Raw genomic sequence first — 72,089 nt, forward strand, 5'->3', positions numbered from 1 at the left:
TAAGTACCTTTTGAGGTAGTCTTCTTCAAGACATTCTTTTTCTAAATACCTTTTCAGGTAGTTTTCTTCAAGACGTTACTTTTCTAAGTTCCTTTTCAGGTAGTCTTTTTCAAGACGTTCCCTTCTTTCTAAGTTCCTTTTCAGGTAGTCTTCTTTAAGACATTACTTTTCTAAGCACCTTTTCAGGTAGCCTTCTTCGAGACATTCTTGTCCTAAGCACCTTTTCAGGTAGTCCCTTTCAAAAAAAAAAAAACAATTCGTCATCCCTCTCAAGAACCTCTTCAGGTAGTCTTCTTTAAGACATCTTTCAACCTTTTCAGGTAGTCATCTTTAAAGACATTCTTCATCCCTTGCTAAGAACTTTTTCAAGTGATCTTCTTTAAGACAAATTTCTATCTACGCTAAGAGCCTTTACAGTTGGTCTTCTCTAAGACAAATTGCTACCATCATTTCAGATAGTCTTCTTTAAGACAAACATTCACATCCATTCAAAAGACCTTTTCAGGTAATCTTACAGAGGACATTACTTCGTTCCACTCATTACGTCAACAAAACATACGTATAGGCATAAGCATTATCCACATTACAAAGCCAACATAAGCATAGTCATGGTGTAGGTGCAAGCATGGATTAAACAGGTTCAATAGGTTTAAGGAGATAAAATCTCGGGGTTGCATCCGCATTAGCATACATACATACACATTAGCATTAGCATATGCAAAAAGCCCAATTTCTATTGGCAATCCAAACCATTACAAAGTCCAGTTCCCGTCTGGTAGTCAGTCCTCGTCTGACCGTTACATCAAAATTCAAATCATACAACATATGCATGCGTAAGCATTCACACATACGCATTATACAAACAACAGGGGCATGTGCATAACGCATAAGCATGATGCATATGCATTTACAAAATTCTACATAGGTAAATTTCGCGATAACACTCGCGAATAACCCTATTGGTGGTACAGGTAAATTCTGCGATAACACTCGCAGATAACCCTGGTGACATAGGTAAATTTCGCGACAATACTCGCGAATAACCCTATTGGTGGTACAGGTAAATTCTGCGATAACACTCGCAGATAACCCTGGTGATACAGGTAAATTCTGCGATAACGCTCGCAGATAACCCTGTTGGTGCAGGTGAACTTGCTAGAACTATAGCAAGCAATCCTATTGGGGTCCACAAACTGCGGAAACTTACTAGAACTATAGTAAGTTGGGGTTCACAAACTACGGAAACTTACTAGAACTATAGTAAGTGGGGGTTCACAAACTGCGGAAGCTTGCTGACCATAGCAAGCCAATTACACAACCAACAGAAGGTCCTCGCTATTCCTTTTCAGGAGCCTTTCCAGGCAGTCTTCTTTAAGACGTATTCCATCCTTTCTAGGAGCTTTTCCAGGCAAATGGAGTTTCACAAAGAATTTCACAACAAAGGAGTTTACAAAGGGGTTTACAAAAGTTTCTCAATTGGGTTTATCACGTTAGTCCCTCGGCAGTGATCTTCTCCAAAACATCATCAACAAGCAATCAAAGGTGCTATCTTTCTTTTCAGAATTACTAACATACTTCGACTAACATAACTAAATAGTCATGCATCATCCAACTAACATATCTCATTCATACATAATGCATATACATACATCGCTCTCATTTATTTTGAGAAGCTCACTGCATCATGCATCGCATGCATCATACCATCGCATAAAATTCAGGTTGCCTCTTTAGGCTACGCTACAAAAAAATCAATCATCTGGTCCCTTCCAAAAGGCGTGTGCTTCACACTTAGAAGAATGGTATTCACCTTGGGTGGCATCTTTAAGCCCATCTCCCACGGAATTCTTTCCCGACAAAGGCAAATTTCGGGGCATTTCAGTGTCCAATCATCTTCTACCTTCAAATCACGATAGGCAGACGTGCTTATCTGACTCTTCAGGTTTAAGAAGATTGAACAGGGGCAGCTGTCATACCCCAAAATTTGCCCGGTCAACTCATGTCTTTTAATTCATCAAGGATCAAAATTAAGAATCATGGGGTTTGACATTCCTATTGTCAAACCTGCATTCTTATAAGATATCCTGAGTCAAAATGGGGGTTAAAATCAGAAAATGCTTGAGCTCAGTCATCTAGCTCATCTATTCCGTCTTCTTGAGGTTTTTTAGTCCTTTCTCACAAATTATTCACATGGTTTATTATTTATAATTAGTTTAATCATTTTATTATTATAACTAACTATTATTAATTAGTAGTGGTTTTAATAATATTATTATTAAAATTGTTATAATTATTTTTAACTATTATTGTCATAATATACCATGGATTAATGGGGTAGTAATTTATTTGGGCTAAAAGAAAAAAGATCAATTGGACAATGGGCCCATTATAAAAAAAACCTAAGTTGTGCACTATGAAGAGGACACAAGGAGAGCCAATAAGGGGTGGTCGGCGGAAAAAAAAAAGAAGGAGAGATGGCAGAGAAACTTCATGAAAACCGCAAAGCCTGACTTCACTGCCGACGGATCCGATCAATCCATTGTGCAGTGTCAAACGGACCATTCACCACTGCTCCGCCTGGAGTATCGTTCGAACTGCTCCGATTCTGATGACAACACGACAATAACAACTTCCATCAAGCGCCCAAAGCAATCGGGAACCGTGCTATTTCGATCACCACCACATTTGATAGGAAATCTCAGGTCGGAAGATTAAAAGAAACAAAAGGAAGAATACAAATCCGGATCCACTACACGCAAACAGTTCCGCAACGGGAAGCGCAACCACAGCCGCCGTCGAATACCCCTCACCACCAGATCTCACGAGTACACTTTCTCTCTTTCTTTGAATCATGTGTTTGTTCTGTTGATTATGGTTTATGCTATGTTGTGGTGTTATTTACTTGATTGTAAGAGATGTGCAAATAATTTCTCTCTCAACTGTGTTTGCTCTTGCTGTTAGAATAAATGAATAAAGAATTGTGGACAGTGGAAAGAAATAGTCATTACGATAAGGGGTGGTGTGGTTTTACGTCATCCATTTTCAAAATGAGTATGCAATATTTGTTATTTATTTGTTAACACTAATGCCACATGTCACTCGTTGAATGGCTATTTGATGGTTTGAAAAATCATAAGAAAAATCTCTTGCATAGAAAATATGAGGCAGCGCCTCACTGCAAGATATTTTTTTTTTGTTTTTTTTTTAATTTTAATTAATTTATTAATTAGTAATAAGTTAAATTAGTTTTCAGGGTTTTATTGTAATTGGGCTTTGGGCCTTTGTCCCCATGTTTTTTACTACTCTTCTATCATCTCTATTATTCACGCACCCATGTCTTTAATTAAGCGGTAAAATTAAAGAGGAAAAAAGATAAAAAAAACTATAAAGTTGCCAATGCATTAGGGTTCGCCCAATCCCATTTGGCCAAAGTATCAAAATATTAGGATTTAAATTATTATTCGTTTCGACTAAATTTATTGGTCGCGATGATTAATAATCGATTAATTTAATTAATCAAATCCTATAAATTAAAATAATATTTATTTTGCTAAATGGTTTTAACCAAAGCTATTGGTTACGATGATTAGCATTTTCCCCTTATCAATTCGTTATTATTTGTAATTGAATCTATCGATTATGAGGGGTAACGATGAAATTAAATAATTAAAATACAAGTCAAATTATATTCGATTAAACGGTTGCAATTATCTTATTAATTGTGATGATTAATCCTTCCTTTCTCTAAGTTTAATTTGTTATTATTTGTAATCGTATTAATCGATTATGAGGGGTAACAATACAAAATAAAAATGCATAATAAATAATAAAACACATTAATTCATTATTAGTGATAATCGAATCAATCGATTTGAATTGGTAATGGTACAAAACCCCTAATCTTTTGACTATGGTGATCAAACCTATTGATCATTGCGGTTAATTGTGTCAAATCAGGGTTGTACGCCCAGAACATCTAAAACAACTTCAAAACATTTTTTCAAACCTCAAACTCCAAATACAGATTTTTATCTACGACAGGCTATTCAAAGCCTTCAAACCTTCAAATCAAATTTCAAACCTTAAGGGCGTACAACCCGTCCCCCGAACTACGTTGACTCTGATTCTCCCTAAGGAGATACGTAGGCACTTGGTAACAAGGCGAGTCCCCTTCCTCAAAATCTCAATTTTCCCCCTATTCACTTCCTTAGCTATTAAACCTCAATTTTAGCCATAAACCTTTATCCTTAGATTCAAAGCCAATAGGAAAGGGTTGAGGGTGCCTAACACCTTCCCTCGACCTGAATATAGTATCTTACCCTGATCTCTATACTGCGTAGGGTTTCCTATTCGCCCTTCAGAATAGGTGGCGACTCTAATCTTTAAATTTTTAGGCAGGTTGCTACAGGTGAAAGAGTTGGATTTAATTGGACAATTTAGAGACTTGAGTTGGTATGTGAAGGTGATCCTAATAGTGTTAGTTTGGGTATGCTAAGGCTGACTAGTGGTATTCTTGACGAGATTAGAGAAGGTCATAAAGATGATGTTGAGTTGATCGATAGGTTGACTTTGAATTACCAAGGTAAAGGCGGTGAATTCAGAATCGGCGGGAATAATATAATGAGGTTGAGTGAGTGGATTTGTGTTTCTGATGTTTTGAGCTTCGGAAGAATATTCTAGAAGAAGGACACCATAGTGGATTATTGAACTATGACGATGTTAATGAGTTTGGGTGCAAACTCGGAAATGGATACTATTATGTAGTAACGACGATTTATGCTTAAATATGATTTTCAACTATCTATTGCCAAATTTAGGACTTGATCACCCTAAATCTCTTGTTGGTAGTAGATGGAATCATATAGAAGAGATAAGCTTGTTTTGTTACCTTAATGGTTTAAGATGTGATGAATACTAAGCCGTGAGAATAATCACTCACTATGTTGTGTGAACTTATAAAGAAGTGAATATGAAAGAGTGCAACATGATGGGCAAATGACTTAAGACGAGTAATCAGAGCCGCGCAGCGAAAGTGTGATGTGGAGTAGTGTGCAAGTACTACTCGTGGGCAGTGAGGAATTAAATGTCAGAAGCCTACATAGAGAATATGTATTGATTTATATGTTGGATTTAGAATCTAGTGGAGGTAACGATGTCGTATCGAAGAATTAGAACTCTTTTGAATAATTTCCAAGATGACGAACATGTTATTGTGGTTGTACATAGTTAACGAGTATGTATTTGGCAAAGTTAAGATGATGAGTTGATACTATATGATGCTATAATAATTTTTTTGTTGTTAAAGTGGTATTGTGGATTCCAGATATAATGAGGAATTATACTCTATGAAGGACGAAGTTGATTTAATTCTTAAGGAAGAGTGGGATTCAGTTTGAGCTATTTTGTAAGCAGTAGTATATTGATGCTAATGAGTGTGAGTATAATTAATTGGGTGTACTCGTTCCGATGGTTGGAATGTTTTAATAGATGTAGTAACTCAGGAATTTGTTTTTGAGTATGAATAAGTATTGTTAAGTGGTAGATTAGTACCATGGATGGTAAAGAATGATTCTTGAACGAATGAGTAAAGAGGGTCAGAGTTGGGAATAACTCAGAAGTCTAATTGGTAATGATGTTTGTAATGAGTAATCAAAATAGTGCAGCAAAGGCGGAATGTAACGTGTTGGATAATTGATGGTGTGACTTAAGAGGAGTCAGATAATTGGAATTCAATGGTATAGGATATGAGTATTGAGTTTATAGAAGGAAGCAGTTGGTGAAAAGTGTAAGTATTAATTTATCGCTCAGATGGAAGAGTATGTCTAAGGTTGGTATGTTTGGTAGATGGAATGCATTACTACAGTGTTGATCAGTGTGATCATACTATAGATTGTGTAATTGTATTGCTCGGCGGTTGAGCGTAATTGTATAGGTTGTACCTCAATGTTCTGTTGTTGTTAACCTTTTTGGAGCTATAGCGAGTGGTATACTTTTGGATAGTCAAATGCGACGTAAGAACTGGGATTTGAATGTATGAAACATGTTTCCTGTTGGTTATGTCCGATGGATTTTGAGGATTGACCGATGGTAATGTTAAGGTATGTTTTCGAGGGGAGGACTCTTATACGAGCAGGTTACTTAAGGTATGTTTTCGAGGACGAAAACTCTTTTAGTGGGGGAGAGTTGTAACACCCGTATATTTTAATTTTTAATTTAAATAGAAATTTAATTAATAATTAGAATTATATGTGGTTTGAGGGATTTAATTGGAAAAGGATGGTTTATGGTGTTGGGCCATGTGTGATGTTAAGGAATGAGGGGGTGTTACGTTAGTAAAGGTCTTATTCCAATTAAAGTTTATTTTATAAAATAATAAGAATTGGGAATAAGGGAAAGGAACGTGAAAAGCAGAGCAGAGGAGATGAGGGATTGGAAAGCTGATACGTGAAGAGGAGCAATGGAGGGAGAGACCAATCAAGAACTCTTGGCTAAGGTAAGGGGGGACTCTCCGGTTATCATCTATTATCGTATTCTTGGATAATAATATTGATTAGGGATGTTGTTGAGTCAATTGGATTATATGTCGGGTTTAGGGAGGTTATGAATTGATGAAAATTGCATGGATTATTGGTCGATTATGTGTTGTTTTGATGTGTGATGATGAATAATGATGCAATTGATGATTAACTGCATGTATATGATGTTTAGAGTTAGTTTTGGACTTAAATTGGGTGAGATCGCAGGGTCTGACGCAGACCTGAAAGTCTGTGAAATCGCCAGTTCGCGCCGCGTCCTAGTGTTGGCGCCGCGAAGGCGTACTTGTTTTCTCGCATCGCGCCGCGTGAATAGGTTGGCGCCGCGAACGTGTTTTGTGTGCTTCAGGTTGCGCCGCGAACTTCGGTTGCGCCGCGTGCTGTAGCGTTAGTTGTTTTCTTGGGAAAGTTAAATGATGTGTAACTTTCGAACCGTAGGTCCGTTTTTAGTGTCGTTTCGAGCACGATGAATCTTATGAGATAGCCTACGTGTTTAAATGGTGAAATGAGGTGTGAATCTAATTATTTTTAAATATGATTTTATTTCTTGGTGATTGATGTATTGTACATATATATGTGATGAAATATGTTAAATACATGCTATGTTGAAATATTAATCATGTGACGATTTGTTTAAATGGATGATATATTGTAGACATGTATGATGAAATGTGACAATATAAGATGTTGTTTTGAAAAGCATTATGATGTGATGATTTGTTGATAGTTGTATGATGATGACTGATTTGTTTTGGAATGATGTGGATACATGTGTGTTCTTATTATTGATGATGATGATTGATATTGACACATGTATGTTCTTTAATGATGATGATGATGATTGATTGTATTGAATGATGCTAATGTATATAAACATACTTGATGATAATGATGATGTTGATGATGATGATGGTATAAGTATGTTGTATATGTTGCATTCATTCATGTTCATTGATGATACTGTATCCACAAGGGTGTGTTGGATCAGTGAAGGGCATGATTCCCATTGTGTGGAATTTGTGCCGGCAGGGCCGTATCTTGATGATGTTGGATCGGTCATAGGTTATCCCCATTTGATGATGTTGGTACCACATGCATAGTGTCAGTTCATACATATGCATAATTTATAACATGATTGGATGTATTCCAGTGTTGTAAATGTTAATGATGTATTGATTTTGGTTTGATTTGTTGTGAATGTCTGTTTATGAAACAATTGGGTGAATGATGCAACTGTGATGTGTTATTACTTTATAATCTTATAACATTTGTTAATTATGATGAGACTCACCCTTACATGTTGTCATTTTCATATTGAGGATAGCGGCTGTTCGACTCGGTGAGGATTAGCTCATGAGTCAGTGTTTTAGTAGCGTCAGGTGTCATGCTCTGATAGTTGTAACACTGGGGACGCGATTGTTTAGAGTTTATGATTATGACTCTAGTTATGTTTTGATGTTTTGAAGGATAAGTTTTGAAGATGTTAAACTTAGTCCGTTTTTGATAAATTCCGCTGCGTTAACATGAAACGTTTTAATTTATGATGATTACCTCAGTGAATGCATGACATGACTGAATGATGTTTATTTATTATGAATTGTGGCACCCTTATTTCATGTACTCTGAATAATTGTTTTAAATTGCCGCAGGGTTAGTAAGGGGTGTTACAATAGTGGTATCAGAGCAGGTCGGTCCGTCCGGCCAATTGTCGAGTCCGTTGAGTTGCACGACGGTTGAATACTGTCAGCATATTATTCCTTGGTACGCGACATGTGAGTGAATCACTGTCGATACTTGGTTGTTTGTTGCGGAAGTTGGTTGAAACAAGTGGGGGAGAAGCTTCGCTTCTCGGTTATGTTTCATTTGTAAGATGATTGATTCAGTAGGCTGTTGTTGGCAACAGTGCGAGCGTTGTTGAAGTTGTTGTTTTCCGAATTGAAGGTGACTTGGAATTAAGACTTGACTGGTAATTGAGTTGGAACATCTTGAAGGAAGATGATTAGAGGTATTTGGTGATTATTGTAGGAGAGGAAAATTGGAAAGTTGCGATGTGTCAGCTCTACTGGTGTACTGCGAAGATGTCAGTTGAGTAGCCTTGGGTCTTAGAAGAGGATCAGCTGCAAGTTTGCAAAGAGGATTGCTGTCGTAATGTTCCAGAAACCGCACTTCGGCAATAGGATGTGTTGCTCAAGTCATAAGAATGTTTGGAAGTGAAGAAATATGATAAGGGGCTGTTTGGAATGCGATCGAGTTGAAGAGAATGAGTTTTCGAGTGAGATTTTCGTAAGCAAAACGCAGGAACATAATTAATTGTGACAGGGTGACGTTGGGGTTACTCTTGTTCTTATAACTAGACTTGTTTATTGGTACTGCACGGGATGTCAGTGTCAGTGTTGAACGGATTGAAGAAATAATTAGAAGGTTTGTTGAGGATTAATTTTAAGAATTGAATATAGCATTTGAAGAGTATTGGATATATCGTATAGAGTGTCGCTGCATGATGTCGGTGTTGGATTTTCAGACAACGATTAGAAAATTCATATCTTGAGTTCCGAGTATCGGATTAACGTGTCGTTTGAACCTACGAAGAGGAGAGATTATGCTCTACCTTATGAGAGAGTTATAAATACAGTAGATTGATCCTATAAAGAGATATTTTGAATTCGGTTAAGGAAGCATGGAACTTGTTGAATAGGGATGCCTACTACCGATTATTTGAAACGAAGTTGAGTAGGACATGTTGTTGATGAATAAGTCGATGAGATATTCGGTAATAAAGATGATTTGAGTGCCGATGGATTTTAGTGAAGAGTGAATTAGTAGTAAAGATGGAATCAACTTTAGAACTCTTGGAATTGCATTTGTGATGGCAAAGTAATGATAAGTATAAAAGAAGAATTGTAGGGAATTTCTAACATTTGTTGATGTGAGGAAGACCTTGTTGAGATTCTGAGTGGAATGATATTTGGACGAGAAGGATGCCATGGAATTTGGATTAAAACCACGAGTTATGAATGTTGTGTTATTGTGTTGCGTAGGAAGTCTTTAAATATGTCGGTGCTAATGGTGATGTCATACCCCAAAATTTGCCCGGTCAACTCATGTCTTTTAATTCATCAAGGATCAAAATTAAGAATCATGGGGTTTGACATTCCTATTGTCAAACCTGCGTTCTTATATGATATCCTGAGTCAAAATGGGGGCTAAAATCAGAAAATGCTTGAGCTCAGTCATCTAGCTCATCTATTCCGTCTTCTTGAGGTTTTTTAGTCCTTTCTCACAAATTATTCACATGGTTTATTATTTATAATTAGTTTAATCATTTTACTATTATAACTAACTATTATTAATTAGTAGTGGTTTTAATAATATTATTATTAAAATTGTTATAATTATTTTTAACTATTATTGTCATAATATACCATGGATTAATGGGGTAGTAATTTATTTGGGCTAAAAGAAAAAAGATCAATTGGACAATGGGCCCATTATAAAAAAAACCTAAGTTGTGCACTATGAAGAGGACACAAGGAGAGCCAATAAGGGGTGGTCGGCGGAAAAAAAAAAGGAGAGATGGCAGAGAAACTTCATGAAAACCGCAAAGCCTGACTTCACCGCCGACGGATCCGATCAATCCATTGTGCAGTGTCAAACGGACCATTCACCACTGCTCCGCCTGGAGTATCGTTCGAGCTGCTCCGATTCTGATGACAACACGACAATAACAACTTCCATCAAGCGCCCAAAGCAATTGGGAACCGTGCTATTTCGATCACCACCACATTTGATAGGAAATCTCAGGTCGGAAGATTAAAAGAAACAAAAGGAAGAATACAAATCCGGATCCACTACACGCAAACAGTTCCGCAACGGGAAGCGCAACCACAGCCGCCGTCGAATACCCCTCACCACCAGATCTCACGAGTACACTTTCTCTCTTTCTTTGAATCATGTGTTTGTTCTGTTGATTATGGTTTATGCTATGTTGTGGTGTTATTTACTTGATTGTAAGAGATGTGCAAATAATTTCTCTCTCAACTGTGTTTGCTCTTGCTGTTAGAATAAATGAATAAAGAATTGTGGACAGTGGAAAGAAATAGTCATTACGATAAGGGGTGGTGTGGTTTTACGTCATCCATTTTCAAAATGAGTATGCAATATTTGTTATTTATTTGTTAACACTAATGCCACATGTCACTCGTTGAATGGCTATTTGATGGTTTGAAAAATCATAAGAAAAATCTCTTGCATAGAAAATATGAGGCAGCGCCTCACTGCAAGATATTTTTTTTTTGTTTTTTTTTAATTTTAATTAATTTATTAATTAGTAATAAGTTAAATTAGTTTTCAGGGTTTTATTGTAATTGGGCTTTGGGCCTTTGTCCCCATGTTTTTTACTACTCTTCTATCATCTCTATTATTCACGCACCCATGTCTTTAATTAAGCGGTAAAATTAAAGAGGAAAAAAGATAAAAAAAAACTATAAAGTTGCCAATGCATTAGGGTTCGCCCAATCCCATTTGGCCAAAGTATCAAAATATTAGGATTTAAATTATTATTCGTTTCGACTAAATTTATTGGTCGCGATGATTAATAATCGATTAATTTAATTAATCAAATCCTATAAATTAAAATAATATTTATTTTGCTAAATGGTTTTAACCAAAGCTATTGGTTACGATGATTAGCATTTTCCCCTTATCAATTCGTTATTATTTGTAATTGAATCTATCGATTATGAGGGGTAACGATGAAATTAAATAATTAAAATACAAGTCAAATTATATTCGATTCAACGGTTGCAATTATCTTATTAATTGTGATGATTAATCCTTCCTTTCTCTAAGTTTAATTTGTTATTATTTGTAATCGTATTAATCGATTATGAGGGGTAACAATACAAAATAAAAATGCATAATAAATAATAAAACACATTAATTCATTATTAGTGATAATCGAATCAATCGATTTGAATTGGTAATGGTACAAAACCCCTAATCTTTTGACTATGGTGATCAAACCTATTGATCATTGCGGTTAATTGTGTCAAATCAGGGTTGTACGCCCAGAACATCTAAAACAACTTCAAAACATTTTTTCAAACCTCAAACTCCAAATACAGATTTTTATCTACGACAGGCTATTCAAAGCCTTCAAACCTTCAAATCAAATTTCAAACCTTAAGGGCGTACAACCCGTCCCCCGAACTACGTTGACTCTGATTCTCCCTAAGGAGATACGTAGGCACTTGGTAACAAGGCGAGTCCCCTTCCTCAAAATCTCAATTTCCCCCCTATTCACTTCCTTAGCTATTAAACCTCAATTTTAGCCATAAACCTTTATCCTTAGATTCAAAGCCAATAGGAAAGGGTTGAGGGTGCCTAACACCTTCCCTCGACCTGAATATAGTATCTTACCCTGATCTCTATACTGCGTAGGGTTTCCTATTCGCCCTTCAGAATAGGTGGCGACTCTAATCTTTAAATTTTTAGGCACGTTGCTACAGCTGGCGACTCTGCTGGGGACACTTAACAGTGAATTACTATGCTCCTAAGGCTTGAGAGGGTTTAGGTTTAGGTTTGTGGCAAACGGTTTAGGTTTTTGGCGAAATTGTCAGGGTTTGGCTAATTAGCCATTTTTAGGGTTTATTTATTTTTGTAAATATTTAAATTTTTATTTATTCATTTATTCTTTCCAACTATTTATGTTAGTTAAATAAATATATTTATTTAAATAATCGCTGCTTTAATGCATTCTCAAAACTGCAAGCGGGCGGATTCCAAGGTTAGTTCTTAAATATTTAAATTTTATTTATTTATTTATTTTCCTTCGCAATTTCATCACCGCAATTTAATTAAATATTTATTTAAATGAATATATTTTTTCCTACTATATCTGTTGGGTTATATAAAATTGTTGTTAAACCTTAAGTGTGGGAGTTAACTTTGAGACCAAAAGGGGACATGAATCGCCTTACGAGTCTCACTGATAACTCCACTCGGAGTGGGTTAGGTATTTAGAAAGGTCCGAAACGAAGCTTGACTTTGTGGAGGGTTGGACTGGATACTTAGCTGATCTCTCCGGGAACCTACCCCAAAAATTCGAACCTCATGGATAAAATGAGTTGTTCTAAAATCCGAAGAGACAAAAAGTCTCGGAGGCTACGAACGACCCCATGAGACCTTCTAGAACACTCCCATAAAAAGGTTGGCTCCCTAGAGCCCCCTACGTCGAACCTATGAACCTAGGACTTTCGTGCTCATGTGCTTATTATATGTTTGCAACTTATTTGCTTTGGATATCTATGCGTTTGGATTTTGCAGGTATCCCTACGTGGTCCCTAGCCTGTAGGGACTCTAATTTCTAAAAGACCGTGTCTTTCCCACGGAAGACATCACCATCTATGCATCCCCTAGCCTGTGGGGATTTTATTTTTATATCCTTGTATTCTTACAACTACGCGTCCTTCCCACGAATGACATTTCCATTAACGCACGTCAATTGGCCTCTCGATGGCCATGCGATCTAGTGACTGTCTCGAACGGTCACCTCGTGCCTACACCTACGCACTCCCTAGCCTATAGGGATTTTCTTTCACAACGACGCGTCCTTCCCCGAAGGACAACTTCACTAGCATGCGTTCGATTGGCCTCTCGACGGCTATGAAATCTAGTGACTGTCCTGAACGGTCACTCCATGCTTATTCCCGCGCACCCTCTAACTTGTAGGGTTTGGATCTCCATTTACACATCACATCCCTAGCCTGTAGGGATTTCTCTTCGTCCATATCGTCCTTAGATAGGTTGTGTTCCGCATAGAGAACCTTCCCACGAGGGACAAATTCATTGGTACATGATTGATTGGCCTCTCGATGGCCATGAGATTTAGTGACTATCTTGAACGGCCACTAGCCGCTATCTTCTACATACTCTCGAATCCAAAGGATTTCCCTTAGCGTGTCATAACATTTACCCTGTAAAGATTCCATAAGGGTCTAATGTCGCCTCCAAGGCTATTCCTAGGATCATATATTACACGTCTGCATTGCATACACGGAGTTACAATATAAGGAGTCTCTCGCTTACGCGTGCATTGGCATTTTCATGCATTCATACATTCTCATTTGCATTTCTATCTTCGCCCGCATCCATACCAACCATGCTAGCCGGTTTCCCGAAACTCCCAAAAAAATCAAAGGATCGTAGACTACGGAGCAAGGAGAATAAAAGATCTTAGTCTTGCTAAAGAAAAAAAAAGATGCCTTTCGCCATGCCAGCCGCATGTCCATGCCTTGTCATAACAGGATTACGAATACAATGAAGGTTGTCATCGAGCAAGGGTTAGTTCAACAAAGAGTTCCCTCATAGATACACTCAAGATGTATCTAGTTATAAAGGGGTTCATCTTAGAACATATCAAACTTTCGAGGACGCTCTACGATAACCTGGGGGCAAGGATTAGTCCAACTGGGGCAATATCCTGAACAAAGAGGCATAACTACGATGGAGGGAATTCGACATATGTCAGCCCCACACCAAGAAAAAAGGGTCATAGGTGATACTATCCTTAGGAAAAGCAAAAGAGGTTTAGTCAAAAGAAACTCATGAAGTTCCGATACGACGAAAACCCACCGCTAACGATTTATTCCCGCCAGGTTTGACATGTCCAAAGAAAATTTGAGGTTGCCCTCACTTCTACAAGTTTAAGAATCTAAGGAGTGGAACAAGGTCAGTGGATCTACAAAGGAGATTATCCCTAGGATCAATAGGTGTTTACCGTGCTCACAATTTCAACCCTTACGACCGCTAAGTGTTACTCAGGATAAAAGTTGTACCTTCGGATTAGCAATTCTAATGGGATGACCACGCAGGTTTTGGAGTCAATTCATTCACTCACCGCTACGAGTTTCCACTCATGCACTTCTGTGCCATTCTCAATTTCACGGTTAGGGTTATTAACAAACTTGAGGGAGAATGACGAATACAAATGACTAAGTCCAGCTAAACGTATGCTTTCAAGGTAAGACCAAGCCGAGGATGTACAGGCATTGTTTCCATTCCCAAACAGTGGAATATAAGGATGTTAATCCCTCGTTACCCCCTCGAGCCAGGAGTTGGAGTTTGCTTCTACTTTTCAAATAAACCTTGATTTTAACCAGGGGTAGGGTAGATTTCAATTAATTCAATGGTGTATCTTGGTTGTCAAGAGAATCAGTTAATCCAAGCAAGGATTCAAGCAAAGGTTCAAGCATATCTTCTTCCTCGCGTTCATCCGAGATTGAGGAAGTAATGGAGATAACATTCACAACACCTTCTTCCTCATTACATCATTCAAGATTGAGGAAGTGTCAAAGGCGAAGCTTACAAATCAAAATCGACATGGCAGTCACAACATTCAATATCCAAGGATCAAATCTCAAAAGGAGCTTTCAAAAGAAAAACGTCCGCTAAGTCAAAATGAAAATTCCATAAAAGGAAACAAAAAGACTTAGGCAAAATTGGGGCATCCCGATGGGTCAAATTCAAAAGAATTAGCTCATGCAAAAATAAGGGATAAAAACAAAGTCGAAATACAAAGGATAATCTTGTGACTGCTAAACCATCAAAGCTTCACATCAATGCTTGGATCTTTACAACATATGTCATCAAAGTTTGGATCTCTACTAAGGCTTCTGCCTAACATCGAAACTGAAACGATTCTCTTGCAAACAAAGCACATCCATTGGATTAGGCGAATTTTTAGGATCTGGAGAACATCAAGGAGAAAGGGGCGGGTGTCGCTACCGCGAAAATTAACAGAGTCGCCACTAACATATTTATCCTGAAAAGGAAGGGAATGCCAACAAACCACAAAACAAAACAACGGTCTCACGACCAGAGAAAAAGGGTAAGGGAGTCGGTTACGCGAGGGGAAGGTGTTAGCACCCCTCGCGCCCATCGTACTCGATGGTATCCACGCCTGTGTCTAAAACTATGGGTGTGTAACAAATCTATGCTAATCTGGACTAAAATGAATGCAGAATGTAGGGAAAAGAAAGGATTATGCTCGCACGGGCCCTACCCCGCTGCCTACGTATCCGTTTTGCGGAATCAGAGCTACCGTAGCTCGGCTAACTAATTTCTGTTTGTTTTGTGTTTTTTAGGTGAACGAGTTACATTCACACTCCGCTGCTCGACCTTTGGAGACTTATGCTGGGAATGGAGCGGAAATAACAAGCTCTTAAGAAAAGAAAATCAAAGAGTGTGGTTTGTGTTTTAAACAATGCATGAGGAAAACCTAAGCTAAGGGGGAAAGCTTGCTACTTAATGTCATCATACAAAGGGTACAAGTCTAAACTAAACTAACAACCTACGAGGAAAAGGGAAAGCACACAATGAGCACACAAACGAGCATCCGCTCGTGAAGCAAACAAACCAACGGTACTGACCGAATGGTAGAAAAGCGGTCCCGCCATAGCCAAGGGGAGCAGCTCAACCAAAGTCAACCAAGCATTAGACCTCGTGAAAATGATCGGGCCATAGACAAGAGGGCGGACCCCTCTCAGCAACCAAGCCGTCACGGATCGTAAAGGAAAACGGTGCGTGCGTACACCGAGCATCAACGTCGAGCGACGCGAGCTATAGGAAAGACGGGGGTCCGGCTACATGAACCCTTTTCCTGACATACTCGATAACAAGATCTTTTGCACGTTCGGAAGCGAGCAACGCGAGGCGTGCGCATACCAAACAGACTCGATGAGACTAGGCGGGGGTTGATTACAGACCCTTGACCGCATGCCTTCCATGAGGACTTAACGGAGTGCCATATAGGACTTATTACACCGTGACTCCCTGCCGCAAAGCACAAATGTAAACACACCAACAAAAACAGAGCCTCTTTCGAGGGCTTGGCCAGATGCATGTCTAAGTCCTACTTCTCATGTTAAAGGATGATGCGAGAAAGCGATAAAATGCGGGAATAATAAAATGAAACGGAATCAATACCAAACGGATGATGATCCGTAAAATGAGGAGAAGCGAAGCGAAGAAACTAAGGATCCCGCGAGCGAGCTAGCAAAGCAAAAGCAAATAGTCAGCACACCGATTCAGCACACCGATTAGCCACAAAGCACACAAATGTCGACTCGTACGTCGAACACAATCACAATACACCTGCAAGAGGAACAAGAAAACCAAACAAGCAGATATAGAGTAATAGAGATGTGTCTCCAGGATGAGAACACAAAGCAAGCGAATGAAATCGTGTCCCGCAAGTAAAGCGGAACACTCATAGAATGAGTATCGATCGGTGACCGTCCAGAAGCCTCGCACACTAGCACACACGTTAGAGATAACAAGACACCGCAATCGGAATTGCGTTATTGCTATTCTAAAATAAACCGGACAAAGCAAACGTGGGCAAAGGTACGATAATACGCGAATAAGCATGCAAAAATCACACCGGAAGCCGAAAAAAGCACCATCATGGAAAACACAAAATTCAGCACTACAAATCATTCCACAAAATAGTACATCTCGCGAGCTTTCCAACGATATAAAGAACATGCAAATCGAAGTTACGAGTCAAAAGATATGAACATTTGAAGTTGGAAAAAAAAAAACTAAAAAGAAAGCATGTAACCGGTTACATGAATCAGGTAACCGGTTACATCACTGGCAGTGACGAAAAAAGGGTTAAAAACAAGTCATGTAACCGGTTACATCAATCAGGTAACCGGTTACATCACTGGCAGAAACTGGAAAACAGGGTCATGTAACCGGTTACATGAATCAGGTAACCGGTTACATCACTGGCAGTGACAATTTTTTGAGAAAAAGGAAGGGCATGTAACCGGTTACATGAATCAGGTAACCGGTTACATCACTGTCAGTGACGAAAAATGACCAAAAACAAGTCATGTAACCGGTTATATCAATCAGGTAACCGGTTACATCAGCACCAGAAGTGAAAAATCAACAAAATCAACATCCAAAAGCACTTCAATCATGCATCCAATAAGAGATGTTACTAAGCACGAATTTGCCTCAATTTGTACAACATTATGAGTATCAAACAAGCACAATTAGGTATCAATCCACATAGATTTCAAGTCATCATCAATAATCATCAAGCAACAAGTTTATGCAAGCATTATAACAAACACATAGTGCACCAAACTTGTATCCACATGCAATTGCAAGCAAAGATATCAATGGATCCAACATTTAATCGTCATCAACATCAATTAAGCACAATCAACCACTAGATCTAGCATTCAAATCATGTTAACATCTACAATTAAGCACTCAATTCAAGGTTCAAGGCTTACCGGATGAAGATCTTTAACCGACGCGCGAACACGAACACGACACGAACGCGAACACGACACGAACGCGACACAAACACGAAAGCAAGATCCAAGGAGAGAGAGAGTGAGGCGCGCGAGATGTAGAGAGGAAGGAGGAAATTCGAACTCGGACTCTCGATCTTCAATCCATGTTGTTCTTGATTCTTGAAGAAGATTGATGAATATTGATGAAAGTTTTATGTAATTTGGGATTTTGATCTATGAGAATTGGGAGAGAAATGAGAGAATGTGTTTGTGAAGAATTGGTGAATTGAAATTATGAGCGTCCTCCTCCTCGATTTGTGAAGAGCAAAATGTTTATATATTGTCAATGCGAAATGTCCAAATTGCCCTCGGTACGTCTCATTTTGGCTCGTTTTTAAGGAAACTCGGTTCGGCTCTGAATTTCGGAACGAAACCAATACCGTTGTGAAGATGACCAAATTTGTGATCCGTTTCCGCGAGAATCGCCTCAATCCGATAAGCGATGAAGAAAATACGCGCGTTTGAATGGCGAGAAACGCCGATTCATCTGGTGCGACTGTGCAGAACTTTGTGAGTACCGCTCAAAGAACTCGATAAAACTCCATCTTCGGCTCAGAATATGAACAGGCATGTGTGACAAAGAATCGAAGCTAACAAAATTTCTGAGAGAATGCCGCCGGAATGGACTTCATACGATAAAAATCGAAGAAGTTATGAATTTTCGAACTCGGCGCGACATACTCGAAAACACACTTTTTACCGAAACAACACGACGATCTTTAAAATTCTGGGAATTTTTCATGCATATTTGGCCTTTGGTCCGAACATATGAAATCTTGGTAATGATGTCACGGAGCTCCAGTTAAATTTTCAAGCGAATCCGGAGAGCGGATTAGGAGATATGAATTTTCCGAGGCGCAAAACCCTACATTCAGCACTATTTTTCACTACGAAATCTCAAGTAATTTGCCAATTTGAAGACCTTCCTCGAAGAATTGGCTTCCGAGCCGAACACGAAAATTGTAGATATCGTCGAAACAGTCAAGACAACGCGGGAACTAAGCTCATATCACCTTCCAAATATGACTTGCGAATTTTTCTCGCATTTCCACTGTTTAAACCATTTTTCACGCCTTTCTTCTTAAACCCATGAAAACTCTTTATTATTTTTCTTCAATTTTGAAATGACGAAATAAACGTCATTATTAACTTATAGCTCAAATGAAGAGGGCAAATTTTGGGGTGCAACAGCTGCCCCTATTCAAACTTCTTGAACCTGACGAGTGAGAAACGAAAGTTTCGAACCGTTGAGGTGGAAGGAGATTGAATACCAGAATGAACTCGAAAATTTGCGCTCTTGATCAATAGAAGATTCCATCTTGTGATAAGAAGGAATGTACCACCCCGCAAGCAAGGAGAAAAAACTTCAGTTGATCTGGGCATCGATAATAAGTAAGCCTTCATCTGATCTGACAACTTCAGGGAGAGAGAGACAAACTTCTTCTGATTTAACCATCAGGATGATCGCCTGTAATGATTAGGCGAGCCGCTCTGGGAGGCATTTTGAAACTGGATAATTTTCCTGCAGAAAGAAACAGATATGATATGATCTATGCATGATGCATGTATGAATGTATATGGAATGACGTTCCCGAGAAGGAAGACGCTATACGCTTTTGAGAATGCAATGCGAATGATGCATGATTCGAACGTCGCTTAGGGAGACAATGGAGGAGCACTGAATTGCTGAAGAAGTCCTGGAGAGAGTACGGAACTCTGTGGGGAGGACAAGATGAGTGACCAGAAGTCACAAACTGCGAGCTGGCGAAGATGGATCAGAAATCTGCTGGAGACGATCAAATCTGGACGCGAGCTCTGCTTGGGGAATAAATCCTGCTTGGGGATATCTGCTTGGGGAATATCCTAGCAACTTCACTGGAGAAGCAAATTCTCGACACACTGGGGATGAGAAGATAAGGGCAAGTCATGAAGACAACTCTGATGGGGAGTGACCAACTTGTTGGTGGAGAACGCATTCCGCTGGGGAAGTTCTGGACGAGAACAGATTCTGCTAAGGATGCAAATGAATCTTTGCTGAGGAAAGAAACTCAGTGGGGAAGATGAATACTTCTGCACAGCGATCTGCTAGGGATGTGAGAAATCCGCTAGGGATAAGGAACTCGGCATAAGAACCTCTTGTTAAGGCAACTCCACTGGGGAATAAGATGGCTCTCATGGGGAAACTAGTCAATCTGTTGGAGAGAGAAACCTCTACTGGGGAAAACGAGGAACTCGGGCGAAGAACTTCATTAAGAGCTTGCTGGGGAATCAAATACCATCCAATCATAACTCAACTGGGGAGAAGGCATTCCGCCGGGGAATAAGGCTTCTGGAGCACGGAGAATGCATTGAGATGCACTTTGCTGCAGATATGAGAATCTTGGAACAAAGAAAGTCTCGTCTAAATGTACTCAGCTGGGGAATGAGAGTCTCCCATTAAGATGCACTCAGCTGGGGAATGAGAATATCTCGTTTGGAAGCGCTCAGCCGGGGAGTCAGGATATCTCATTAGGCTAGATCCGCTACCGTGCTGATGTGATGCGCTCAAAATGATGTACCCACAACGGGAAAATGCAAGAGCAAACAGATTGTCAGACAACTGAGCTTTGAAACTTTCCAAACAAGCAATGGATTCAATGAGCTGATAGGCGGGCAATGATTAGAATACCAAACAAGTATCGGCCGGAGTATCAAACAGGCATTGGTTCTCCAAGAGAATACCACCAGGAAGTGGGCTTAATGAGTCAAGCAAGTGTTGACTTCAAAGGGACCAAACAGGCATTGGCTTTCATAGTGTTCTGCATATTTGTATTAATTGTAAGGATGTCAACAAGTAATGGGCTTATAGACACATTAGGGTGTATACGACAACTATCCGCAATTCTTGGAAATCCACGACACGAGGGTCAGAAACTTACGACTCGAGGGTCGGAAATAAAATCAAACTCACGACACGAGGGTCGGAAAGGAGATAAACTCACGACTCGAGGGTCGGAAAGGAGGTAAACTCACGACAAGAGGGTCGGAAAGGAGGTAAACTCACGACTCGAGGGTCGGAAAGAAGGTAAACTCACGACACAAGGGTCGGAAAGGAATCAAACTCACGACTCGAGGGTCGGAAAGAAGGTAAACTCACGACACAAGGGTCGGAAAGGAATCAAACTCACGACTCGAGGGTCGGAAATGAATCAAACTCACGACTCGAGGGTCGGAAATGAATCAAACTCACGACGCGAGGGTCGGAAATGAGATGAACTCACGACACGAGGGTCGAAAAGGAGATAAACTCACAACACGAGGGTTGGAAAGGAGATAAACTCACGACACGAGGGTCGGAAAGGAGATAAACTCACGACACGAGGGTTGGAAAGGAGATAAACTCACGACACGAGGGTCGGAAAGGAGATAAACTCACGACTCGAGGGTCGGAAAGCAAAGGACTCACAACACGAGGGTTGGAAACTCACGACTCGAGGGTCGGAAAGCAAAGGAATCACAACACGAGGGTTGGAAACTCACGACTCGAGGGTCGAAAATGAGATGAACTCACGACACGAGGGTCGAAAAGGAGATAAACTCACAACACGAGGGTTGGAAAGGAGATAAACTCACGACACGAGGGTCGGAAAGCAAAGGACTCACAACACGAGGGTTGGAAACTCACGACTCGAGGGTCGGAAAGCAAAGGACTCACAACACGAGGGTTGGAAACTCACGACTCGAGGGTCGGAAAGCAAAGGAATCACAACACGAGGGTTGGAAACTCACGACTCGAGGGTCGGAAATGAGATGAACTCACGACACGAGGGTCGAAAAGGAGATAAACTCACAACACGAGGGTTGGAAAGGAGATAAACTCACGACACGAGGGTCGGAAAGCAAAGGACTCACAACACGAGGGTTGGAAACTCACGACTCGAGGGTCAGAAAGCAAAGGAATCACAACACGAGGGTTGGAAACTCACGACTCGAGGGTCGGAAAGCAAAGGAATCACAACACGAGGGTTGGAAACTCACGACTCGAGGGTCGGAAAGCAAAGGAATTCGATGTCCACATAAAAGGACTCTAGTTGAGGGATACCGATAAGCAACGGTTGCAACATCTGGAAGAGATCTGAAAATCACACTGAAATGCGAAGATGCCACTGAAGATTGGACTTTCAGCTTCAGACACCATTGAGGATGACGACCCTGATGGTTCTCAAATTCATAAGCTGTTTAGCTCACACCTGAACTTTAAACTGAACACCTCCTGATGAGGAAAAAATGCCAATGCATAGTGTCTTGCCCCAGCCTGTAAGGACTTTGAAGAGATTAGTCTTGTAAGGATATTCTGATATCTGTTTACACCAAACTAACTTTCCCCCGTATCAAGAATTTCGGCACCATGCCCCTGCCTGACTTGGGTTGCAGGTAGCTTTGACTATGCTTGGGTGAATATCCCTGATTGCTTAGCATTTGAGAGATTTTTCGAATCTTGACCTGATTGCCTCAGATTGAGTGAAAACTTTCTCGATAGAGTATTCAAAATGCTTCTGTGCCCCTGAGGCTGATCAAACTTTGAGGTATTCTTGCTTCAACTCAACGGAGTTCTGAAGCCAACTTGCCCTCCGGGAGGGATAAACTTTCCACCTGAAGTTCATGATGAAAACTTTCTTGATGTTAAGCACTTGTTCATATGCAAAGAATGTTTATTATGAGAAATATAATTCTAATGCAAAGTTCATGTTTGTCTTGAAGTTTAAAGAAACTTTTGAAAGGATGTCGTAACATCGATTTTTTTGAAAGAAAGATGGTGTGATACCAACCCAAGCGCTTTAGCAAATCTCCTAGGAGTCAGTTTACCGTATTCTCGTGTATAGTCTGCTTTCGAATTAACCCATGCTTCAGTTAGGACTTTTCAGGGTTGTAACGTGGCCAGGTTCATGGTTTGAGAAAAAAATATTTTTAGGCTCAAAATTATTTGGTGCCCACCCCCTTCGTGATGTTCTCCAATCTTAAGTTCAGTTAACTTGACACGAGCATTCATCTTTCAAGAGGAGTTTGGAAATGATTGAGGAATCAATGAGGTCTTTTGGACGCGATAATCACTTTTCCTTTCTTTTCTGGTGTCTGACCACACGACTTTGTTCTTTGTTGAGGATCTTTATTTTGTAATCCTTGTTTTTCTCTTTTTTTTGCTTTTGCTTTGCTTTTCTTTTTCGTTTCCCTAACTTTTGCCTGAACAAATTCTTTTGAATTTTGATTTGGATGTCCAGCGGGATGCCCTAACTTTTGCCTAAGTCACTTGTTTTCAAGTTATTGACTTAGCGGGCTTTTCTTCTTTTTTTTTCTTTTCTTTTTGATTCATTCTTTTATTTTGAACAAGTCGTGTGATCTTGCATTGTCTCTGATTTGTTGGAAGTGCATAGTGACTGTCTGAGTCATTGATTGATGAAGAATCACCATTGTGGTATCGTCATTATTTTGACCTCCTGATGTGAGGGATAAACCACAGCGGCTTTGATGTTGGTATCGACCTCCTGATGTGAGGGATAACCGTTGGGGATTTGACTTTCCTCAATCTTTTGAAGGACAACCATTGTTATGTCCTTATATGTGTGCTCCTGATGAATTTTGAATGCTCAATCAGGTTAACTGAATACTACCCGCCCCTGGGTTGAATGTGAGGGTTTTTTATTTTGAGAAAAGAAACTCCTACTTCGAAGGCTCAGAGGGGTTAACAAAGGTTTCACTCCCTTATATCTCCAGTGTTTGGGAATTTGAAACAATGCCTGTACATCATCAACAGGGTTCTACTCAAAAGCATACCATTTGAGGTTCTTGGTATTATGCTCATCATTCTCCCTACGGAGTTATCATGCTTTGTTAACAAGAGTTTAGTATCACAAAAAGCATATAAAACAAATAAGAGCAAAAGCGAATGGATATTTTTTTAAGACAAACATATCCAATGCATTATTATTATAGTTCAAAAACAAACAAGTTTTACATACAAACAGTATTGCATAAAACAAGAAAGCTTAAACATGAACATGCATGGTGATTTAAGAACTGCCAATGTTGAGGAGATCTTCTCCGTATGGACTTATTGCTTCAGAAGATCCACTGGAATCGGAGGAGAACTTCAATTATGGCTCTCAGGTGTGAATGCAATAGCCTTTGCATCAATTAGGTCTTGAACCTTGTCTCTAAATGGCTGACAATCTTCAGTCGAATGACCAGGTGCCCCGGCATGGTAGCCACAACTGACATTAGGGTCAAATCCCTCAGGATACGGGAAAGAAACAGGATCCAACTGCTTTGGTTCCACCAAGGAAAGTTTGAGCAATTCAGATAATAGCTCATCATGAGTCATAGGAATGGCATCATACACTCTTTTTGGCCTTCTACGCCTCTGTCTACCCTGCTGGTGACGATTTTGTTGGTGGTTCCGCCATGGTGGCGCGTACTGAGCTGCTTGATCATGCAAAACCGGCTCCCTCTGGACAAACTGAATAGGTGGATGACTGAGAGCTGTAGCACAGATTTGTGGGTCATCCTGAATAGAAATAATCGCTTCCATTTCATTACGAGAGATCTGATCGAGAGGATGATTAAGAGACTCCTCTTCATACTCAGGAATTACACTGGCTCTTCCATCCACACGCTTGGGGAATTCAAAAAGATCATCAACATCTTGGATATTACCATTCCTAAGACCGTTCTCAATTCGTTCGCCGGCGACAACCAATTCTGCAAACTCAGAAGCACCAATCAAGCCTTGGTAGTATGGACCTTCCAACATATCTTTGAACATACCCATGAGCTCTTGTTCTAATAGTGGAGGTTGAACTCTGGCAGCCAGTTCTCTCCATCTTCGGGCATACTCTCTAAAAGACTCATCATTTCTCTGAGTCAAAGCTTGGAGTTGAATTCTGGTCGGAGCCAGGTCACTGTTGTGCTTGTAACGCTTGACAAACGCTTCTGCTAATTCTTTCCAAGTTCGGACATGAGTTCGTTCAAGTTGAGTGTACCACTCGAGGGATGTACCACTGAGGCTGTCCTGAAAGAAATGCATCAATAGCTTGTCATTCTCAGCATAAGGAGCCATTTTGTTACAAAATGCTTTCACGTGAGTCAACGGACAAGTGGTTCCCTTGTACTTCTCGAAGTTAGGGACTCTGAACTTAACAGGAATCTTGACACCAGGGACTAGGCACAACCCATCAGCATCTAAATCAACGGAGTCACGACCTTCTATAGCTTTCAACCTTTTCTCCAAGAGGTGGAACCTTTTGTCAGTTTCATTATTCGGGAACCTGAAGGCTTCAGGTTTTAAGTTGTTCTCATGATGTGCATTCTCCTGAGCAGGAATAGTAGTTTCAACAACATTTCTGACATTCTGATTCACAAAACCTTCTCCTGGGGTGATATTACCGTCTGTAGCTGGCCTCTGAAGAACCTGTCTCAACTCTTCTTGTCTAAGAGCAAGGGTTTGAATAGCCTCCATAAACTGACCCATGTTAGTCCCCATTTCTGTCCTCATCTCATTCAAGTTTTCACGGATTTGTTCCATGGCTAACTCCTGATTGTTGATCGGTGTCGAGAAGTCAGAATCGTACTTCTGTAGAGAAAACCAAATGAAGAGAAGGTTGAGAATAAGAGCTCCATATTTAATTACCTGTCATGAATGCATGTATGCATGAATGGATGCAATGTTATGTTCCCATCATTTCTAAGGAATCCTCATGTTTTGATTGATTTAGCAAGTAAGAGATGGAAAAGCTCGGCACGAGGCTTAAAGATACGATTCCTTGGAAATGGAAAGAACATGTATGCTAGTTATTTTTTGTACATCATTTTTGGAAAGTAAATATGCAATGACGCAAAGTGGTGGGGCTTGTTGCCGCCCACCAGGCATTCTGGACTGCCGGTAACACATATAGTACAGAGCCAACGGTTCGGCCCCAAATGGTATACCACACGGAACACGGAATATCAATCCACGGAACCAAAGCCCATAGTCAATAACACACTGGAATAGAACATGGATTACCACTCGAACAAGAACCATAGTACCCCACGAACAGGAACCAAAAGTACACTCGAACAAGAACAGCGGTCACCCACGAACAAGAACAGCGGTAACCCACGAACAAGAACAGCGGTCACCAACAATGTACCTGTTAATATGATCATTGATTCCCGCCCCACTCACGGGTGAAATCTAGGCCAAGGTAAGGTCATGAAACGCAGTATACGGTCCGCCCGAAGGTAAGCATCATCACAGCGCGCAAGCGGGTGACGATAATACCTCCGTTTGAAACCACTACTCTGCTCGTGGTCACATAATCCATCCCGAGGCGTACACCTCGAGACAAACCATGCTCCCACTCTATCCTAGGGTTCCTATGGTTCACACATAGCCTGGGTATTGGGCCTTTTACCTCTTGAAACACCCACCCAACAGACAGAGATCCATCCAGTCCAGAATATGATGCAGAAAAGTAAAAGCGCACATAGAATGCAATGCAAACATGTAAATATGCAAAGCAATAAAAGCACCCAAAGATAAACACACAAGCGCTAGGATCGACTCGCTAGGTCCGGACCAGCAACAGGTCGAGACGTCCCCAGCAGAGTCGCCAGCTGTCGCTACCGCGAAAATTAACAGAGTCGCCACTAACATATTTATCCTGAAAAGGAAGGGAATGCCAGCAAACCACAAAACAAAACAACGGTCTCACGACCAGAGAAAAAGGGTAAGGGAGTCGGTTACGCGAGGGGAAGGTGTTAGCACCCCTCGCACCCATCGTACTCGATGGTATCCACGCCTGTGTCTAAAACTATGGGTGTGTAACAAATCTATGCTAATCTGGACTAAAATGAATGCAGAATGTAGGGAAAAGAAAGGATTATGCTCGCACGGGCCCTACCCCGCTGCCTACGTATCCGTTTTGCGGAATCAGAGCTACCGTAGCTCGGCTAACTAATTTCTGTTTGTTTTGTGTTTTTTAGGTGAACGAGTTACATTCACACTCCGCTGCTCGACCTTTGGAGACTTATGCTGGGAATGGAGCGGAAATAACAAGCTCTTAAGAAAAGAAAATCAAAGAGTGTGGTTTGTGTTTTAAACAATGCATGAGGAAAACCTAAGCTAAGGGGGAAAGCTTGCTACTTAATGTTATCATACAAAGGGTACAAGTCTAAACTAAACTAACAACCTACGAGGAAAAGGGAAAGCACACAATGAGCACACAAACGAGCATCCGCTCGTGAAGCAAACAAACCAACGGTACTGACCGAATGGTAGAAAAGCGGTCCCGCCATAGCCAAGGGGAGCAGCTCAACCCAAGTCAACCAAGCATTAGACCTCGTGAAAATGATCGGGCCATAGACAAGAGGGCGGACCCCTCTCAGCAACCAAGCCGTCACGGATCGTAAAGGAAAACGGTGCGTGCGTACACCGAGCATCAACGTCGAGCGACGCGAGCTATAGGAAAGACGGGGGTCCGGCTACATGAACCCTTTTCCTGACATACTCGATAACAAGATCTTTTGCACGTTCGGAAGCGAGCAACGCGAGGCGTGCGCATACCAAACAGACTCGATGAGACTAGGCGGGGGTTGATTACAGACCCTTGACCGCATGCCTTCCATGAGGACTTAACGGAGTGCCATATAGGACTTATTACACCGTGACTCCCTGCCGCAAAGCACAAATGTAAACACACCAACAAAAACAGAGCCTCTTTCGAGGGCTTGGCCAGATGCATGTCTAAGTCCTACTTCTCATGTTAAAGGATGATGCGAGAAAGCGATAAAATGCGGGAATAATAAAATGAAACGGAATCAATACCAAACGGATGATGATCCGTAAAATGAGGAGAAGCGAAGCGAAGAAACTAAGGATCCCGCGAGCGAGCTAGCAAAGCAAAAGCAAATAGTCAGCACACCGATTCAGCACACCGATTAGCCACAAAGCACACAAATGTCGACTCGTACGTCGAACACAATCACAATACACCTGCAAGAGGAACAAGAAAACCAAACAAGCAGATATAGAGTAATAGAGATGTGTCTCCAGGATGAGAACACAAAGCAAGCGAATGAAATCGTGTCCCGCAAGTAAAGCGGAACACTCATAGAATGAGTATCGATCGGTGACCGTCCAGAAGCCTCGCACACTAGCACACACGTTAGAGATAACAAGACACCGCAATCGGAATTGCGTTATTGCTATTCTAAAATAAACCGGACAAAGCAAACGTGGGCAAAGGTACGATAATACGCGAATAAGCATGCAAAAATCACACCGGAAGCCGACAAAAGCACCATCATGGAAAACACAAAATTCAGCACTACAAATCATTCCACAAAATAGTACATCTCGCGAGCTTTCCAACGATATAAAGAACATGCAAATCGAAGTTACGAGTCAAAAGATATGAACATTTGAAGTTGGAAAAAAAAAACTAAAAAGAAAGCATGTAACCGGTTACATGAATCAGGTAACCGGTTACATCACTGGCAGTGACGAAAAAAGGGTTAAAAACAAGTCATGTAACCGGTTACATCAATCAGGTAACCGGTTACATCACTGGCAGAAACTGGAAAACAGGGTCATGTAACCGGTTACATGAATCAGGTAACCGGTTACATCACTGGCAGTGACAATTTTTTGAGAAAAAGGAAGGGCATGTAACCGGTTACATGAATCAGGTAACCGGTTACATCACTGTCAGTGACGAAAAATGACCAAAAACAAGTCATGTAACCGGTTACATCAATCAGGTAACCGGTTACATCAGCACCAGAAGTGAAAAATCAACAAAATCAACATCCAAAAGCACTTCAATCATGCATCCAATAAGAGATGTTACTAAGCACGAATTTGCCTCAATTTGTACAACATTATGAGTATCAAACAAGCACAATTAGGTATCAATCCACATAGATTTCAAGTCATCATCAATAATCATCAAGCAACAAGTTTATGCAAGCATTATAACAAACACATAGTGCACCAAACTTGTATCCACATGCAATTGCAAGCAAAGATATCAATGGATCCAACATTTAATCGTCATCAACATCAATTAAGCACAATCAACCACTAGATCTAGCATTCAAATCATGTTAACATCTACAATTAAGCACTCAATTCAAGGTTCAAGGCTTACCGGATGAAGATCTTTAACCGACGCGCGAACACGAACACGACACGAACGCGAACACGACACGAACGCGACACAAACACGAAAGCAAGATCCAAGGAGAGAGAGAGTGAGGCGCGCGAGATGTAGAGAGGAAGGAGGAAATTCGAACTCGGACTCTCGATCTTCAATCCATGTTGTTCTTGATTCTTGAAGAAGATTGATGAATATTGATGAAAGTTTTATGTAATTTGGGATTTTGATCTATGAGAATTGGGAGAGAAATGAGAGAATGTGTTTGTGAAGAATTGGTGAATTGAAATTATGAGCGTCCTCCTCCTCGATTTGTGAAGAGCAAAATGTTTATATATTGTCAATGCGAAATGTCCAAATTGCCCTCGGTACGTCTCATTTTGGCTCGTTTTTAAGGAAACTCGGTTCGGCTCTGAATTTCGGAACGAAACCAATACCGTTGTGAAGATGACCAAATTTGTGATCCGTTGCCGCGAGAATCGCCTCAATCCGATAAGCGATGAAGAAAATACGCGCGTTTGAATGGCGAGAAACGCCGATTCATCTGGTGCGACTGTGCAGAACTTTGTGAGTACCGCTCAAAGAACTCGATAAAACTCCATCTTCGGCTCAGAATCTGAACAGGCATGTGTGACAAAGAATCGAAGCTAACAAAATTTCTGAGAGAATGCCGCCGGAATGGACTTCATACGATAAAAATCGAAGAAGTTATGAATTTTCGAACTCGGCGCGACATACTCGAAAACACACTTTTTACCGAAACAACACGACGATCTTTAAAATTCTGGGAATTTTCCATGCATATTTGGCCTTCGGTCCGAACATATGAAATCTTGGTAATGATGTCACGGAGCTCCAGTTAAATTTTCAAGCGAATCCGGAGAGCGGATTAGGAGATATGAATTTTCCGAGGCGCAAAACCCTACATTCAGCACTATTTTTCACTACGAAATCTCAAGTAATTTGCCAATTTGAAGACCTTCCTCGAAGAATTGGCTTCCGAGCCGAACACGAAAATTGTAGATATCGTCGAAACAGTCAAGACAACGCAGGAACTAAGCTCATATCACCTTCCAAATATGACTTGCGAATTTTTCTCGCATTTCCACTGTTTAAACCATTTTTCACGCCTTTCTTCTTAAACCCATGAAAACTCTTTATTATTTTTCTTCAATTTTGAAATGACGAAATAAACGTCATTATTAACTTATAGCTCAAATGAAGAGGGCAAATTTTGGGGTGCAACAGCGGGATAAATAAAATTTTGAGCCTTATATCCATTGTTTCTTAAAACATGAACCAGGCCAAGTTACAACATTTAAAAGTCCTAATTGAGGCAAGGTTAACTACGAAAGCATATTAAGCAGGAATTTGTTATACTGACTCCTATGTTTGTTAAAACTACTTCTAATCACTATGCTTCTTCAAGCATTCTTTTCAAAACCATCCAGTCCTAATTCATAACGGACTTCGATTTCAAAACTTGCATACGCATTCCATTGGAGCTACTTCTCAAAAAGTACAACACCATCTACGAGTATACACTTAGCATCGAGGAAATCTCGAAATGGGTTAATCAAAGGTGATCATTTCTAATAAAGACCCTTGGAGTCGGGAGAACCACATCTAGAGGGTTCTCCTAAACAGGGGCAAAAATTTCAAAGATCACAGGGGCATGCAATCAAACATCCTATTCACTAGGGGCACTTTTCCTAAGGTTCAATCGACTCGGGGCACATCTCGAAGCAATCTCAAACAGGGGCATGTCAAACATGGGAAGAATTCAAATTCAGAAGGATAACACACTATGGATAGTCCTCCATATCATGGAAACCAAGGGCACACCCTTTAATCTAAACGGCAAAGCATCCGACGAGGCTATTTCCTGGGGCACTTCCCTCATAAGCATCTTTTTCCATGAAAATATTGGGGCAATGGATATCAAATCCATAAGGCGCGCATCATAAAAAAAGGCGTTCTCGCACTTTACAACATCGAACAAATCTTTCTCCTAACTACGATCTTCCAAGCTCAAACAAAACAGGTATTGGGAAATCGTGCTAGCATCACCCCCCATCTTATCAAGCAAACCTGCAACTCCAGCGAACTATATACGCTTTGGTTATTAATAACCTACCATTGGAGCATCATACAAATACATACAAATCATGCATTACATACATTGGTCAATACATTACTCCATACCTTTTTAGGTAGTCTTCTCTAAGACAGTCATCGTCATTTCCAAAAAAAACCTTTTTAGGTAGTCCTCTTCAGGACATTCTGTTTCTAAGTACCTTTTCAGGTAGTCTTCTTCAAGACATCCTTTTTCTAAGTACCTTTTCAGGTAGTCTTTTTTAGACATTCCTTCTCTAAGTACCTTTTCAGGTAGTCTTCTTCAGGACATTCTTTTTCTAAGTACCTTTTGAGGTAGTCTTCTTCAAGACATTCTTTTTCTAAATACCTTTTCAGGTAGTTTTCTTCAAGACGTTACTTTTCTAAGTTCCTTTTCAGGTAGTCTTTTTCAAGACGTTCCCTTCTTTCTAAGTTCCTTTTCAGGTAGTCTTCTTTAAGACATTACTTTTCTAAGCACCTTTTCAGGTAGCCTTCTTCGAGACATTCTTGTCCTAAGCACCTTTTCAGGTAGTCCCTTTCAAAAAAAAAAAAACAATTCGTCATCCCTCTCAAGAACCTCTTCAGGTAGTCTTCTTTAAGACATCTTTCAACCTTTTCAGGTAGTCATCTTTAAAGACATTCTTCATCCCTTGCTAAGAACTTTTTCAAGTGATCTTCTTTAAGACAAATTTCTATCTACGCTAAGAGCCTTTACAGTTGGTCTTCTCTAAGACAAATTGCTACCATCATTTCAGATAGTCTTCTTTAAGACAAACATTCACATCCATTCAAAAGACCTTTTCAGGTAATCTTACAGAGGACATTACTTCGTTCCACTCATTACGTCAACAAAACATACGTATAGGCATAAGCATTATCCACATTACAAAGCCAACATAAGCATAGTCATGGTGTAGGTGCAAGCATGGATTAAACAGGTTCAATAGGTTTAAGGAGATAAAATCTCGGGGTTGCATCCGCATTAGCATACATACATACACATTAGCATTAGCATATGCAAAAAGCCCAATTTCTATTGGCAATCCAAACCATTACAAAGTCCAGTTCCCGTCTGGTAGTCAGTCCTCGTCTGGCCGTTACATCAAAATTCAAATCATACAACATATGCATGCGTAAGCATTCACACATACGCATTATACAAACAACAGGGGCATGTGCATAACGCATAAGCATGATGCATATGCATTTACAAAATTCTACATAGGTAAATTTCGCGATAACACTCGCGAATAACCCTATTGGTGGTACAGGTAAATTCTGCGATAACACTCGCAGATAACCCTGGTGACATAGGTAAATTTCGCGACAATACTCGCGAATAACCCTATTGGTGGTACAGGTAAATTCTGCGATAACACTCGCAGATAACCCTGGTGATACAGGTAAATTCTGCGATAACGCTCGCAGATAACCCTGTTGGTGCAGGTGAACTTGCTAGAACTATAGCAAGCAATCCTATTGGGGTCCACAAACTGCGGAAACTTACTAGAACTATAGTAAGTTGGGGTTCACAAACTACGGAAACTTACTAGAACTATAGTAAGTGGGGGTTCACAAACTGCGGAAGCTTGCTGACCATAGCAAGCCAATTACACAACCAACAGAAGGTCCTCGCTATTCCTTTTCAGGAGCCTTTCCAGGCAGTCTTCTTTAAGACGTATTCCATCCTTTCTAGGAGCTTTTCCAGGCAAATGGAGTTTCACAAAGAATTTCACAACAAAGGAGTTTACAAAGGGGTTTACAAAAGTTTCTCAATTGGGTTTATCACGTTAGTCCCTCGGCAGTGATCTTCTCCAAAACATCATCAACAAGCAATCAAAGGTGCTATCTTTCTTTTCAGAATTACTAACATACTTCGACTAACATAACTAAATAGTCATGCATCATCCAACTAACATATCTCATTCATACATAATGCATATACATACATCGCTCTCATTTATTTTGAGAAGCTCACTGCATCATGCATCGCATGCATCATACCATCGCATAAAATTCAGGTTGCCTCTTTAGGCTACGCTACAAAAAAATCAATCATCTGGTCCCTTCCAAAAGGCGTGTGCTTCACACTTAGAAGAATGGTATTCACCTTGGGTGGCATCTTTAAGCCCATCTCCCACGGAATTCTTTCCCGACAAAGGCAAATTTCGGGGCATTTCAGTGTCCAATCATCTTCTACCTTCAAATCACGATAGGCAGACGTGCTTATCTGACTCTTCAGGTTTAAGAAGATTGAACAGGGGCAGCTGTCATACCCCAAAATTTGCCCGGTCAACTCATGTCTTTTAATTCATCAAGGATCAAAATTAAGAATCATGGGGTTTGACATTCCTATTGTCAAACCTGCATTCTTATAAGATATCCTGAGTCAAAATGGGGGTTAAAATCAGAAAATGCTTGAGCTCAGTCATCTAGCTCATCTATTCCGTCTTCTTGAGGTTTTTTAGTCCTTTCTCACAAATTATTCACATGGTTTATTATTTATAATTAGTTTAATCATTTTATTATTATAACTAACTATTATTAATTAGTAGTGGTTTTAATAATATTATTATTAAAATTGTTATAATTATTTTTAACTATTATTGTCATAATATACCATGGATTAATGGGGTAGTAATTTATTTGGGCTAAAAGAAAAAAGATCAATTGGACAATGGGCCCATTATAAAAAAAACCTAAGTTGTGCACTATGAAGAGGACACAAGGAGAGCCAATAAGGGGTGGTCGGCGGAAAAAAAAAAGAAGGAGAGATGGCAGAGAAACTTCATGAAAACCGCAAAGCCTGACTTCACTGCCGACGGATCCGATCAATCCATTGTGCAGTGTCAAACGGACCATTCACCACTGCTCCGCCTGGAGTATCGTTCGAACTGCTCCGATTCTGATGACAACACGACAATAACAACTTCCATCAAGCGCCCAAAGCAATCGGGAACCGTGCTATTTCGATCACCACCACATTTGATAGGAAATCTCAGGTCGGAAGATTAAAAGAAACAAAAGGAAGAATACAAATCCGGATCCACTACACGCAAACAGTTCCGCAACGGGAAGCGCAACCACAGCCGCCGTCGAATACCCCTCACCACCAGATCTCACGAGTACACTTTCTCTCTTTCTTTGAATCATGTGTTTGTTCTGTTGATTATGGTTTATGCTATGTTGTGGTGTTATTTACTTGATTGTAAGAGATGTGCAAATAATTTCTCTCTCAACTGTGTTTGCTCTTGCTGTTAGAATAAATGAATAAAGAATTGTGGACAGTGGAAAGAAATAGTCATTACGATAAGGGGTGGTGTGGTTTTACGTCATCCATTTTCAAAATGAGTATGCAATATTTGTTATTTATTTGTTAACACTAATGCCACATGTCACTCGTTGAATGGCTATTTGATGGTTTGAAAAATCATAAGAAAAATCTCTTGCATAGAAAATATGAGGCAGCGCCTCACTGCAAGATATTTTTTTTTTGTTTTTTTTTAATTTTAATTAATTTATTAATTAGTAATAAGTTAAATTAGTTTTCAGGGTTTTATTGTAATTGGGCTTTGGGCCTTTGTCCCCATGTTTTTTACTACTCTTCTATCATCTCTATTATTCACGCACCCATGTCTTTAATTAAGCGGTAAAATTAAAGAGGAAAAAAGATAAAAAAAAACTATAAAGTTGCCAATGCATTAGGGTTCGCCCAATCCCATTTGGCCAAAGTATCAAAATATTAGGATTTAAATTATTATTCGTTTCGACTAAATTTATTGGTCGCGATGATTAATAATCGATTAATTTAATTAATCAAATCCTATAAATTAAAATAATATTTATTTTGCTAAATGGTTTTAACCAAAGCTATTGGTTACGATGATTAGCATTTTCCCCTTATCAATTCGTTATTATTTGTAATTGAATCTATCGATTATGAGGGGTAACGATGAAATTAAATAATTAAAATACAAGTCAAATTATATTCGATTAAACGGTTGCAATTATCTTATTAATTGTGATGATTAATCCTTCCTTTCTCTAAGTTTAATTTGTTATTATTTGTAATCGTATTAATCGATTATGAGGGGTAACAATACAAAATAAAAATGCATAATAAATAATAAAACACATTAATTCATTATTAGTGATAATCGAATCAATCGATTTGAATTGGTAATGGTACAAAACCCCTAATCTTTTGACTATGGTGATCAAACCTATTGATCATTGCGGTTAATTGTGTCAAATCAGGGTTGTACGCCCAGAACATCTAAAACAACTTCAAAACATTTTTTCAAACCTCAAACTCCAAATACAGATTTTTATCTACGACAGGCTATTCAAAGCCTTCAAACCTTCAAATCAAATTTCAAACCTTAAGGGCGTACAACCCGTCCCCCGAACTACGTTGACTCTGATTCTCCCTAAGGAGATACGTAGGCACTTGGTAACAAGGCGAGTCCCCTTCCTCAAAATCTCAATTTTCCCCCTATTCACTTCCTTAGCTATTAAACCTCAATTTTAGCCATAAACCTTTATCCTTAGATTCAAAGCCAATAGGAAAGGGTTGAGGGTGCCTAACACCTTCCCTCGACCTGAATATAGTATCTTACCCTGATCTCTATACTGCGTAGGGTTTCCTATTCGCCCTTCAGAATAGGTGGCGACTCTAATCTTTAAATTTTTAGGCAGGTTGCTACAGGTGAAAGAGTTGGATTTAATTGGACAATTTAGAGACTTGAGTTGGTATGTGAAGGTGATCCTAATAGTGTTAGTTTGGGTATGCTAAGGCTGACTAGTGGTATTCTTGACGAGATTAGAGAAGGTCATAAAGATGATGTTGAGTTGATCGATAGGTTGACTTTGAATTACCAAGGTAAAGGCGGTGAATTCAGAATCGGCGGGAATAATATAATGAGGTTGAGTGAGTGGATTTGTGTTTCTGATGTTTTGAGCTTCGGAAGAATATTCTAGAAGAAGGACACCATAGTGGATTATTGAACTATGACGATGTTAATGAGTTTGGGTGCAAACTCGGAAATGGATACTATTATGTAGTAACGACGATTTATGCTTAAATATGATTTTCAACTATCTATTGCCAAATTTAGGACTTGATCACCCTAAATCTCTTGTTGGTAGTAGATGGAATCATATAGAAGAGATAAGCTTGTTTTGTTACCTTAATGGTTTAAGATGTGATGAATACTAAGCCGTGAGAATAATCACTCACTATGTTGTGTGAACTTATAAAGAAGTGAATATGAAAGAGTGCAACATGATGGGCAAATGACTTAAGACGAGTAATCAGAGCCGCGCAGCGAAAGTGTGATGTGGAGTAGTGTGCAAGTACTACTCGTGGGCAGTGAGGAATTAAATGTCAGAAGCCTACATAGAGAATATGTATTGATTTATATGTTGGATTTAGAATCTAGTGGAGGTAACGATGTCGTATCGAAGAATTAGAACGCTTTTGAATAATTTCCAAGATGACGAACATGTTATTGTGGTTGTACATAGTTAACGAGTATGTATTTGGCAAAGTTAAGATGATGAGTTGATACTATATGATGCTATAATAATTTTTTTGTTGTTAAAGTGGTATTGTGGATTCCAGATATAATGAGGAATTATACTCTATGAAGGACGAAGTTGATTTAATTCTTAAGGAAGAGTGGGATTCAGTTTGAGCTATTTTGTAAGCAGTAGTATATTGATGCTAATGAGTGTGAGTATAATTAATTGGGTGTACTCGTTCCGATGGTTGGAATGTTTTAATAGATGTAGTAACTCAGGAATTTGTTTTTGAGTATGAATAAGTATTGTTAAGTGGTAGATTAGTACCATGGATGGTAAAGAATGATTCTTGAACGAATGAGTAAAGAGGGTCAGAGTTGGGAATAACTCAGAAGTCTAATTGGTAATGATGTTTGTAATGAGTAATCAAAATAGTGCAGCAAAGGCGGAATGTAACGTGTTGGATAATTGATGGTGTGACTTAAGAGGAGTCAGATAATTGGAATTCAATGGTATAGGATATGAGTATTGAGTTTATAGAAGGAAGCAGTTGGTGAAAAGTGTAAGTATTAATTTATCGCTCAGATGGAAGAGTATGTCTAAGGTTGGTATGTTTGGTAGATGGAATGCATTACTACAGTGTTGATCAGTGTGATCATACTATAGATTGTGTAATTGTATTGCTCGGCGGTTGAGCGTAATTGTATAGGTTGTACCTCAATGTTCTGTTGTTGTTAACCTTTTTGGAGCTATAGCGAGTGGTATACTTTTGGATAGTCAAATGCGACGTAAGAACTGGGATTTGAATGTATGAAACATGTTTCCTGTTGGTTATGTCAGATGGATTTTGAGGATTGACCGATGGTAATGTTAAGGTATGTTTTCGAGGGGAGGACTCTTATACGAGCTGGTTACTTAAGGTATGTTTTCGAGGACGAAAACTCTTTTAGTGGGGGAGAGTTGTAACACCCGTATATTTTAATTTTTAATTTAAATAGAAATTTAATTAATAATTAGAATTATATGTGGTTTGAGGGATTTAATTGGAAAAGGATGGTTTATGGTGTTGGGCCATGTGTGATGTTAAGGAATGAGGGGGTGTTACGTTAGTAAAGGTCTTATTCCAATTAAAGTTTATTTTATAAAATAATAAGAATTGGGAATAAGGGAAAGGAACGTGAAAAGAAGAGCAGAGGAGATGAGGGATTGGAAAGCTGATACGTGAAGAGGAGCAATGGAGGGAGAGACCAATCAAGAACTCTTGGCTAAGGTAAGGGGGGACTCTCCGGTTATCATCTATTATCGTATTCTTGGATAATAATATTGATTAGGGATGTTGTTGAGTCAATTGGATTATATGTCGGGTTTAGGGAGGTTATGAATTGATGAAAATTGCATGGATTATTGGTCGATTATGTGTTGTTTTGATGTGTGATGATGAATAATGATGCAATTGATGATTAACTGCATGTATATGATGTTTAGAGTCAGTTTTGGACTTAATTGGGTGAGATCGCAGGGCCTGACACAAACCTGAAAGTTTGTGAAATCGCCAGTTCGCGCCGCGTCCTAGTGTTGGCGCCGTGAAGGCGTACTTGTTTTCTCGCATCGCGCCGCGTGAATAGGTTGGCGCTGCGAACGTGTTTTGTGTGCTTCAGGTCGCGCCGCAAACTTCGGTTGCGCCGCGTGCTGTAGCGTTAGTTGTTTTCTTGGGAAAGTTAAATGATGTGTAACTTTCGAACCGTAGGTCCGTTTTTAGTGTCGTTTCGAGCACGATGAATCTTATGAGATAGCCTACGTGTTTAAATGGTGAAATGAGGTGTGAATCTAATTATTTTTAAATATGATTTTATTTCTTGGTGATTGATGTATTGTACATATATATGTGATGAAATATGTTAAATACATGCTATGTTGAAATATTAATCATGTGACGATTTGTTTAAATGGATGATATATTTTAGACATGTATGATGAAATGTGACAATATAAGATGTTGTTTTGAAAAGCATTATGATGTGATGATTTGTTGAGAGTTGTATGATGATGACTGATTTGTTTTGGAATGATGTGGATACATGTGTGTTCTTATTATTGATGATGATGATTGATGTGGACACATGTATGTTCTTTAATGATGATGATGATGATGATTGATTGTATTGAATGATGCTAATGTATATAAACATACTTGATGATAATGATGATGTTGATGATGATGATGATGATGGTATAAGTATGTTGTATATGTTGCATTCATTCATGTTCATTGATGATATTGTATCCACAAGGGTGTGTTGGATCAGTGAAGGGCATGATTCCCATTGTGTGGAATCTGTGCCGGCAGGGCCGTATCTTGATGATGTTGGATCGGTCATAGGTTATCCCCATTTGATGATGTTGGTACCACATGCATAGTGTCAGTTCATACATATGCATAATTTATAACATGATTGGATGTATTCCAGTGTTGTAAATGTTAATGATGTATTGATTTTGGTTTGATTTGTTGTGAATGTCTGTTTATGAAACAATTGGGTGAATGATGCAACTGTGATGTGTTATTACTTTATAACCTTATAACATTTGTTAATTATGATGAGACTCACCCTTACATGTTGTCATTTTCAGATTGAGGATAGCGGCTGTTCGACTCGGTGAGGATTAGCTCATGAGTCAGTGTTTTAGTAGCGTCATGTGTCATGCTCTGATAGTTGTAACACTGGGGACGCGATTGTTTAGAGTTTATGATTATGACTCTAGTTATGTTTTGATGTTTTGAAGGATAAGTTTTGAAGATGTTAAACTTAGTCCATTTTTGATAAATTCCGCTGTGTTAACATGAAACGTTTTAATTTATGATGATTAACTCAGTGAATGTATGACATGACTGAATGATGTTTATTTATTATGAATTGTGGCACCCTTATTTCATGTACTCTGAATAATTGTTTTAAATTGCCGCAGGGTTAGTAAGGGGTGTTACAATAGTGGTATCAGAGCAGGTTGGTCCGTCCGGCCAATTGTCGAGTCCGTTGAGTTGCACGACGGTTGAATACTGTCAGCATATTATTCCTTGGTACGCGAAATGTGAGTGAATCACTGTCGATACTTGGTTGTTTGTTGCGGAAGTTAGTTGAAACAAGTGGGGGAGAAGCTTCGCTTCTCGGTTATGTTTCAGTTGTAAGATGATTGATTCAGTAGGCTGTTGTTGGCAACAGTGCGAGCGTTGTTGAAGTTGTTGTTTTCCGAATTGAAGGTGACTTGGAATTAAGACTTGACTGGTAATTGAGTTGGAACATCTTGAAGGAAGATGATTAGAGGTATTTGGTGATTATTGTAGGAGAGGAAAATTGGAAAGTTGCGATGTGTCAGCTCTACTGGTGTACTGCGAAGATGTCAGTTGAGTAACCTTGGGTCTTAGAAGAGGATCAGCTGCAAGTTTGCAAAGAGGATTGCTGTCGTAATGTTCCAGAAATCGCACTTCGGCAATAGGATGTGTTGCTCAAGTCATAAGAATGTTTGGAAGTGAAGAAATATGATAAGGGGCTGTTTGGAATGCGATCAAGTTGAAGAGAATGAGTTTTCGAGTGAGATTTTCGTAAGCAAAACGCAGGAAAATTACTGAATAGCTGCAGAACTTCAAAAATTCATAACTGGAGTTCTGGACATCCGATTTGAGTTTCGTTTGAAGCGTCGGAAAGCTAACGAGATAGACTTTGTTATAAAAATGGTTGCAGCAGCTGTAACATAATTAATTGTGACAGGGTGACGTTGGAAAGAGGTGAAGTTGGGGTTACTCTTGTTCTTATAACTAGACTTGTTTATTGGTACTGCACGGGATGTCAGTGTCAGTGTTGAACGGATTGAAGGAATAATTAGAAGGTTTGTTGAGGATTAATTTTAAGAATTGGATATAGCATTTGAAGAGTTTTGGATATATCGTATAGAGTGTCGCTGCATGATGTCGGTGTTGGATTTTCAGACAACGATTGGAAAATTCATATCTTGAGTTTCGAGTATCGGATTAACGTGCCGTTTGAACCTACGAAGAGGAGAGATTATGCTCTACCTTATGAGAGAGTTATAAATACAGTAGATTGATCCTATAAAGAGATATTTTGAATTCGGTTAAGGAAGCATGGAACTTGTTGAATAGGGATGCCTACTACCGATTATTTGAAACGAAGTTGAGTAGGACATGTTGTTGATGAATAAGTCGATGAGATATTCGGTAATAAAGATGATTTGAGTGCCGATGGATTTTAGTGAAGAGTGAATTAGTAGTAAAGATGGAATAAACTTTATAACTCTTGGAATTGCATTTGTGATGGCAAAGTAATGATAAGTATAAAAGAAGAATTGTAGGGAATTTCTAACATTTGTTGATGTGAGGAAGACCTTGTTGAGATTCTGAGTGGAATGATATTTGGACGAGAAGGATGCCATGGAATTTGGATTAAAACCACGAGTTATGAATGTTGTGTTATTGTGTTGCGTAGGAAGTCTTTAAATATGTCGGTGCTAATGGTGAAAGAGTTGGATTTAATTGGACAATTTAGAGACTTGAGTTGGTATGTGAAGGTGATCCTAATAGTGTTAGTTTGGGTATGCTAAGGCTGACTAGTGGTATTCTTGACGAGATTAGAGAAGGTCATAAAGATGATGTTGAGTTGATCGATAGATTGACTTTGAATTACCAAGGTAAAGGCGATGAATTCAGAATCGACGGGAATAATATAATGAGGTTGAGTGATTGGATTTGTGTTTCTGATGTTTTGAGCTTCGGAAGAATATTCTAGAAGAAGGACACCATAGTGGATTATTGAACTATGACGATGTTAATGAGTTTGGGTGCAAACTCGGAAATGGACACTATTATGTAGTAACGACGATTTATGCTTAAATATGATTTTCAACTATCTATTGCCAAATTTAGGACTTGATCACCCTAAATCTCTTGTTGGTAGTAGATGGAATCATATAGAAGAGATAAGCTTGTTTTGTTACCTTAATGGTTTAAGATGTGATGAATACTAAGCCGTGAGAATAATCACTCACTATGTTGTGTGAACTTATAAAGAAGTGAATATGAAAGAGTGCAACATGATGGGCAAATGACTTAAGACGAGTAATCAGAGCCGCGCAGCGAAAGTGTGATGTGGAGTAGTGTGCAAGTACTACTCGTGGGCAGTGAGGAATTAAATGTCAGAAGCCTACATAGAGAATATGTATTGATTTATATGTTGGATTTAGAATATAGTGGAGGTAACAATGTCGTATCGAAGAATTAGAACTCTTTTGAATAATTTCCAAGATGACGAACATGTTATTGTGGTTGTACATAGTTAACGAGTATGTATTTGGCAAAGTTAAGATGATGAGTTGATACTATATGATGCTATAATAATTTTTTTCGTTGTTAAAGTGGTATTGTGGATTCCAGATATAATGAGGAATTATACTCTATGAAGGACGAAGTTGATTTAATTCTTAAGGAAGAGTGGGATTCAGTTTGAGCTATTTTGTAAGCAGTAGTATATTGATGCTAATGAGTGTGAGTATAACTAATTGGGTGTACTCGTTCCGATGGTTGGAATGTTTTAATAGATGTAGTAACTCAGGAATTTATTTTTGAGTATGAATAAGTATTATTAAGTGGTAGATTAGTACCATGGATGGTAAAGAATGATTCTTGAACGAATGAGTAAAGAGGGTCAGAGTTGGGAATAACTCAGAAGTCTAATTGGTAATGATGTTTGTAATGAGTAATCAAAATAGTGCAGCAAAGGCGGAATGTAACGTGTTGGATAATTGATGGTGTGACTTAAGAGGAGTCATATAATTGGAATTCAATGGTATAGGATATGAGTATTGAGTTTATAGAAGGAAGCAGTTGGTGAAAAGTGTAAGTATTAATTTATCGCTCAGATGGAAGAGTATGTCTAAGGTTGGTATGTTTGGTAGATGGAATGCATTACTGCAGTGTTGATCAGTGTGATCATACTATAGATTGTGTAATTGTATTGCTCGGCGATTGAGCGTAATTGTATAGGTTGTACCTCAATGTTCTATTGTTGTTAACCTTTTTGGAGCTATAGCGAGTGGTATACTTTTGGATAGTCAAATGCGATGTAAGAACTGGGATTTGAATGTATGAAACATGTTTCCTGTTGGTTATGTCAGATGGATTTTGAGGATTGACCGATGGTAATGTTAATTGGGAGCTGGAGAGTCAGGTGGAGGACTCTTATACGAGCTGGTTACTTAAGGTATGTTTTCGAGGACGAAAACTCTTTTAGTGGGGGAGAGTTGTAACACCCGTATATTTTAATTTTTAATTTAAATAGAAATTTAATTAATACTTAGAATTATATGTGGTTTGAGGGATTTAATTGGAAAAGGATGGTTTATGGTGTTGGGCCATGTGTGATGTTAAGGAATGAGGGGGTGTTACGTTAGTAAAGGTCTTATTCCAATTAAAGTTTATTTTATAAAATAATAAGAATTGGGAATAAGGGAAAGGAACGTGAAAAGCAGAGCAGAGGAGATGAGGGATTGGAAAGCTGATACGTGAAGAGGAGCAATGGAGGGAGAGACCAATCAAGAACTCTTGGCTAAGGTAAGGGGGGACTCTCCGGTTATCATCTATTATCGTATTCTTGGATAATAATATTGATTAGGGATGTTGTTGAGTCAATTGGATTATATGTCGGGTTTAGGGAGGTTATGAATTGATGAAAATTGCATGGATTATTGGTCGATTATGTGTTGTTTTGATGTGTGATGATGAATAATGATGCAATTGATGATTAACTGCATGTATATGATGTTTAGAGTCAGTTTTGGACTTAAATTGGGTGAGATCGCAGGGTCTGACGCAGACCTGAAAGTCTGTGAAATTGCCAGTTCGCGCCGCGTCCTAGTGTTGGCGCCGCGTCCTAGTGTTGGCGCCCCGAAGGCGTACTTGTTTTCTCGCATCGCGCCGCGTGAATAGGTTGGTGCCGCGAACGTGTTTTGTTGAGAGTTGTATGACGATGACTGATTTGTTTTGGAATGATGTGGATACATGTGTGTTCTTATTATTGATGATGATGATTGATGTGGACACATGTATGTTCTTTAATGATGATGATGATGATGATTGATTGTATTGAATGATGCTAATGTATATAAACATACTTGATGATAATGATGATGTTGATGATGATGATGGTATAAGTATGTTGTATATGTTGCATTCATTCATGTTCATTGATGATACTGTATCCACAAGGGTGTGTTGGATCAGTGAAGGGCATGATTCCCATTGTGTGGAATCTGTGTCGGCAGGGCCGTATCTTGATGATGTTGGATCGGTCATGGGTTATCCCCATTTGATCATGTTGGTACCACATGCATAGTGTCAGTTCATACATATGCATAATTTATAACATGATTGGATGTATTCCAGTGTTGTAAATGTTAATGATGTATTGATTTTGGTTTGATTTATTGTGAATGTCTGTTTATGAAACAATTGGGTGAATGATGCAACTGTGATGTGTTATTACTTTATAACCTTATATAACATTTGTTAATTATGATGAGACTCACCCTTACATGTTGTCATTTTCAGATTGAGGATAGCGGCTATTTGACTCGGTGAGGATTAGCTCATGAGTCAGTGTTTTAGTAGCGTCAGGTGTCATGCTCTGATAGTTGTAACACTGGGGACGCGATTGTTTAGAGTTTATGATTATGACTCTAGTTATGTTTTGATGTTTTGAAGGATAAGTTTTGAAGATGTTAAACTTAGTCCGTTTTTGATAAATTCCGCTGTGTTAACATGAAACGTTTTAATTTATGATGATTACCTCAGTGAATGCATGACATGACTGAATGATGTTTATTTATTATGAATTGTGGCACCCTTATTTCATGTACTCTGAATAATTGTTTTAAATTGCCGCGGGGTTAGTAAGGGGTGTTACAAATTGCCCATAATGAAGTCCAAATGCTTGAATCTCTTTGTAGGGAATCATGTGGTTGAAAATTCCTTATATCCAATTTGTTAGAATTTCTTGTGTTAAAATCCATAGAGGTGCTAAATTTTATCTAGTGACATAACTAAAGTTTATATTCCATGGAAATAAAATCCTAGCTAGAAAGTAGTGGAGTATTTGGAATTTCTATGTCATAATGGTCTATCAAGTGTGTAGGACATTTCTACAAAAGGTAGCTAAAAGATTTTTATGAAATTTTCTTTGTGGATGTCTATATCTACTATCTTTAGAGAAGTTCTTAGAGAGATTCCTACAATTCTTAGGTTTAAATAGAATATTCTTACAAGATTTGAGAAGGATTTATCTGGTACCTAAGTGAATAAATATTTTAGGGAGGGTTGACATATTTGATGGTAAGGTTTATGACTCTTCAAGAGGCTTGGATCTATGTACCATGGCTAAATGACCTTCTTCCCTAGGATTATCATATTTTCTTCTTGCTTTCTATTAATCAACCTAGTGGTGAACACATCCCTTCTTAGTGTTTCTTTGGGTTTTTGGCTTGAGGAGGCCATGATGATGATGATTATGGTAAGATATCTATCAAGAAAGACGATAGAAGAGACGAGTTTTGAGATGCAAGAAATAGTGAAAGAGTGTATATATATATAGTGTGCCATATGATGATTTAGTTGTGTATTTATGTCAAGCAATCAATAGAGATTATGCTGAAAATCAAATCAGAATCTTTCCAAATTAAGTGTCGCTAACCAATTGGCTAATGGCTCTAATTGATTGGTTTATCAATTTTTTAGGATTTTGCGTGTTTATAACTGTAACGCCCGTATAATTTTAATATTAATTTAATCAAGAATATTGAATTAATAATTAGAATTATTAAGGATTTTGTGAAAATAATAAATAAATAATGAGTTATGGCATTTGGGCCATGTGAGAAATAGTAAAAGGGGGGGTGTGATATAGGAAGGCCCTTTACTAATATTATTATTATTTTCATAAAATAATTGGAATTGGGAAGAAGGAAAGAACGTGAAAGAACAGAAGTGTGAGGAACGAGGAACGTGGAGGAGAACGGTAGAGGGAGAGACCAAGAATCAAGAAATTTGTCTAAGGTAAGGGAGGACTTATCTGATTATCATCTATTATAGGGTTAGGGGTCGATAATACTGAATAGATGTGGAATTCGGGTCGGTTGAATCATATGATAGGTTTAGGGATTGAGTCAATTGTAGGATGTTTGATCTCTATGTTTGAATCTATGATGTCTGCGTTGTTATGGTCTCAATTGATGTGTAATTGGTGTATTATGAGACGTATTTTGTGTTGTTTGTGCATTCTATTTCTCTAGGTTCGTACTGGTATGGTTTGGGTGTGTTTGGAATGCATAGAATGCTGTTTTCTGCAGGTTAGGGTTTCTGAAATCGCCGGTTCGCGCCGCGTGCACAGGGTGGCACCGCGAACAGGTGGGCAGAATGCCAGGAAGTTGTGATACGCTCAGGTCGTGCCGCGTACCTGTGTTCGCGCCGCGAAGGCGTAACTTTTTCTCGTTTCGCGCCGCGTGTGGATGTTTGCGCCGCGAACAGCTTGTCAGAGAGCCAATGAATATTTGGGACGCTCAGTGTGCGCCGCGAACTGGTGATGGCGCCGCGTGCTGTTGGTGTTTTTGAGATATTTTAAAAGTCCAAAGATGCATAACTTTTTAACCGTTGGTCCGTTTGATGCGCCGTTTTGAGCTAAACGAACCTTGTAGGATAATCTATATGATGATGATTGATTGGTTTTTAGAATGATGAAAATACATGTATGCTATTCTTGTTGAGTATGATGATTGATGCAAATACGTGTATGTTTTGTGTATGATGATTATGGAATTGTAATTGAATGATGTTAATATATATGAACATACTTGAATGATGATGATGATGTTGATGATTGATGATGATGATAGTAGAAGTATGTTGTATATGTTGCATTCATTCATGCTCATTGATGATACTGTATCCATAAGGGTGTGTTGGATCAGTGAAGGGCATGATTCCCATCGTGTGGAATCTGTGCTGGCAGGGCCGTATCTTGGACGATGTTGGATCGGTCATGGGTTATCCCCATTTGATGATGATTGGTACCACATGCATAGTGTCAGTTCATACATATGCATAATTTATAACATGATTGGATGTATTCCAGTGTTGTGAGTATTAATGATGTATTGATTTTGGTTTGATTGTTGTGAATGTCTGTTTATGAAACAATTGGGTGAATGATACAACTGTGATGTGTTATGGCTTTATAACCTTATAACATTTGTTAATTATGATGAGACTCACCCTTACATGTTGTCATTTTCAGATTGAGGATAGCGGCTGTTCGACTCGGTGAGGATTAGCTCATGAGTCAGTGTTTTAGTAGCGTCAGGTGTCATGCTCTGATAGTTGTAACACTGGGGACGCGATTGTTTAGAGTTTATGATTATGACTCTAGTTATGTTTTGATGTTTTGAAGGATAAGTTTTGAAGATGTTAAACTTAGTCCGTTTTTGAAAAATTCCGATGTGTTAACATGAAACGTTTTAATTTATGATGATTACCTCAGTGAATGCATGACATGACTGAATGATGTTTATTTATTATGAATTATGGCACCCTTATTTCATGTACTCTGAATAATTGTTTTAAATTGCCGCGGGGTTAGTAAGGGGTGTTACAAATTGCCCATAATGAAGTCCAAATGCTTGAATCTCTTTGTAGGGAATCATGTGGTTGAAAATTCCTTATATCCAATTTGTTAGAATTTCCTGTGTTAAAATCCATAGAGGTGCTAAATTTTATCTAGTGACATAACTAAAGTTTATATTCCATGGAAATAAAATCCTAGCTAGAAAGTAGTGGAGTATTTGGAATTTCTATGTCATAATGGTCTATCAAGTGTGTAGGACATTTCTACAAAAGGTAGCTAAAAGATTTTTATGAAATTTTCTTTGTGGATGTCTATCTCTACTATCTTTAGAGAAGTTCTTAGAGAGATTCCTACAATTCTTAGGTTTAAATAGAATATTCTTACAAGATTTGAGAAGGATTTATCTGGTACCTAAGTGAATAAATATTTTAGGGAGGGTTGACATATTTGATGGTAAGGTTTATGACTCTTCAAGAGGCTTGGATCTATGTACCATGGCTAAATGACCTTCTTCCCTAGGATTATCATATTTTCTTCTTGCTTTCTATTAATCAACCTAGTGGTGAACACATCCCTTCTTAGTGTTTCTTTGGGTTTTTGGCTTGAGGAGGCCATGATGATGATGATTATGGTAAGATATCTATCAAGAAAGACGATAGAAGAGACGAGTTTTGAGATGCAAGAAATAGTGAAAGAGTGTATATATATATAGTGTGCCATATGATGATTTAGTTGTGTATTTATGTCAAGCAATCAATAGAGAGTATGCTGAAAATCAAATCAGAATCTTTCCAAATTAAGTGTCGCTAACCAATTGGCTAATGGCTCTAATTGATTGGTTTATCAATTTTTTAGGATTTTGCGTGTTTATAACTGTAACGCCCGTATAATTTTAATATTAATTTAATCAAGAATATTGAATTAATAATTAGAATTATTAAGGATTTTGTGAAAATAATAAATAAATAATGAGTTATGGCATTTGGGCCATGTGAGAAATAGTAAAAAGGGGGGTGTGATATAGGAAGGCCCTTTACTAATATTATTATTATTTTCATAAAATAATTGGAATTGGGAAGAAGGAAAGAACGTGAAAGAACAGAAGTGTGAGGAACGAGGAACGTGGAGGAGAACGGTAGAGGGAGAGACCAAGAATCAAGAAATTTGTCTAAGGTAAGGGAGGACTTATCTGATTATCATCTATTATAGGGTTAGGGGTCGATAATACTGAATAGATGTGGAATTCGGGTCGGTTGAATCATATGATAGGTTTAGGGATTGAGTCAATTGTAGGATGTTTGATCTCTATGTTTGAATCTATGATGTCTGCGTTGTTATGGTCTCAATTGATGTGTAATTGGTGTATTATGAGACGTATTTTGTGTTGTTTGTGCATTCTATTTCTCTAGGTTCGTACTGGTATGGTTTGGGTGTGTTTGGAATGCATAGAATGTTGTTTTCTGCAGGTTAGGGTTTCTGAAATCGCCGGTTCGCGCCGCGTGCACAGGGTGGCACCGCGAACAGGTGGGCAGAATGCCAGGAAGTTGTGATACGCTCAGGTCGTGCCGCGTACCTGTGTTCGCGCCGCGAAGGCGTAACTTTTTCTCGTTTCGCGCCGCGTGTGGATGTTTGCGCCGCGAACAGCTTGGCAGAGAGCCAATGAATATTTGGGACGCTCAGTGTGCGCCGCGAACTGGTGATGGCGCCGCGTGCTGTTGGTGTTTTTGAGATATTTTAAAAGTCCAAAGATGCATAACTTTTTAACCGTTGGTCCGTTTGATGCGCCGTTTTGAGCTAAACGAACCTTGTAGGATAATCTATATGATGATGATTGATTGGTTTTTAGAATGATGAAAATACATGTATGCTATTCTTGTTGAGTATGATGATTGATGCAAATACGTGTATGTTTTGTGTATGATGATTATGGAATTGTAATTGAATGATGTTAATATATATGAACATACTTGAATGATGATGATGATGTTGATGATTAATGATGATGATAGTAGAAGTATGTTGTATATGTTGCATTCATTCATGCTCATTGATGATACTGTATCCATAAGGGTGTGTTGGATCAGTGAAGGGCATGATTCCCATCGTGTGGAATCTGTGCTGGCAGGGCCGTATCTTGGACGATGTTGGATCGGTCATGGGTTATCCCCATTTGATGATGATTGGTACCACATGCATAGTGTCAGTTCATACATATGCATAATTTATAACATGATTGGATGTATTCCAGTGTTGTGAGTATTAATGATGTATTGATTTTGGTTTGATTGTTGTGAATGTCTGTTTATGAAACAATTGGGTGAATGATACAACTGTGATGTGTTATGGCTTTATAACCTTATAACATTTGTTAATTATGATGAGACTCACCCTTACATGTTGTCATTTTCAGATTGAGGATAGCGGCTGTTCGACTCGGTGAGGATTAGCTCATGAGTCAGTGTTTTAGTAGCGTCAGGTGTCATGCTCTGATAGTTGTAACACTGGGGACGCGATTGTTTAGAGTTTATGATTATGACTCTAGTTATGTTTTGATGTTTTGAAGGATAAGTTTTGAAGATGTTAAACTTATTCCGTTTTTGATAAATTCCGATGTGTTAACATGAAACGTTTTAATTTATGATGATTACCACAAGGAATGCATGACATGACTGAATGATGTTTATTTATTAAGAATTGTGGCACCCTTATTTCATGTACTTTGAATAATTGTTTTAATTAAATTGCCGCGGGGTTAGTAAGGGGTGTTACAAATTGCCCATAATGAAGTCCAAATGCTTGAATCTCTTTGTAGGGAATCATGTGGTTGAAAATTCCTTATATCCAATTTGTTAGAATTTCTTGTGTTAAAATCCATAGAGGTGCTAAATTTTATCTAGTGACATAACTAAAGTTTATATTCCATGGAAATAAAATCCTAGCTAGAAAGTAGTGGAGTATTTGGAATTTCTATGTCATAATGGTCTATCAAGTGTGTAGGACATTTCTACAAAAGGTAGCTAAAAGATTTTTATGAAATTTTCTTTGTGGATGTCTATCTCTACTATCTTTAGAGAAGTTCTTAGAGAGATTCCTACAATTCTTAGGTTTAAATAGAATATTCTTACAAGATTTGAGAAGGATTTATCTAGTACCTAAGTGAATAAATATTTTAGGGAGAGTTGACATATTTGATGGTAAGGTTTATGACTCTTCAAGAGGCTTGGATCTATGTACCATGGCTAAATGACCTTCTTCCCTAGGATTATCATATTTTCTTCTTGCTTTCTATTAATCAACCTAGTGGTGAACACATCCCTTCTTAGTGTTTCTTTGGGTTTTTGGCTTGAGGAGGCCATGATGATGATGATTATGGTAAGATATCTATCAAGAAAGACGATAGAAGAGACGAGTTTTGAGATGCAAGAAATAGTTAAAGAGTGTATATATATATATATATATATATATATATATATATATATATATATATATATATATATATATATATATAGTGTGCCATATGATGATTTAGTTGTGTATTTATGTCAAGCAATCAATAGAGATTATGCTGAAAATCAAATAAGAATCTTTCCAAATTAAGTGTCCCTAACCAATTGGCTAATGGCTCTAATTGATTGGTTTATCAATTTTTTAGGATTTTGCGTGTTTATAACTGTAATGCCCGTATAATTTTAATATTAATTTAATCAAGAATATTGAATTAATAATTAGAATTATTAAGGATTTTGTGAAAATAATAAATAAATAATGAGTTATGGCATTTGGGCCATGTGAGAAATAGTAAAAGGGGGGGTGTGATATAGGAAGGCCCTTTACTAATATTATTATTATTTTCATAAAATAATTGGAATTGGGAAGAAGGAAAGAACGTGAAAGAACAGAAGTCTGAGGAACGAGGAACGTGAAGGAGAACAGTAGAGGGAGAGACCAAGAATCAAGAAATTTGTCTAAGGTAAGGGGGGACTTATCTGATTATCATCTATTATAGGGTTAGGGGTCGATAATACTGAATAGATGTGGAATTCGGGTCGGTTGAATCATATGATAGGTTTAGGGATTGAGTCAATTGTAGGATGTTTGATCTCTATGTTTGAATCTATGATGTCTGCGTTGTTATGGTCTTACTTGATGTGTAATTGGTGTATTATGAGACGTATTTTGTGTTGTTTGTGCATTCTATTTCTCTAGGTTCGTACTGGTATGGTTTGGGTGTGTTTGGAATGCATAGAATGCTGTTTTCTGCAGGTTGGGGTTTCTGAAATCGCCGGTTCGCGCCGCGTGCACAGGGTGGCACCGCGAACAGGTGGGCAGAATGCCAGGAAGTTGTGATACGCTCAGGTCGTGCCGCGTAACTGTGTTCGCGCCGCGAAGGCGTAACTTTTTCTCGTTTCGCGCCGCGTGTGGATGTTTGCGCCGCGAACAGCTTGGCAGAGAGCCAATGAATATTTGGGACGCTCGGTGTGCGCCGCGAACTGGTGATGGCGCCGCGTGCTGTTGGTGTTTTTGAGATATTTTAAAAGTCCAAAGATGCATAACTTTTTAATTGTTGGTCCGTTTGATGCGCCGTTTTGAGCTAAACGAACCTTGTAGGATAATCTATATGATGATGATTGATTAGTTTTTAGAATGATGAAAATACATGTATGCTATTCTTGTTGAGTATGATGATTGATGCAAATACGTGTATGTTTTGTGTATGATGATTATGGAATTGTAATTGAATGATGTTAATATATATGAACATACTTGAATGATGATGATGATGTTGATGATTGATGATGATGATAGTAGAAGTATGTTGTATATGTTGCATTCATTCATGCTCATTGATGATACTGTATCCATAAGGGTGTGTTGGATCAGTGAAGGGCATGATTCCCATCGTGTGGAATCTGTGCTGGCAGGGCCGTATCTTGGACGATGTTGGATCGGTCATGGGTTATCCCCATTTGATGATGATTGGTACCACATGCATAGTGTCAGTTCATACTAGGGGTGGCAAACGGGCATGCCCGCCCCGCAAAAGCCCGCGAAAAAACGGTGCGGGGCGGGGCGGGCATATTAGATAGTGCGGGTCTAAAATCTTGTCCCGCCCCGCAAAAAGTGAGGGCGGGACGGGGAAAGCCCGCGGGCATTGAACCTTTTAGGCCTAAAAATAGTAAAATTGTATGAAAAAACTCATGCCCGCAAAAGCCCGCAAAAAAACGGGGCGGGCACACTAAAGGGAGCAGGCCTAAAACCTCTCCCCGCCCCGCGAAAAAGTGCGGGTAAAACGGGCTTTACCCGCGGGCCGGGCCCGTTTTGCCACCCCTAGTTCATACATATGCATAATTTATAACATGATTGGATGTATTCCAGTGTTGTGAGTATTAATGATGTATTGATTTTGGTTTGATTGTTGTGAATGTCTGTTTATGAAACAATTGGGTGAATGATACAACTGTGATGTGTTATGGCTTTATAACCTTATAACATTTGTTAATTATGATGAGACTCACCCTTACATGTTGTCATTTTCAGATTGAGGATAACGGCTGTTCGACTCGGTGAGGATTAGCTCATGAGTCAGTGTTTTAGTAGCGTCAGGTGTCATGCTCTGATAGTTGTAACACTGGGGACGCGATTGTTTAGAGTTTATGATTATGACTCTAGTTATGTTTTGATGTTTTGAAGGATAAGTTTTGAAGATGTTAAACTTAGTCCGTTTTTGATAAATTTCCACTGTGTGAACATGAAACGTTTTAATTTATGATGATTACCTCAGTGAATGCATGACATGACTGAATGATGTTTGTTTATTATGAATTGTGGCACCGTTAATTCATGTACTCTGAATAATTGTTTTAAAATTGCCGCAGGGTTAGTAAGGGGTGTTACAATAGTGGTATCAGAGCATAGTCGGTCGTTATGACCAGAGTCTTAGTGTCAGTTTTGCTTTCCTGTGTATGCGACTAGTAAGAGTTAACTGTCGATACTTCTGTTCTGATTAAATTGGTTGTGATTTAAGCAGAACAATGGCTGGAAGAGGAGGAAGAAATAATGATGCTATCGCTGAGGCTCTGGGCATGATTGCTGGTGTGCTGGGAGGAAATGCCAATGGAGCTGCGATCGGTGCTGACAGGCAGCTGAACAGTTTTCAGAGGAACAATCCTCCATTGTTCAAGGGCACGCATGATCCTGAAGGTGCTCAGAAGTGGCTTAAGGAGATCGAGAGAATCTTCAGAGTCATCGATTGTGCTGAGGATCTGAAGGTGAGGTATGGTACTCACATGTTGTCTGAAGAGGCTGACGACTGGTGGCTTACTACCAGGACTGAACTGGAAGCTGATGGTGTGGCTATTTCTTGGGCTGTGTTCAAGAGAGAGTTTTTGAGAAGGTACTTTCCTGAAGACGTGAGAGGTCGAAAGGAAATTGAATTTCTGGAACTAGTTCAAGGTAGTATGACAGTACCAGAGTATGCTTCGAAGTTCGTTGAGTTGGCAAAGTACTACTGTCATACCCCAAAATTTGCCCATACAATTTCTCTTACACAAATACAAATCAATACACAAAGCTCCAAGACACACTCTCCTATACAAGGCTCTAAAACCAAGGTTTGGCTCATTCAAAGGAAAATCAGTGAATCAATGGCTCAATACATCTCACATTATCTCTATGACAAGTATCAAGACTCATTCCAAGGAATTGGTCACTCAATTGTTCAGAAGATCAACAGTCGACTAGGTTAACCAAAAAGTCAACTGTGGTCAAAGTAAAGTCAAAACTCTTGATTTTTTGTCAAGGTCCTCATATTGAAGTATCATTCACCATTTGATCAAGAATTGATCATGGTTCATCAAGGAAAGATCAAAAATAACAAATCAAGAAGTTTCTAAATTAGGGTTTTCATAGGAGAAAGTCAACTGAACTTTGACCAGCCATAAATCCTACATGGAACATCAAAAATTTTCCATCCAAAGCTCATTTAGAAGGAAATTTGATTTTCTACAATTTTGTCTCTCACATGCCAAGTCTAAAAATGCTCCATTTGAGAGATATGGACCAAAACATTATAGGTCCTTCTTAAAGGTCAACAAAAAGTCATTTTTTTCAAAAGGACACACAAGGAGCATGGAAAATAATTTTTATATGAGACCAAAGACACTGGTTAGAGGACTCTCTAAGGTTTCTAAAAAGTCCATGAACTCGGAAAAATATTGAAGTATGAGGAGATGGCAAGGTGTACAAGTTCACTTAAATTCAAGGGCATGTATGGAAAGAAAAAAGCTCAAAACCACAAATAGTTCCAAATGGGCCTATGATCTTTCCATCCAATCTCTATCATGAGCCCATTCACGATCCAAAACAAGAGTCATTTTATTTTATTATTATTTTTTTTATTTTTATTAATTATTTTATGGTTTATATCACTTTAAATTATAAGTTAATTATATAAAATAGTAAATTAAATAAAGATTTGATTTTGCTTTGAGTTTAAACCAGGGAATCAATCAATATAGTCCTCCAAATAGATCAAATTTCGTTCAAAGCAAATTGGTGAAGAAAAGATTTGGTTTTGGACATATTTGGAAAGATTTGCAAATAAAATTTTCTCAAAGAACAAATCATTGATTCAAGGAGATTTCATCCAAAATTGTTAACCTAATGCCTTCTATTATAAGTACAGAACATAATCACACCTCAAGCACAAGGATTCGCAGGCCTTAAACACCATAACCGAACTCATCCAAAGGGAAGAAAAATCAAAAACATTCTTGGACTTGCAGGTGGATTCAGAGCGTTTTGAAGAGCCAAACGCATTCCCAGGACATCCTTGAACGATTACCGATCGTTTTCCAAGGTTAAGACATTCAGAATCATCAACGATTCGTCACGGTTTGTTCTACTTTTGGAGAATTCGATTGCATCGATTTACATGGCATAAACGTATTATGATCATAGATTCATGTTTACAATCATGTTTTAAAGCTTTCTACAACTTTAATTCATATTTTGTTAAGGTTTGAGGAATCCACCATGGTTAGGGTTCGGAGTTTTGATTTAGGGCTTTTATGAAAAGGGCAAAATTGAACCGAATTAAGAACACCATCGTGTTCAGCATATAATTTGCAATCGAATCATGTATTTATTTGCCATTTATATGTTGTGTGGTATGAGATGACTGATTGCAGGTACTAGCTATGAATGTAAATGGCAGCAAATTCATAGCCAAGTCGCCAGCAAAAATCCAGAAAACCATCGAGGAAGAAGATGGGCCCGCGCGGGAATTTCAGTTTGAATTTCTGGGCAATTTGTTATTTTATTAAGTATTTCGTGTATGGATTAACAGCAAATGCAGCATGGTCGAGTGGAGAGCGTGTCCCTTAAGGCGTACGAATGCAATGGCATGGGATCGATCCCTGCTTTTTGCATTATTTTGGAAGATTTTTCTTGAACATAAATGCCTGCAGATCTCATACGTGTGGCCAGCGAAGGACCACCGTATACCCTCGCTCCTCAGCCATTGGATCCACGAAGGGAGCAATCTAGGGGGTAGAATATGCTACTCCATCATGGACATTCAAAGAAGTATCATACAGGATCAAAACAGCTAAGTTTTTTCCAATTTTTTTTAATCCTTAATTGCATAATCTTTTCCTTTTTATTATATTTATGTATACTTGTTTTATTTTGTTTTTTTTTCTAATAAAACTATTTTTCTAAAAATTCTTTTTATGATAATAGTAATAATTATTTTATTTACTTTTGTTTTATCTTATTAATTTATTTTAACTATTTCATTTGGTGTCTTTAATAATTCATATGTATTTTGTTTTAAATCATAAAAATCATAAAAAATGTTTTTGCCTGATTTTATTTTCTTTCTTCGATTTAATTAATTAGGTTGAAAAACCGATAATTAATTAAATCAATTATATTTTTCTGTTAATTGTTTTTTAATTTATGCCATAACCAGGGTTTACGAGAACCTTCTCTACACTAAAAATATTTGTCTGTGTCCTTTTCAGGGTTTATTTTTAGGTATCCTCCGATTGCGCGCCCGATCAAGACTAAAAGCTAAGTTTCGATTCAACTCTCGTTATTTATATATATATTTAATGGAAAATTATTCTTTCCTTTTGTTCCTTTTGTTTATCTTCCCTATTTTAAAAATTAGGGTTTATTTTAAATGCCAATGAACTGTCTGTACACTCACGTCTGGTTGTTTCTTCTTTCAATTCTCAATGGTCAGAGTCAATGCTTCAGGCAAACCTTTGCCCACCAACCCTGGCAAGGCAAACGCCAAGCTAAGTACACTTTATTCATTTACTTTTAATTTCTTTATTCTTTTGTTTTTAGAATTAATAAAGTTTGCCTCCGAACCTGATAACGCACTCACCCTCTTTTGTTTTCCATTTTTCCCACATTTTCAGGGTTTGTCGAATGCCAAAGCTACGTCAGTGGTAACCCTAAACCATCTTTTCTGTTTAATTATTACTTATGTCAAACCCTATTAAGGGATCCGCTGGTTACAATCTCCCTCCCCCATATTTGTTAATTATTTGTTAAACTGCGTGGTTAGTAATTTAGGGAGTGCAACTCTGAATCAATTAGAATCATTAAATACAAGATAAATAACTGAACTGAACCACATGATTGTTGCACACACGCACGCTTTTGGGTAACCTCTCTGTTGCCTTGTTGCCTGTTGCCTTGTTGCCTGTTGCCTTGTTGCCTGTTGCCTTGTTGCCTTGTATTTTGTGCAGAATAGCCAGTCCCTCGAATATGAGGATACCTCAGCCATGTTGCCTCGATAAAAGGTCATGAGACCCTAAAATGATGCTGCCTTCGATACACTAACATGACCTCGACCCTCGGAAGTTGCCCACGAATAAGGCTGAGTTATCTTCTGGCTGCCTACGAAAATGGCTTATTCTGATCCTTGCCCTAGACTACCTGCCCCTCTATGGCATGAGACAGTCTTATGGCAAAGGATGCTTCGATGACCCTTCAACCTCCAAACGAAAGGCTTCTTGCCCTCTTATGGCAAGGATAGACCCTTTCATTCTGAAAGGCTAAAAAGAGACCTATCATCTGAGTTTAAGGTAATTGCCCCTAATTGCCTTGCAATGCTCAAACCTTTTTATTATATTCTTTCTCATAATTTTTCAAAAGGGCAACGCTTATTCACAAGCTAAAGTCCCTATCTCTTTCATCTACATTTTCTAAACAAACGAGCAAGCAAAGCAATTAAGAGCCCATGGAAAACCATGGATGCAAAGGGTGCCTTACACCTTCCCTTTGCATAAATTACCCCCCGAACTCAGATTTCTTAAAAGGTTTTTTTTCTGTTTCTTTTTGCCTTTCTGAACTTGTTTGGATAAAATAAAAGTCGGTGGCGACTCATGCTTAACCGCGACATTTCGATCGATAAAAAGTCAGTTCACCGTATTACAACTACGTCCACTACAACAATGATGAAGCTAGTGAATTCTCGAAATGCGTCAAGTTCGAGAACGGTCTCCGTGATGAGATTAAGCAGGGTATCAGATATCAGAGAATCCGGAGATTTGTAGACTTGGTGGACTGTAGTAGGATCTTCGAGGAAGATAATCTCAAGCTGAAGTCATCTCACTCTCGCGAGTTAGTTGACAGGAAAGGGAAGAAGCCTATGGATAAGGGTAAGCCATATGGTAGAGGTAATCCAAAGACTGGTGGTTGGAAGAAGCCTAGTGGGGGAGACTCCAGTGCTTTTGTCAGGTGCTATAACTGTGGTGAGGTCGGGCACCGTAGGAATGAGTGCAAGCTGAATCAGAAGAAGTGCTTCAAGTGTGAAGAGGTGGGTCATGTTGCCGCTGATTGTAAGAAGAAGATTGTGACTTGTTACAATTGTGGTGAGGAGGGTCACATTAGCCCACAGTGTCCTAAACCGAAGAAGAACCAAGCTGGAGGGAAGGTCTTTGCTTTGTCTGGATCGGAAACCACTCCGGAGGATAGACTAATTAAAGGTACGTGTTTTATTCATGGCACACCTTTAGTTGCGATTATTGATACTGGAGCAACTCATTCTTTTATTTCTTTGGATTGTGCTGAGAGGTTGAATTTGGAAATATTTGAAATAAATGGAAGTATGGTTATTGATACTCCAGCGTCGGGGTCAGTAACTACTTCGTCTGCATGCTTGAATTGTCCGGTTGATATTTTTGGTAGGGAATTCGGGATGGACTTAGTGTGCCTTCCGTTGAAACAACTCAATGTAATCTTGGGGATGAACTGGTTAGAATTTAACCGTGTTCACATCAACTGTTTTTCGAAGACAGTAGTCTTTCCTGAAGAAGTTCATTCTGATGATCTGGAGATGACGGCTAGACAAGTGGGTGAAGCTATCAAGGATGGTGCAACAGTGTTTATGTTGTTCGCATTGATGAATGTGAAAGGAAAAGTGACGAGTAGCGAATTACCTGTGGTGTGTGAATTCCCAGAATATTTTCCGGAAGAAGTGAATGAATTACCACCGGAAAGAGAAGTGGAGTTTTCTATTGATTTAATTCCGGGAACTAGCCCAGTGTCAATGGCACCGTACCGTATGTCACCGTCTGAGCTGACAGAACTGAAGAAGTAGTTGGAAGAATTGCTGGAGAAGAAATTCATTCGTCCTAGTGTCTCTCCGTGGGGTGCACCTGTGTTGCTAGTGAAGAAGAAGGAGGGTTCAATAAGGCTGTGTGTGGATTACAGACAATTGAACAAGGTTACTATCAAGAATCGGTATCCCTTGCCGAGGATTGATGATTTGATGGATCAGTTGGTTGCAGCATGTGTGTTTAGTAAGATTGATCTGAGGTCTGGGTATCACCAGATTCGTGTGAAAGACGATGATATTCAGAAGACCGCTTTCAGAACAAGGTATGGACATTGCGAGTATTCGGTAATGCCGTTTGGAGTTACTAACGCACCTGGTGTATTTATGGAGTATATGAATAGGATATTTCATCCTTATCTCGATAAGTTCGTGGTGGTGTTTATAGATGATATCCTAATATATTCTAAGAGTAAGGAAGAACATGCAGAACATCTCAGACTTGTGTTGGAGTTGTTAAAAGAGAAGCAACTTTTTGCCAAACTGTCGAAGTGTGAATTTTGGTTAGAAGAGGTCAGTTTTCTTGGACATGTAATTTCGAAGAATGGTATTGCTGTCGATCCTACTAAGTTAGAGGCTGTATCCCAGTGGGAAGCTCCGAAATCGGTGTCAAAGATTCGTAGTTTTCTTGGCCTTGCAGGTTACTACAGGAAGTTCATTGAAGGATTTTCAAAGTTAGCATTGCCGTTAACTAAATTAACCAGAAAGGGCCAGGCTTTCATTTGGGATGTAAAATGCGAGGAAGGATTCCAAGAGCTGAAGAAGAGGTTGACTAGTGCTCCTATTTTGATTTTGCCGAATCCGACAGAATCATTTGTGGTTTATTGTGATGCTTCGCTGATGGGTTTAGGTGGAGTATTGATGCAGAACCAACAAGTGGTCGCGTACGCGTCGAGACAACTCAAAGTGCATGAAAGGAATTATCCGACTCATGATTTGGAGTTGGCAGCAGTGGTTTTTGTCTTGAAGTTGTGGCGACATTATTTGTATGGGTCGAGATTTGAAGTGTTCAGTGATCATAAGAGTCTGAAATATCTATTTGACCAGAAGGAACTGAATATGAGGCAGAGAAGGCGGTTAGAATTCCTTAAAGACTATGATTTTAGTTTGAATTACCATCCGGGTAAGGCAAACGTAGTTGCTGATGCTTTAAGTAGGAAGACTTTGCATATGTCTATGCTAATGGTGAAGGAATTGGATTTGATTGAACAATTCAGAGACTTGAGTTTGGTATGTGAAGGTACTCCTACTAGTGTTAAGTTGGGGATGCTGAAGCTGACCAGTGGTATTCTTGAAGAGATCAGAGAGGGCCAAAAGGCTGATGTCGAATTAGTCGACAAGTTGACTTTGATTAACCAAGGCAAGAGCGGTGAATTCAGAGTTGACGAGAATGGTATACTGAGGTTTGGAAACAGAGTTTGTGTTCCGGATGTTGCTGAACTCCGAAGAAATATTTTAGAAGAAGGACACCGTAGTGGATTAAGTATTCATCCTGGTGCTACCAAGATGTATCCTGATTTGAGAAAGCTATTTTGGTGGCTTGGAATGAAGAAAGAAATTGCTGAGTTTGTGTATTCTTGTTTGACTTGTCAGAAGTCAAAGGTTGAACATCAGAAGCCATCTGGATTTATGCAACCGATGTTTATTCCTGAGTGGAAGTGGGATAGCATATCGATGGATTTTGTTTCAGGTTTGCCGAGAACTGTTAAGAATTGTGAAGCTATCTGGGTTGTGGTGGACAGATTGACAAAGTCTGCACATTTCATACCGGTAAGAATGGATTATCCGATGGAAAAGCTGGCTCAATTATACATTGAGAAAATAGTCAGTCTGCATGATATTCCTTCGAGTATCGTGTCAAACAGAGATCCGAGATTTACGTCTAAGTTCTGGGAAGGTTTGCAGAAGGCTTTGGGTACTAAGCTGAGACTGAGTTCTGCTTATCATCCGCAGACGGATGGACAGACTGAGAGAACAATTCAGTCGTTAGAAGATTTGTTACGTGCTTGTGTATTAGAAAAAGGAGGTGCTTGGGATAGTTATCTGCCTTTGATTGAATTTACCTACAACAACAGTTTTCATTCGAGTATAGGTATGGCTCCGTTTGAGGCATTGTATGGTAGGAGATGTAGAACTCCATTGTGTTGGTACGATGCTGGTGAGAGTGCTGTGATTGGACTAGAAATTGTACAACAGACTACGGAGAAGATTAAGATGATTCAAGAGAAGATGAAAGCTTCTCAGAGTCGTCAAAAGAGTTATTATGATAAGAGGAGGAAGACACTTGAGTTTCAAGAGGGAGATCATGTGTTTATGAAGGTTACTCCTATGACGGGTATTGGTCGAGCTTTGAAGTCAAAGAAGTTGACTCCGTGTTTTATTGGACCATTCCAAATTTCAGAAAGAGTGGGAGAAGTGGCGTATCGTATTGCGTTACCGCCAATGCTTGCCAACTTGCATGATGTATTTCATGTGTCTCAATTGAGGAAATACATTTCGGATCCGTCCCACGTGATCCAAGTAGATGATGTACAGGTGAAAGACAACTTAACGGTTGAAACGTTACCTGTGAGGATTGAAGATAGAAGACTGAAGCAATTGCGGGGCAAGGAAATAACTTTAGTCAGAGTAGCTTGGGGAGGACCAGCTGAAGGAAATGTTACCTGGGAGCTAGAGAGCCAGATGAAGGATTCGTATCCAGAGCTCTTTACCTAAGGTATGTTTTTGAGGACGAAAACTCTTTTAGTGGGGGAGAGTTGTAACGCCCGTATAATTTTAATATTAAATTAATCAAGAATATTGAATTAATAATTAGAATTATTAAGGATTTTGTGAAAATAATAAATAAATAATGAGTTATGGCATTTGGGCCATGTGAGAAATAGTAAAAGGGGGGGTGTGATATAGGAAGGCCCTTTACTAATATTATTATTATTTTCATAAAATAATTGGAATTGGGAAGAAGGAAAGAACGTGAAAGAACAGAAGTCTGAGGAACGAGGAACGTGAAGGAGAACGGTAGAGGGAGAGACCAAGAATCAAGAAATTTGTCTAAGGTAAGGGGGGACTTATCTGATTATCATCTATTATAGGGTTAGGGGTCGATAATACTGAATAGATGTGGAATTCGGGTCGGTTGAATCATATGATAGGTTTAGGGATTGAGTCAATTGTAGGATGTTTGATCTCTATGTTTGATCTCTATGTTTGAATCTATGATGTCTGCGTTGTTATGGTCTCAATTGATGTGTAATTGGTGTATTATGAGACGTATTTTGTGTTGTTTGTGCATTCTATTTCTCTAGGTTCGTACTGGTATGGTTTGGGTGTGTTTGGAATGCATAGAATGCTGTTTTCTGCAGGTTGGGGTTTCTGAAATCGCTGGTTCGCGCAGCGTGCACAGGGTGGCGCCGCGAACAGGTGGGCAGAATGACAGGAAGTTGTGATACGCTCAGGTCGCGCCGCGTACCTGTGTTCGCGCCGCGAAGGCGTAACTTTTTCTCGTTTCGCGCCGCGTCTGGATGTTTGCGCCGCGAACAGCTTGGCAGAGAGCCAATGAATATTTGGGACGCTCAGTGCGCGCCGCGAACTGGTGATGGCGCCGCGTGCTGTTGGTGTTTTTGAGATATTTTAAAAGTCCAAAGATGCATAACTTTTTAACCGTTGGTCCGTTTGATGCGCCGTTTTGAGCTAAACGAACCTTGTAGGATAATCTATATGATGATGATTGATTGGTTTTTAGAATGATGAAAATACATGTATGCTATTCTTGTTGAGTATGATGATTGATGCAAATACGTGTATGTTTTGTGTATGATGATTATGGAATTGTAATTGAATGATGTTAATATATATGAACATACTTGAATGATGATGATGTTGATGATTGATGATGATGATAGTAGAAGTATGTTGTATATGTTGCATTCATTCATGCTCATTGATGATACTGTATCCATAAGGGTGTGTTGGATCAGTGAAGGGCATGATTCCCATCGTGTGGAATCTGTGCTGGCAGGGCCGTATCTTGGACGATGTTGGATCGGTCATGGGTTATCCCCATTTGATGATGATTGGTACCACATGCATAGTGTCAGTTCATACATATGCATAATTTATAACATGATTGGATGTATTCCAGTGTTGTGAGTATTAATGATGTATTGATTTTGGTTTGATTGTTGTGAATGTCTGTTTATGAAACAATTGGGTGAATGATACAACTGTGATGTGTTATGGCTTTATAACCTTATAACATTTGTTAATTATGATGAGACTCACCCTTACATGTTGTCATTTTCAGATTGAGGATAGTGGCTGTTCGACTCGGTGAGGATTAGCTCATGAGTCAGTGTTTTAGTAGCGTCAGGTGTCATGCTCTGATAGTTGTAACACTGGGGACGCGATTGTTTAGAGTTTATGATTATGACTCTAGTTATGTTTTGATGTTTTGAAGGATAAGTTTTGAAGATGTTAAACTTAGTCCGTTTTTGATAAATTTCCGCTGTGTGAACATGAAACGTTTTAATTTATGATGATTACCTCAGTGAATGCATGACATGACTGAATGATGTTTGTTTATTATGAATTGTGGCACCCTTAATTCATGTATTCTGAATAATTGTTTTAAAATTGCCGCGGGGTTAGTAAGAGGTGTTACAATAACCAATGCTGGGATTTTATTTGCTTAACACATACGTTTAGCCCGGATTTGTTATGAAAATATGCTCCAAGCTTCTCTAGTCGATTGCCATAAGGTGCCAATCGATTGGGAATATGTTAGTGAGTCTCCTTGGTGCACTTTGGGTCTTGTGTTGGATTTGTTACTTTTCTACACTCCTACCGAGCCTTATTTACACCTCATTTCTATAAAACAATTGAAAACTAATCTTTTTGATTAGTAAATACTGTATTGAGATGAACAAAATTAAACACACTATTTTAAGTGATTTCAGAGTTTTCCGATCATTTCAATCTTAAAATAGAGTACTACCTCTATTATAAATATGTCTTGATAAAAATTTCCCTTAAAAGGGAAGACCAATCATATTATGGTGTGTCATTCTCTACACATTGTTGAACGAGACAATTTGTATAAGCAACAAGATGAATAAGTCCATTAGAGACATATCCACTTAACTGATCACTAAGGATTGTAAATTTTGAGATAGTGTCAACACACTCGCTTTGATCAGTGTAATTGATATTCACCATTATCGAATGTTTCAGGACAATAGACTTCATACATATTGTATACTAGAAGTATACTATTTGCTTTGAACAACTCCAATAATAATCTTTTAAATCTTCGAGCTACAAAGCATACCTGTAAAACACTAAGGTTCCACCTTTGGTACCCAAATTTTCTTAGGTCCAGGTGCATTAGTTTTTACCTAAGGTTTAGGGTTATTAGCTTTAGACCTCTTCAATTTCTTAAAACAGAAAGGCTCTAAAAGGCTGATTCTTTTACACTGTGTGCATTTATAGATTGAACAATTATTCTTCTTGTAATTTACACCTTTATTAAGTCCATTATTGTTTAAGGAAGGTCTTTGACTTGATATAATCGAGTCAAGATTTTTTTCCCCTGGGGTAAACTTACCTTGGATTTCATGTAATTCTTCTACTTCATTTCTTAGGGAGACACAAGTCTCACAAAATTTATTTGAGTTTCTAATTTTAGATATTTCTAACATAAACTATTTATTTATTTCTTCAAGAAACCCTAAATATTCTCTAAGGTCTAATTTGCATTTTCTAAGTTTATATTTTCTTTAACCAACTCATAAATAATTTTAAAAAATTGTTTATAAGAGGGTTTCGTTACCACAACATTATCTTTCTTATAGGACTCCCTTAAGCATACTTCATCTTTTTTATTGGAGGAAGATTATTTTATGATTTTTTTCTGAGGTTGATGTTTCTCTTGCTTTTCTTGTTTCAAAGATTCCACTTGAAGATACTTCTTATACATAGTTTCTTACACATGAGGTTTCTTTATTTGATGTTGAATCTTTTGAAGACCGTTCAACTATCAAATACGTTCTTTCGAAGGAGACCATCAAATTTGTATGATAGAAAATTGACAAAGTTGATGATTCTTACTTTTCAGAACTTATACCTTCATCTTTAAGTAATTGAATTAGATCATTCAATTTTTCTATAATTTTATTCTTCTTTATTTTTATTTTTTGAAATTTATGAAGGCTCTCATCTTTTAATTTAAGGACTGGATTGAGGTTCTAATTCTTAACTCTTAGATATTGGTTAGTCACAAACGTTCCAATACAACATCCAATATTTCTAAGATTTTAAAACCATTTAAAGAGTAACAACTTCATCTTCTTCGCCTCGTCTGTTCATCTCCTCTTGATCGATACTTGGAGAAACTCCATATATCATTTCAAGAGTATCCCACACTTTCTTGGCGGTTTTACAATGGTGGACATAAAATAATTTTGTGCCATTTAGAGACATTACTATAAAAAAAATTGAAATATATTTCAAATCTCCTCTTTTATTTATTTATTGGTGGTTTCATGTTTATCTACTACTTCATCATGTACTTTGAAATTCTTGTATGTCAGACTCCATATGTCATATGACTTGTTGGGACATATGAACTGATACATCACACGGGCAAGGTATGAACAAATAACAATAGTACTGAAAAGTAAACAGCACACCGAATTATTTACCATTTTCGATGTTCAATCACATCTACTCTAGGGGCTACCAAGTCAGGGATTAAGTTAACTATGATAGTATCAATTCAAAGCACTATTCAAACAACCTCTGGTTCACACGTAAATAACCTACAATTTTCTGACTTCTCACTTAATCACTACCCAGTTAACTTTCTACCTAAGACTCATCTAGGTATGAGGCCCTCCTCAACTCCCATTCAATCACAGTCAGTGATTCGATACTTCTAAATACTTAGAATAAACATGAAGACATACTTCCAACATAATACCTAGCCAAAACTCTTGACTAAGAACAATACTTAGAGTTGCTTAAAAACTTCCTCCAAGAATAATAAACATTATATGCTTAAAAGTTTTAGAATGAACAATAATCAACTCTATGCTTCACAACTTAAGAGAGATAAAAGAACCTTACAACTCAAGGAACAAACAGTCCAATTCATAAGTCGGGTAGATCATAAACAACCAACTCTCACAGAGAGTGGCACAACGACAAAGCCCTAGTATTTCTACATATTGGACTCGTGTCTTTTCTAGGTTATAATGCTTCTATTTATGACATTTTCCCATCTGGATTTAGGCTTCAGATCACAACATATCAGCTGCTATAAATCAGCAGATGATTCTGGATATAAATATGTCTTCAATCAAATCTCTCTAAATTATCTCCATAATTAGAAAGTGAATATTCTTCTTGATTCTGAATTGAATCTTCCAGGCCTGAAAATCTGCACTAAATAGGACTACATAATATTCCCATAATATTCTGCATCTGTTGACTTATGAACTGATCCAACAGCCCGTTCCATAGCAGTCACGATGTCGTATGACCCTACATAGGACATCTTGTCCGACATGTTGCTCCAGTTGATGAAACATTCATCTCAACATGTTTGCTTCATAAAATAGTACTTCTTGCTCAACCTGTTCTTCTTAGCAAGTAATTACATCCTATTTAACATATTGTTGTCATATTTGTTTTACTAAAATTAATGTCAATTTTAAAACTAGAGAACTATCATACTTGATGAGTAGGGATAAACAGACCACTAATTGATTAATGTTTCCCATAATTTTATAACTAATACTTAGAGAAGAAAAAAATTCAAAACATAGTTTTCCACTATTCAAACTTTATACTATTAAAAGGTGGATGTGTGTTTAGAAAAGCTCCCTTTAAAGGTGTATTAGAAGTCATCTTCCTTCTAAGACGATTAGTCTTTAAACAAGAGTTAGACTCTGATGCCACTTGTTAGACATGTGACTTCACACACAAGAGGGGGAGATAAATTGTGTATTTTAGAAAAAACTTGAGTTTGATTATTTTTGAATGAAAATCAGAGTTTGAAAACATTTTAGAAGAGTTTTAAATTTAGGCAGCGGAAAAATTGAAGTACGGAAGGTAAAAGTTAAGGGAAAGATAAGAACATCAAGAATTGTAGAGGTTTGGTAAAAAGAAAAGACCTAATTCTCTCTCCAATAATTGTTCTTGAAAGTATCCGATAATCTTAAGAGCTTTTAGTTGGTTGAACTCTCGAACCCACTTATATAAGGAAAATAAAGTTTGTGGCTAACTTCCAACCAAACATTAAACAAGGCATGAAGCGGTGAGTCTTCCTTCCAAATAGTGGATTGAAGCGGTTAATCTCAATTCCATAAAAAAATTTGGAGCGATTAGTCTTCATGCTTCAAACAACGATTTTATCACAGGATAATCTTGAACTTTGGATAGCTTTTAACACTGTGCTGAGCTCGCGAACTGAAACTTGGTTTTATACCAGGCTAACCAAAAACCTTTGAAATTTTACCAACAGGTTGATCTCGAATCTAACCAATCTTTTAACATCGAGCAGAGCTTGAATCTTGGTTCTTTACCAAGATAACCATGAACCCATTAGATTTTACCACCGGGATGATCTCGAAGCTAAGTAGAGACTTGATCATATAAATCCCAAATCAAAGCTTTTCTCGGGCTTAGCTTCAAAACCAAACAAATAATCTCTAAGTGGAAAAATTGTTCACCCAAGGTAAAACAAAACTTTCTTGGTGACGTTACAAAACTACCTTTTCAGAATTACAATTTCATCACTTGCAAAATAACTTTTTCGAAAGCGCTACGACTAAAGTTTTAGTGAGAGAAAGTAAACAATTTTTTTTTAGAGAAAGAGTGTGAGAGCTGAGAAATCAAATTACGTTTTTTGGATGTGAAATATATGGGAAGTGACCTCTATTTATAGGCTAGAGATTGACACAAAAAGGAAAAATTTTAAGGCCATAAATGATAAGCCAATTGATTGGCATCATGCACCAATCGATTGGTAGGCATAAAATTAATCGATTAATAAGTTAAAAAAGGTAGGAAACGATATTTAGTCATTACCTATCATTAAGATGTTATCCTAAATGTTTAGAATACATTTTTGAACTGACAGAGTTAATTAGGTTAAGGTGTCAATCGATTGGAAATACTTTCTTGAAAATACTTTCTTGAAAAAAATAAGTTTATTAACTTGGTTACATCTTTAATTTGGCACAACTTCAAGGCACTTTTGAAAATACTTTCTTGAAAAAAATAAGTTTAAAAGATGTTTTAGAGTGAGTGTGTGTATGTGTGATTATTCGTATACTTTGTGAGAAGACCCTAATGCTTTTACAACATATTCATTCAGATGCATTTGGGCTGACTTTTACATACTTCAAGTCTTGTTAGATACTTCTATCTTGTAGATACTTGTTTGGCTTTTACTTTGAGATGAGGCTTGAGTCAAATTCATGTAAGTGACATCATCAGAGAATTCAACGTATCAAGTCTATTAACTTGGTTACATCTTTAATCGATTTACACTTTACTTTAGTTGTTGTCATCAAAGACTATTTGTCATCATCAAAAGCATGTTTTTCTTTAATGGAACTTTCTTGATTAGTAACCAACAAAACAAGATTCCACAATATAAACTTTACACCGTAAGACGATCACCATGAGACACACCCATTCAATGAGATGTCCTTCTACTCTTGATGGTTGACTTGCGGGTCACAATTGATGTATTCATATCTACCTGAACGATACATTTACCAATTCGGGTATCTGTAGGATATTCCTAGAGCCCCACTATTGTTGCTCCTCCCACAATCCTCCGCAAAGATGTTGATGAGATATTTGCGAAGTACCATGATCATCTGGTCTTAAAGAATGTGTGAAGTGTGCCAGCTCCTATGGAGTTCTGTATTCAGATGCAATCCTTCGTAGTGTCACATCATTACTTGATACCACATGTAGAGGGAGAACCACTTAGGCGAACTCATCAGGAGATATTGGAGAAGAAGCATGTTAAGGCAGATCATGACATTGATGTATTACCTACATGTAAGCGTCTTGAGACTATAGGGAAAACAAGGAGAGAGAGAGATAGAGAGAGAGAGAGAGAGAGAGAGAGAATTTTTTGAAGAAACTCTTGAGAGGCCACTGTAGAGGTCATGATAATCGAGACACGAAATGCATTGCAGTACAGGAGGCACGAAACTCTTGATTTTTTCTTTGTATTTTGATCATTCATATTTTGGCTTGTATTTTGTGAATAATATATAGTTTGCATTTGATTTAATATATGATATTTTGATTGAATTACATGAGTGTATGATTTGGTTGAATTATATGTGTTATTTTAATTGTATTTTGTTTATACTTTGATTACATAAGTTTGTGACATTTTGATTGTATATCAAATTTATACTCCATCCGTTTTTTATTATAAGTCGTTTTAGACTTTTCACACACATTAAGAAAAATAATAATTGTTGTATGAAAATGAGAAATTATGAAGGTTTTTACAAAATTATCCTTCATTAATGACATGTGGAAGATAAATTTATATAATTGAAAGGAGAGAGAATAATAAATATTTAAGGATATAATAGGAAAAGTAGCATTAACTATTCATTGGAATTATAAAGCGACTTATATTTAAATACAATTTTTTTCCAAAACGACTTATAATAAAAAACGGAGGGAGTAATAAAAACAATGTCTATATTTATTGTATTATGAAATAAACACATCGTCATGAATTCAAAATGTGACATATGAATTAGTCTGAAACTTATCCTCTTAAGTCACTTTCCATTAATACGAAAATTAACTTATGTATTAATTTTGTATGCAATAAGAGTGATTCATTTACAGAAGCATTTTTAATGTGTATAAAAACATACAAATGTTAACTTCCTTATTTTTTTCAAAAGCATTTTTAAGTTTTTTAAATGTAGTTTTCATAAGAATCCCTTCGATTATTCATTTGGGCTGATGAAACAAAACTATGTCGGTCCAAATAAGATTGCTATTCATATTTGATTTGTGTTTTATTGTGTATCTTCTAAAAGCCAAATTTAGCTAAATAATTGTCCTTTTAAGATTCTATGATCAATAAGTGAATAGCTTGAAAAAATGCCATGCGTAAAAAACTACCACAAAGATAAGCTGAAAAGGTCCAAATGCAAATTATCACTACTATTGTTATTTTCTCCCAAAGTTCAAAAACAAATCATTCAATTATTCAAAAATACGATGACACACATAGTCCAAAAAACACAGTCACCCTCACACTCATTTACTCTCTCAGTCCCTAGCTCACACAATGAACCCACACAATGTCTCCTTTCACCTAATCAAAAACCCTCACACAAAAGTTAAACACCACTGACCACTACTCACTCATTCATTCTTTTTAACCATCACAAAGCCAAAATAACTGCTACACCACTACACGACAAAACCCCTCTCAACGTGGCACTTATACACCAAAAACAGTCAAAAATCTCTGTCCTTTATTACTCCTCCTCATAGCTGTAGCGGGCCCCACCATAACTCTCTTTTTGTACTATTCATTTTCTTCTCCTTCTTTTTTCCTATTTATGTTATTACCTTTCTCCAACGTTATTCATTCGCCACCAACAATTTAATAGTGACACCACAGCAACAACAAATTTCAGAGAATGAAATATGGTTGGTCTTGGTGTAGTTCTGGAAGAAGCTGAATCGACGAAAAACCACACTATCAACAACAACAACAATAATAACAGTCTTCAAGTTATTAACAAAACTACCATGATGCTTGGCACAACCAAAACCAACAACAAACGTTCCAATCCGTTTAAGGTTTCATCTTTTCTTAACCAATGTTTCCTATGTAACAAGAAACTCTTGCCTGAAAAAGATATCTACATGTACAAGTAAGTTCCTAGAACCATCATGCATTATTCTTTTCCTCGTACATTGGTTCCTTGTATAGATCTTATACACAAAAAAATCCAGATATTTTTATGTTAATTTATTTATATTTATAGAACATTATTTATTTATTTATTGCAGAGGAGACAGAGCCTTTTGTAGTGTGGATTGTAGGTGCAAGCACATTTTAACAGACGAGGAAGAAGCTATTGAGAAACAGAAATGTTCTTAGGATTCTTAGAGTTTTTTTTTTTTTTAATAAATTGGTGAATTTTTTGTTTTGGGAAATTATGTTATTCCAGTTTTACCCCTGGTTTAATTTTGTAATGACCTTATGATCCTTTGTTATTTATTTTGCTTCCTAGTATGAAGCCAAAGTATCCTTTCAGCTTTTAATTATTTTTGGGTCCATCTATTGTAAGATGAGGGGCTTTCTCTATGATGGTGGTGGTTCTTGACTTCTTTCTTGCTATGCTTTTAACTCTTCTTTAGGTCTAGTTATGCTTTCACTTTTTTTAGTACAATTTATGCTTTTACTTTATTGTCTAAAAATCATAGAGAAATGTTGGTTTTATAGTGTTTTTATTTAGTTTATTGTGTTAATTGTGATTAGTGGTTTATTAGTTGGATTTAATACTAATTATTCCTTGGTAATGTTATGGTCGGTTGTCCATTAGTTAAATAAAATATTGACAGTTGTGCCAATGGAACACTTTTATGACATTTGGATCACAGTTTAGGAGCAGGAGCATGAGTAAATCTTAAAACTATTGTTTAGGGAAAGGAAAGAATATTGTAGTTTTTAGTGAAGTTTGTCTTACTTGTTTAAATTAATAATATTGTGTATGATTCTGTTTGAGAGATTCTCATGCATTCAGAATCAAGCAAAAACTATATGTTATGATTCAAAATGTAAGTATAGCATTTGTCAACAAAAAAGTTAAGTAAATTCTAATAAAATTTATCATAATGTTATAGCAGTAAAAAGAAATAATCATGAATAATATTCTCATGTACAAGAGTATCCTTTATAGGTGTGTAAACATGACAAAATAATTGCGAGTTTTGCTTCTTACATATATGTGAATTGTTTTTGTTGGACTGAAATTTTGATTTACATTTCC

The 72,089-nt window shown here is 38.1% G+C and overlaps 2 protein-coding genes across 2 annotated transcripts; one reads left to right on the plus strand and one right to left on the minus strand.

Annotated features, from left to right (window-relative positions):
- Window positions 1-24,032: 24,032 nt before the first annotated feature.
- Window positions 24,033-25,463, minus strand: LOC131593149 (uncharacterized). The gene has a single exon (XM_058865444.1). It carries the CDS (start codon window positions 25,461-25,463, stop codon window positions 24,033-24,035), a length of 1,431 nt encoding a protein of 476 aa, XP_058721427.1.
- A 45,201-nt stretch (window positions 25,464-70,664) lies between these two features.
- On the plus strand, window positions 70,665-71,554 carry LOC131602862 (FCS-Like Zinc finger 15-like). Its single transcript, XM_058875085.1, has 2 exons — window positions 70,665-70,967; window positions 71,107-71,554. The coding sequence occupies exons 1-2, from the start codon at window positions 70,738-70,740 to the stop codon at window positions 71,195-71,197; spliced, it is 321 nt and encodes a 106-aa protein (XP_058731068.1). The 5' UTR covers window positions 70,665-70,737; the 3' UTR covers window positions 71,198-71,554.
- Window positions 71,555-72,089: the final 535 nt, after the last annotated feature.

This window comes from Vicia villosa, linkage group LG1, assembly GCF_029867415.1.
Source record: "Vicia villosa cultivar HV-30 ecotype Madison, WI linkage group LG1, Vvil1.0, whole genome shotgun sequence".
In the NCBI taxonomy this organism is placed as follows: Eukaryota; Viridiplantae; Streptophyta; class Magnoliopsida; order Fabales; family Fabaceae; genus Vicia; species Vicia villosa.

What these genes read in the sequence shown, in the direction of transcription:
- LOC131593149 (XM_058865444.1), bottom strand. Translation starts at nt 25,463, where the DNA reads ATGGAACAAATCCGTGAAAACTTGAATGAGATGAGGACAGAAATGGGG.
- LOC131602862 (XM_058875085.1), top strand. Translation starts at nt 70,738, where the DNA reads ATGGTTGGTCTTGGTGTAGTTCTGGAAGAAGCTGAATCGACGAAAAAC. An exon ending in AAAGATATCTACATGTACAA is followed by an intron (nt 70,968 to 71,106) that starts GTAAGTTCCTAG and finishes TATTTATTGCAG; the next exon opens with AGGAGACAGAGCCTTTTGTA.